The sequence below is a fragment of the Micromys minutus genome (genome assembly GCF_963924665.1).
Source record: "Micromys minutus genome assembly, chromosome: 2".
In the NCBI taxonomy this organism is placed as follows: domain Eukaryota; kingdom Metazoa; phylum Chordata; class Mammalia; order Rodentia; family Muridae; genus Micromys; species Micromys minutus.
Genome location: NC_137971.1, coordinates 89813339 through 89885427, shown reverse-complemented (window position 1 = coordinate 89885427; position 72089 = coordinate 89813339). Strand labels below are relative to the sequence as shown.

Here is a 72089-nt window from a genome sequence, read left to right as displayed (position 1 = left end):
TTTTCAGTGGCTATAAGTTGTGTCTGGGTGGTCATCTCTCATAGGCTCCCTGTAACAGTTGTTATGTATAGTTACTTAACAATGAATGGCCTCTGCTTGTATTTGTGTTTGATATTTATTTCAGACACAATCATATTTTTAGAAATTTTTACTCCAGCAAGAAAAGTCTGTTAACAAACAGATAGATGTATGTGCTATACACGCTCAACTCAAGGGGCAACAGAGATCCTCTCATCTCCAAAGCAAAACAAAAATTATCTCACACTCCAAAAAGGAATGGGCCTCTCAGTGCAGGTATACACTAAAGATGGCTGTTGAACTTAGGGAAACATAAGAGTCTGTTGTCCCAAACAAAACAATAAAATAATTGTTAAAGGATATCATAACTTAGTCTAAAAAGAAAAAAAACCTACTGACATTACTATGCCTTTAGAAAAAAGAATTAAAGTTAACCATGTAGTGTATTCTTTATTATCTTGACATCCCAAGTCATTTCTTTCATATTCCTATAAAATGAAGATTTTTCAGATCTTCAAGTGCAAGCTCTCTCATACCTTCCTTAGACCAGGCACACAAATTTATTACTCTCTTATAGGCAGGAGCAACATTCAGCCTGAATAAGCTTTAGAAAATGGATCTTTTAATATCACTAATTTCTAAACGACCAAAATCTCAGAAGGGAAATCAAGCCTAGATAAAAAGACAAAGAAAATTAATGATCTATGAGAAAAGAAAAAAGTCTCTTACCTTGGGATCTAGGTTTTTCCTGATGACTGAAAATCAAGAGACTTCAATACAGCTGGGAAGGCCAAAATCAACTGTACAGATAATGTTTTCCTGAGGACATCTCAAAAACGCTAAAAACATTAACAAGTAAACTATGTTTACTAGGGAAAGAACATTTGTAATTTTAAGCTTTGTCAAATTATCACTTCTCCAAATCTGAATAATATACCTCATGAGATCGCAGTTTCATTCACAAAACTGTAAGAAAATTCTTTAAGATAAAATCAAGTAAACCAGATTATATATGTTTAACTTTTAAGCTTTTTTTAAAAAAAATAACCTTAGCTTAATCTTAAACCTTTATATAAATCATACCTTTTGAGGAATATAACTTAGTCACATTATGGCATATATAGCCATTGTAAATACACTTAATAATGACATTCTCTTGAGAAATTGGCATCCTTGTCTTTGGGAGGGGGTTACTGTCTTTTTCTTATGTTTCTATTTCTCAATACTTAACCAGCTCATTAATTTGCTTTATTCTGGCTCATACCAAAGTCTTTTGTGCAGTGTAGTTAAGGATCCAGTTTCACCTGAGTAGAAAGTTCTCATTACACTTAACATTGCCAGTTTTTGCTAAAATCATAAATGAATTAATTTTCAACTTCTACATATATTGTTTCGTTTCCCCTTATTACAGGTAAATGTTTATATGCAGAGCCAGACCTAAGTAAGGTTAGGGGCAACAATAATACACCCTTCTCTTAAAGGCCCATCCTCTGCCATCTTCCTTCCTCTTCATGGTTGTTGACCTTGTACATTAATGCCTGGTCACTTTCTTACTGTCTCTGCTTAGGGCTTTATATTCCCATTTCAGTGTTATCTTTGTGGTACCTTTAATGGACCATACTGGTCAAATGATCGGCTTTCTTCTGTGCTAGCAACAATAGTCCCTGCCACTCACTTGATTTGTAATAACAATGCTATAACCAGTTTGAACCTTTTGTTCTTGGAAAAATTTTAACTGCAGTTAAAAAAAAATCTATTCATCCTTTGTTTTGATAAAGTGCCTACTTCAGAGTTTCATAAGCCTTAGATGTGACTCAACCCTCCCTTTATAATTAGTGACAGGCTAATTACAGGATCATCCCATTCCTATTCTTTGCTGCATAGATTAGCTGAATTATTTATCTGTCAGGATTATTTTAAACAAACTGCTTTTTTTTTTTTTTTTTTTTTTTACCTTGACCAAACAAACACTGAGTAAGCTTCTTCCTCTAGGACCCTGAAGTGAAACTGGGTCTCATTATGTAGACAAGGCTGGCCGCAAAATCACAGAAATCCACCTGCCTCTGTTCCCAGAGTATTGGGATTAAAGGTGTGTGGTATCACGCCTAGGTTTTGCTTTTGTTTTAAAAATTAATGATTATATCAATTTTATCTTTGTGTTTTTAGCATATCTTAATCTCTTTGTGTTTCTATTTTCTCTGATCATTTTAATTAGTTGCTCTTTCTATTTTAGTCTCTAGGTCTGTTGTATCTCTGTCTACCCCATTTCCCATATTCTTTTCACCTACTTGTCTTCTTGAGGCCAAATTCCTGTAGCATGTTGCTCCCAAGAAACCCTCATGGAGAGTAGGCTCTTTCTCCAAGGCTGACAGTCTGCTTACTCACAGCTTTATCCCAGGGTCTGGCTCTTTGTGTAAGAGGAGACTGAATTTATTCTCAAAGGAGAAAAAAAACAGTTTAATTTTTTATGAAAGATTTCATTGTGATGTGCTTATGTTTTATTGTGATTCTTAGGTTTAAAAATTATCAAGACCTTCTAGCACACACCTTAACAACTGCCCCATAAACCTAACTGATCTAATTCAAACAGTTCAAAGTTTAGGTAATAAAGATATCATAACAGAATTTGAGCCCATCAGGTTCTGGGTTTTCTCTGGGTCATAACAGCAATTCAGACCAACAGCTCCAAATAAAATGACCTGATAGGAACACACATTTACAGTTTTTTTCTATTTAGCTTGGCAATACAAGTCAGAATAACCCAACCCGAGACCCACTTGGAACAGTCTGGATAGCGAAGTCTACTATCCACTGGCCGGTATTTCTGAAACCAGACTGTTCTCTGATTCTGTAAATGCACCAGGTGTGCTCCTTCTCCCATAAGACTTTTCCTTAGTGTGTTTGGTTGCAATGGGTAGAGAAACAGTACCATCAGCCACCTTTTAAGTTAACCTTTCTGTTAGCAGCAAAAATCAGAAGAGAGACAAGTGCAATATTAATTTTGCTCAACGTCACACACATGCTCCCCTATGTGAGAAAAAAGATGTTTCACTGAATGTTTTTGTTGAACAAATGTTTTTATCTTCCTTTCAGAGGTGGCTTCTACCTGTGAACTCCTAGGAGGTCTTATTGCTATTAAAACTTTCCAAGATTATAGTTTAACTTAAATTTCTACACTATTGCCCTCTACTTCTGGCAAAAGATAACACTCAGCTATTCTTTCTTAGTGGTGACATTTACACTTTCATGTATTTTGAGGTTGGGGTTAATTTCAGTTGTTAAACAAGACTGTGGAAGTTTCAGGGACTGTCCAGAACTCTGAGAAGGTAGTGATGAACCAGTCTAAATGCCAAGCTTCCAACCAGCAAGGGGACAGAACACAGCAAACAAATTATCCCAGACCCAATGTCAGATCCCAGGGGATGGGAAAGAGGGTCATCTGGTGATGTTAAGAGGTCAGTTAGATTCTCCCATGTTTGTGCAGATTCCAAACAAGATCCAGGTAAAAACAGAAAAAAGGAAAATATGTGTTTATTTTAATTTTATATGTATATTCGGGGGCCTGCATGTATGTATATGTACCATGTGCATGCCTGATGCCTGTGGAGTTTAGAACAGAGCACTAGATCCTCTAAAACTAGCGTTGGAGGTACCTGTGAACATTTGGTGTGTACTGAGAACCAAACCCTGCTCCTCTGAACAGTAGCAAGTACTTTTAATCACGGTTCCACCTCCCTAGTCCCAAGAATTTTGTGCTCCCTTTATAGTATGTTGTAAGGAAGTAATCACACTTAAGGGATAGAGATGTTTTTGGATTTTATTTAAGGACACCACACAATCATACCTACATAGGTAGTCCCGGAATACACAATGCCTATAGACATAATATAGATTTTACAGGAGTGACTATGATAGCTAGCGGTCTGTACGGTGCAAAGATTTTTAGTATTTAAAAATAACATGCTAATTTGAAGTTATAGTAGCCTAATATAACTATAAGGCTAGGAGGAGGTATGACTGTGTTTGTGAATCTCTGTCTCTCGTGTGTGTGTGTGTGTGAGTGTGTGTGTGTGTGTGTGTGTGTGTGTGTGTGTGTGTGTGGAGGGGGGAGAGAGAGAGAGAGAGAGAGAGAGAGAGAGAGAGAGAGAGAGAGAGATAGATATATGCTACACTTGCATCCTATTTCTCCTTATATTCTGAAAAAATTTCAGTAAAGCAGTGACTCAAATACAGGACCTTGTGCATGTTAGACAAGTACTTTTTCAGAAAGCCACAAGCCCAGTCACCTTATGAATATTTGTTTTCTCAACTTATATCCCTATGTGTTATTTATCTCTATTAGGAATATTAGGTTTCTAAAACTTTCTTATACCATCTTAAATAATTACCTATTTACTCCAGTAAAACTCATACTAAAGATGTTTTAACATTACTTGCTATTTTGTGTCTTCCATGTAATCCAAATAAATTTGACTAGTTTAATTTCTATCATGTCTTTCTGAATTAAAACAGATATGCCTTTAGGATGCTCAACCTACTTAGAAAAATTCCAATCTTTATTTGAAGTCAGAAGAAATAATTCAGAGTTTTAAAAATTAATTATTCTTAGGTGGTATACAACATAATTGGTTACTTTATGACATCTTCTTACCTGTATATCATTATGTTTGCCTGCCCATTTCATTCTGTAGTTTCCTCCTTTTCCATCTGCACTCTCTTGTTGGTTTTTGCCCTTCATCTACATAGTAGTCCCTCTTTTCCAGTATGTACACACAGACCCACTTGAGAAAAAACACATTTTTTCTTTCTGAATCTGGATTTATTTCATTTAATATGCTGCTATACACTTACAACCATTTCCTTAGAAATGATAAAATTTCATTCTTCTTTTAAAGATTATTTATTATTTATTTATGTTTAGTAGAGTGTCTATGTATGTTTAAATTATTTGTTTGCAGGTGTTCACTAAAACCAGGAGAGTGCATGGGGTTCTACACACGGGAGAGTGTGTAGGACATTATGAGTCATCTAGTGTGGGTGTTGAAAACTGAACTCAGGTCATCTGAACCAGCAGCCAGTGCTCTTAACCACTGAGTTCTCTTCAGCATTTACCCATTGAAACTTTAATTCAGACATGAAGAAAAATAAAATTGAGGCTGGAGAGATGTCTCAGTGGTTAAAAACTCTTGCTGCTCTTCCAGAAGACCTAGTTCAATTCCAAACACCCATTTGGTGGTGTCTAACTGTTTGTAACTCAAGTTACAGGCATCTGACATTTTCTGTTGGCCTCTGGGGCTACCAGACATATATGATGTAATAATTCATGTAAGCAAAATACACATAAAAATTCATTGAGTATATATGCCACATTTTATCTATCCGTCCATCTATTGATGATGATCTAGTTTGGTTCCATGTTTTGGTTACTGTGAATAAGTGGAGCAATAAATATGGATGTGTGTTTGCCTCTGTGTTGTCATTAAAGCCCTTTGGATGTGTACCCTAAGCATTACTGCTGGATTTCTCTGAGGCTTTACTTATTTATTACTTTTTTGAGAAACCTCTATATCAACCTCTATATCAAATATCCATATTTTCTCACTGGTTTACATCCTGTTAGCAATGGAGAAGGGTGTCTTTTCCCCACACCACCAACATATGTTACCATCTTTTATTATTTTTTAAGTGATTCCCATTTTAATTGGGGTGAAATGAAATCTCCCTTACTTCATTTTAATTTTCTGGATGGTTAAGGATTTTGAACAATTTTGCATACTTATTGGTCATTTGTACTAGTGACATTTATTTGTTAAATTTATTTACACATTTATTGTTTGGATGATTTGTCTTTGTGTGTACTTAATTATTTGAGTTTATACATTGTATACATTAATTCTCTGCTAGAGGTATATTTGGCAAAAGTGTTCTTCTATTATGTAGACTGTCAAACATTTTTAATTTACTTTTATGTATGTATATACACACAAACATATATAGTCATGTGTAAAATGCATATTTCCAATACAAGTGTGGAAATTAGAGGTCAATCTTGAGGGCTACTTCTTGCCTTCTACCTTGTTTGAGATTCTCTCTTTCCTACTTCCCTCTCTCTTTCTCCCTCTCATACTGTGATGCATAGAGACTTAGTTGACCAATGACCTTTTGGGGTATTCTCCTATCTCCTCCTCCCATCTTTCCATAGGGATACTAGGTGTATACAGATACATAAACAGAACCACTGAGTCCTGTTTTCACATGGCTTTTGGGGAGACAAACTCAAGTTGTTAGGCTTGCAAGCAAGTGCTTTGACATGACGAGTCATTTTCCAGACTGAGGCTTTATTCTGCTTTGTTGTTTCTTCTGCTATGAAGAAGCTTTTAAATTTAATGGAAATAGTTTTTAAAATTATTTTCCGAATTGTCGCTATGTCTTCCAGAATATCCTTGCCTATGCCTGTAACTGGAAAGAGTCAAATTAAAAGTGAAAAGTAGAAAAAAAAAGACTTATTCAATGGGTCACATTGGGCAAAAGGACAAAGAGATCCAGTAATTTCCTTAAGTTCATCTTTGGGTACCTTTAGTAAGTTTAGGTTTATATAGAAGGCAGGAGCTTTCACAACTAAGCAGTATGGTCAAGGAATCTATCACTATCATCTATCACTAACCCATCATTGCCTCTGCCCCAGTCTGTCCTGAATGGTAGGCTTGTAAGTTATTCCTCCTTTGGCTGGTACCAGGGCTTCCGCAGGAGGTTACAGGGGACATTCCAAGAGTCTGAAACCCTCTGATAGCTTTGAATAGAAGCATCTACCATTAGAATACAAAGACACTTGCTTAACTGTTTGTCTATGTTCATAGCAGATTTTATTCATAATATCCAGACAATGCATACAATCTAGATATCCCTCAACTGAAGAATGAATAAAAAAGATGCACATTTACATAATGGACTGTCAGTCAGGTGATAGAAACAATGTCAATTTGAAATTTGCAGGCAAATGGATGGAACCAGAAAAAAAATTCATTCCGAGTGAGATAAGCTGGACCCAGAAAGAGAAACACAGTATATACTCACTTATAAGTGGGTATTAGTTATTAAGTACAGGATAACCATGCTACAATACACAGAGCTAGAGAAGCTAAGTAACAAGAAGGGCTCAAGTAAAGACACACAGGTCTCCTTGGGAAAGGGAAATAGGATAGATTTTGGTAGTGGACTGTGGCAAATGGGGATGGGAACAGGAGGGTCCAAGCAGGGGGCAGGGGAATCAAGGGAAAGAGTACTAGGAAAGACAGTTGGCACTGTGCGACATTTTGGGGGCAATGGAGAAAACAAGGTGCAGTGGGAACTTTCTGGAATGTATGAGCGTGACTTTAGTGATGTCTCCTAGAAATTTTGTACCTGGTGGATACAAAACCAGACACAGATATCTTTTATAATCAGGCAAGCTTCCAGCAGTAAGGCTGGGACATCAACTCAGCCATAAAACCTCCGACCTGCAATATGTCCTGCCTAGAAGATGTGCTGGGCCAATGGTAGCACAGAACTTTGTGGGAGTGGCCAACCAATGAGTGGCCACTCATGACACTTCCCGGAGTGTCAGAAGCCCGATGCTGGGCATCCCAGAGACCCACGACAAAGCCAGATAGAACTGCTAATAAAGTAAATAAAAGGATTCCTAATAATATTCTGTTAGAATCATATATTGGAGCCTAGTTGATCATCATCCTAGAGCCATCATGCAGCAACTGATGGGAGCAGATGAAGAGACAGCTAATCTATGCGACACCAGGGCAACCCCACATAAGAAGAGGAGGAAGGGTTTTAGGAACCAGAGGGGTTGAGTACACTGTAAGAACATAACTATAAAATCACCTAAGCAGGGCTCATAGAGAGCAAAGTGGCGATCATGGAGCTTGCATGGGTTTAAACCAGGTCTTCTGCTTAAATATTATGGCTATATGGCTTGTTTTTGTGGGACTCCTAACAGTGGGAATGGGGGTGGTTCTCTGACAATTTCACCTGTGCTGGAGGTAATTTTCTTCCTACTGGGTCACTTCATTCAGTCTTGATAAGAGAGTTTGTGACTAGCCTTATTGTAATTTGTTATGCCATGTGCAGCTGACACTCTGGGGAGGCCTACTTTTTTTTTTTTTTTTTTGAAGGAAAGCAGAGGAATAGTGGATCTGGGAAAGATGGTAAATGGGTGTTGGTGGGAGAAGTGGAGTAGGGGAAACACTGTAGGAATGTAGCATGTGTGCGGTGTGTACTCACATGAGCCATAGAGTGCAAGGTAGCTGTGCTACAGCCACAGACCCAAGGAAACTGGGTAATAAGCAGAGCTCAAGGGAGGATGTGAGTCTCACTCAGAAGGGGAAACCAAAGTGTCATCAGAGGTGGATGGAGAGAGTTGCTAAGGAGGGGATGGTGGAAAGTGTTGGGTACGGGGAGGTGTAAGGAGAGGGGTGCAAGGAGTGGGGATGGTAGGAGACATCCCTGGGATCAGCTGGAGACCTGAGATTCCTACCAGCAGAGTACAGGGAGACTGACTGGCCATCTCTTCTAGTTGGGCCGGACTTCCAGTGGAAGGAGCGGGGGCACCAACATTTCCACAAAACCCTCAACCTAGTATTTGTTTTGCCGGCAAGATATGCAGGAGTAAAGATGGAGTAGAGGGAATGGTCACTAATGGTAACTAATGACTGGTCATCTCGTGGGAGAGAGCCACCCCGACACCATTAATTATACTGTGCCTGCAGACAAGAACTGTCTCTTGAGCAGCTCCGTCCAGCAGGGGGTGGAAACAGATGTAGAAACCCACAGCCCAACATCTGGCAGAGCTTGGGAGTCTTGTGGAAGAGTAGGGAACAGAAAATTGAGAAGGCTGGAGGGGTGGAGAACACCACAAGAAGACCTACAGAGTCAACTAACCTGGGCCTGTGAGGGCTCACAGACACTGACTCGCCAAGTAAACAGCATGGCGGGGCTGCCTCCCACCCCATATTTGTAGCAGATGTAAAACTTGGTCTTCACGGGGGTTCCCTAACTATTGGAGCAGGGGCTATCTCTGACTCTGTTGCTTGCCATTGTTCCCTTCCCTTATCTGGACTCCCTGGTGGGGCCTTAGTAGGAGAAGAGGTGTGGTGATGCCTGGGGCCCCACATGGAGATCTCTGGTCAGGGCTGGGGAAACAGGTTCTACGCCTCCACCTCCACTGCTTGTGGTGCCCTGCCTCTGTCTCTGCAGCTCTGCAGGATGCCTGGCTGTGCTGAGCCAGCGGGAGACTCCGGTGGTGGGTGCAAGGGAGTTTTGGGAGAGCAGATCTTTTCCCAAGTGGCGGTTTTACAGCTTTTATGACAGAAGCTCTCAGACGAGAGTAATTCCTACACAATTTTAATTTTGGACAAGTCTCATATATACAGTTTTGGGATGATTCCACTTTGGTCAACAGGTGCTCCTGTTGGCTTGGCCTGAGGGCTTGGGAATACCTCATCTACATATTTGGGGATGTGGTCCTGCTTCTGTCTTGAGCCTACATGATGTGTGGTCATGTCCTCACCTGTGGAGGAGGGACTTGGGGTGTGACATACTTGACTCAAACATTGCTACAAGGGGCTCTAGGGGGGACTGTAGCTGCATGAGGGGGGGCCTAATCTCCTGGGAGACTAGGAAGCTCCTGCTGTCCCTTAGAGTCCCTGGGTTCCTACTTATCTTGACCAAGAATCAGGGTATCTATCCTTTATGGCCAGTTGCCCCACAAAGAGGTACTTAGTTCTGCTGGAACTAGATGTCCTAGGGTGGGGTGGTGCCCAAGGTGGAACGTCCCCTTTAAGAGTAGGACTGGGAGGAGCAGGAGGAGCTGTGATTGGGAAATAATGTGAATAAAAAAAATAAATTATGAAAAACCAAAAACAAAACAAAGGAAGTGTTGGAATCTAAAGAAAACAAAACTTGATCCAGTGTGACATAGTTACACATGTCTTTAATTCTAGCACCTGAGAGGCAGAGACTGGCAGATTTATGAGTTTGAGGTCATCCCGGTCTTCACAATGCATTTCAGGACAGCCAAGGCTATGTAGAGAGACCGGTCTCCAAAACAAAGCAAAACAAAACAAAACAACAAACAAACTAAAACAAACAAACATAAAAACTTCAAAACCCACTTGACTACACTAATATAGCAGAAAAAAAAAGAGAAAACACCAAAACAAAACAAAACAAAACAAAAAACCCAAAAAACAAAACAAAACACCCAAACTAACCAGGAGGTGATGGCACATACCTGTAATTACAGCACATATAAGGCTGAAGTGTGAAGATGATCAGTTTTAGGCCAGACTGGGATACTTCATGTATTCCAGGTCAGCCTGAGCTACATAACATGATGTCATCCTATAAAGAAAATAAGACAACATAAAAGGAATAATACAACAACAACCAAATAAGATTACATATTTCTATGGCATAGTATTTATTAACTGAAATCAGAGTGAAAGAAACCTAACAAAGATAATGGGAGTATAGGAATTGTTTTGGTAAAGAGCAATATTTGTTTAACTGGCTAATTACTCAGAGATAAAGGAACTCTTTCATAATTTTCAGTTTGAGAAACTGAGTAGTCTTAGGAATACTTATTCTAGTAGAAATTACTGAATCTAAGCTCCAAAATAGTGTTCAATCAAACATCTTCTATTCACCAATATGACTCCTTCAGGAAATGTTAAAAATAAACATAATTTATTTGAAATTAATTAATTGACTTAATATTAAGCTTTAATACCTTCTGTTTCTGAAATAATTAGCTGACATCAATTTTATGACTTTCAAATCTCTTGTATTATTTTGTGTACTCATTTTTATAGTGAATTAGTAAAATGTCAGTACTTAGTTAGGGTTTCTATCCCTGTGAAGAGGCACCACGACTACAGCACCTCTTAGAAAGGAGAGCACTGGGCCTGGCTTACAGGTCAGAGGTTAGTCCATTATCACCATAGTGACATAGGGGCAAACATGGTCTTGGAGAGACAGTTGAGAGTTCTACAGCTTTATCTGCAGGCAGCAGAAAGGGACAATGGCACACTGGGCCAGGTTTGAGCTTCTGAAACTTCAAAGCCCACCTTCTGTGACAAACCTCTTCTGACAAGACCACACCTACTCCAACAAGCCCACATCTCTTAATAGTGCCACTGCTTATGAGCCTACGGCAGCCATTTTTATCTAAACCACCACAGACACTATTCATTTTACTTGAAAAGAGTCATCACCATTATAACACTGGCATTTGTGGAAAGTGGAACTGGATGTTTTCATAGAGGAGTATTTGTTACAAAAATTCATTATTTAGTTTTAATTGGTATGTTGCATCCATGCATAATTTGATTCATATATTCATTGAATAATGATCAATTCATAGTTATTAGTGGACCTGGTACTTTAAATTGTTTTCACTTTTAATGGTTGAGTCAATTAAGTTTCTTTTTTTTCTTGACTATCTTGAGATGTATTATAGTAATTATTCTTCAGTAGAATTTGTCACCAGAGCACATTCTTCCCTCAAATAATAAAACATCAGAACTGATTATGCTTATCAAATTGTGCCCATTGGTCAAACCTTTCTTTCTTTGAGATTCCTACTAGTAGTAATTTCTACGAGGTCAATCTTTCAAGATTCCACTTAAGAGAGAACATGAAGGGTCTCCTGTGCTTTGACTAATTTTAACCATCAAAGTTCCTTCTAGGTTTGTCTACATTGTCACAAATTAGAGGATTCTATTCTTTCTTAATGAGTAGTTTTTGTGGCTCCATGTAAATTTCAAGATTGTTATTTCTAATTCTGTAAGGAAAGATGTTGTTATGTTAGCAGGGATTGCATTTATTCCATAGATAAACATCTTAATAACAATATTTTTTCCAATTCATGAACTCAGGCTACTTTTCCATCTGTTTATATTTTTAAATGTCATTAATGGGTGTTTTATAGTTTTTATTTTGTAGATTTTTACCTATTTGCATAAACATATTTATAGACATTTAATTTTGTGAAGATTATTGTAAATAAAATTATTGCTCTGCTCCCTCCTAGATTATTCACTGTTAACATATAGAAATGTTATGGCTCTGATTCACTGTTATAAATATGTTGTTGATAAAAATGTTATTGATTTTATCTCTGAAAACTTACTCAAAAGTTTTTTTCACAACACATAAAATTGAGATGCATAAAATTCATTTCATAGACTTTGTCTTCTACAAAATTGCTTCAGTTTTTCTGCCACTCAGTTTCTTTTCTCCTTTACTTTTAATCTTATTTATATTGAGATGGTCATTTACTTTACAGCAAATTGTCCTTTTTACTTTTAGCAAAACACAAAACATTTTTATAGTTTATAGTTTCTCCTTACAAAAATCATAATTTTCTTGGGAGATTACACCATATACTTCTCTTATAATCCTAAAAAATTTAGTTACCTGTAATAATTAGATTAAGAGTAACTTAATTTTTAAATTATTTACTTATTTTATTATCTTATGTGTTTTGTTTGCATTAATGTGTGTGTAACCCATGTGTGCTTGGTACCTGTGGAGGTCAAAAGAGAACATCATACCTCCTGAGACTGGAGTTACAGATGGTTTTGAATCACCATGTGGGTGATAGAAATTGAACCCAGATTTTCTAAAAGAACTACAAGTTCTCTTAATCTCTGAGCCAACTCTCCAGCCCATCCTTAGTAATCTAAATTTATTCTGCATGATTGGAACCAAGTAACTGTGAAGCAATTAGCTGATCGCTTAGTGTTTGAATCTTAACTTCTAGAAGCATGATTCTCTTATAGTCAGCTTGTTGTTGTGACATAGACATGTATATGGGAAACTCATCTCAGGGATAAAGACAGACACCACCTCAGAGTAAAAGGCTGGGAAAAAAAACTTTTCAAGTAAATGGTCTCAAGAAACAAGCTGGAGTAGCCATTTTAAACATCAAATAAAATAGATTTTCAACCAGAAGTTACCAAAAAATATAAGGAAGGAGATTTTTTTACTCATCTAAGAAAAATCTATCAGGATGAACTCTCAATCCTGAACATCTGTGCTCCAAATGCAAGAGCACCCACATTCATAAAAGAAATTTTACTAAAACTCAAAGTGTATATTGTACCACACACAATAATAATGGGAGACTTCAACACCCAACTCTTATCAATGAACAAATCATGGAAGCAGAAACTGAACAAAGTCATAGTGAAACTAGCAGAAGTTATGAACTAAATGGATTTAATAGGCATCTACAGAACATTTCATCCTAAAACAAAAGAATATATCTTCTCAGCATCTCAAGGTACCAAATTGACCGTATAGTAGGTCACAAAACGGGCCTCTACCAAATCCAAGAACACATCAAAATGATCATTTTAGATCCTTAAAAAATCTGTATTGTTATGCAATAATTATGGTGGGCCAAAGATCATTAAAAATTAACAGTAAAACAAATAAAACATAAAATTACTGTAGAAAGGTCGTGCAGCTTTGATTATCTACAATTGCCATCTCTGTCTTAATGCTTTTTATTACACCATCCTTTGACCGTTAAAAAAAAAAACTTGGATATTTTATTTATTTACATTTCAAATGTTATTCCTTTCCCTGGTTTGCCCTCTGCAACCCCCCATCCCATCTACCCTTGCCATGCGTCTATGGAGGTGCGCCTCCACTCACTCTGCCCTAGCATCCTCTACACTGACCCTTCTTTAGTGATAGAAGACTGGTGTTTTCATAAACGAGCGGTTTTAAAATATTTTAAAAACCAGTGAGAAAAACTTAAATCAGGAAAGACATTTATTTTTCTGACTATATAAAACACACCAGGTATTTTCTGAATGTTGTTGTATATGAGAGAAAAATGTGATCATAGGTCTCTAGGCTAAAAATTACCCAACAGAAGGCATGTGGAGCAGTTTAATTGCATCAACGATTTGTAATTTGAATTAGATAAGAATTCTAAGAGGCAGTTATTTTTACCAGAGTAGAAACGAAGTGCTTATCTCTTCGTTTGCATTACTAGCAGCTCAGTGTTTTGTGTGCTTTGCCCACATGTTAAGATATGTCTTCCTTATGAGTTGAGCTTTCCACTTCCAGTTTGGACTGTTATATGAAAGTTTTCTTTTTATTTTTTTTAATTGAAAATTCTCTGCATTTACATTTCAGATGTTATCCCTTTTCCACAATTTCCTTCCATTGCCTTTCTTTCTTTCTTTCTTTCTTTCTTTCTTTCTTTCTTTCTTTCTTTTTTTTTTTTTAAGAAAGAACTAAACTTTATTGACAAACTGCTGCAGACATTTTGACATAAGTGTAAGCCACCGATTTAGGCAGACTTACACGTGTAGCATTTAATCTTCTGAAAACAAAATGGGAGGGAAGAGAGATGGGAGGAAGTGGGTGGGTTGGGAAACACTCTCATAGAGGCAGGGGGAGGGGAGATGGGCTATGGGGATTCTCGAGGGGAAACTGGGAAAGGGGATAGCATTTGAAATGTAAGTAAAGAAAATATCTAATAAAAAAGTCAAATCCTATATAACAAAAGTGAACTAATTCTACTGTTTGACCTGGTTAATTTTTCATCATTTGTTTATGATTGCTTTTAAAAAACCTCCTCTTCATCCCTATTTTTGTTTAAAACTGGGTTTTACTATGTAGTTCTGACTGTCCTGAACTCACTATGTAGACCAAGCTGGCTTTGAACTTACAAAGATACCTGCTTCTGCCTCTTAAATGTTTAAAGTCAAGTACCACTGCACCTGGCTTATTATTAGTAGTAATGTACTCTTCCAAAACTTAAAGCCCCTGCTGTTTACCCCTTTCTTTCCTCTGCTTCTCTTTCCTGTGTTCCTTTCCCCCTTTGGTCTTTCTTTCCCTTTATTCCCCTTCACTTCCCTGGCCTCTGTCCTCTTCTCTCTCCTCTCTACTTTTCTCCTCTCTCTCCCTTCTCCTCCTCACTTTGTCACTCAAAATTGCATTTCTCCCATTTCAATGAGAAACTCATACTCTCCAGTTTTCCTAATTAAGACCTCATATTAACATATCTATAGACTTCATCAAGGCCTCCTGAAAACCTTATCACCTTTTGGACTAAGTAAGTTATTAGGACATTCAGTTTTTTTCTTTTCTTTTTTTTTGAGTAACAAGTTTCTCCCAAGGGCAAGTTCTTTTTCATCCTTTTATTTTATTTTATTTTATTTTTTTGAGAACATGGTAAACTCATTTATTACTCAATTACGGTTGCATTCCATTTAAGAGTACTGAATACAGTTCATTCAAGAGCACTTAATTGATTGAAATTAAAGAGACCAATTGGCAATGGGACTTTCAAAAATACAACTTGTTACTTTTAAGTTAGTGCTTAAACTATCTAGGCCTTCTACATACTAAAATAGAAGTGAGAAAATAAATCTTTGGAACCTGGAGTCTGCAGCGAAGGCTGATAACCTGACACAGATTTGGCATGAACAATCCAGATTATGGCTAAATGCTAGAGAACAAGTCAGGAATTGATAAAAGTTTCAAATTAGTCACAGTTGTCAAAACAACAACAACAACAACAACAACAACAACAAAACCCACATTAAATGCATGTGCCTGCGATGATCAGACTGTGCAATATTTTTCAGACCTCAGCATATCCTGAAATCTTGAACATTCGACTTCGGAACTCATTTCTAGCTACTGAAAGGGAATTTAAAAATCCAACAGGGTTGCATCTAAAGTGAGGCTGCTGTTTCACTGTTGACTTTTAAAAGACTCCTGCTTTTCAGCAATGACAACAATCAACAGGTAGACGACACGATTTTCCAAAGCTTTTTGAGAATCAAGGGTTGCCGATCTTGAAAATCTTCATGGCTTTGTGAGGCTTCTTTCTGGCCTGGAGAGCTTTGCTCATCTTACGCATGCCTCATGTCTCTGTTCCTGAAACTGAGGGCACTGGCTTGATCTTCAGTACTCACTTCTGATAGGATCCTCGAACCCTGGCCTGCAGAGCGTCACATGTCTTCTTGGCGTCCCCCAGAAGCATGGCTGTGTCAGGTTTGTAGAAGATTGGATTTTCCGCTGTGTAGCCAACACCAAGGGACCCCTTCATGACAATGACCTGTTTGGACTTCCAGACCTCAAGGACTGGCATGCCTGCAATTACAGAATTGGGATCTTCTTGAGCTGCTGAATTCACAGTGTCATTAGCTCTGATGACAAGGACCAAATCGGTATCTGGGGCATCACTGCTGATCTCATCCATTTCTAGCACAATATCATAGGGCACTCCCACCTCAGCCAGGAGCACATTAAGCTGACCAGGCACTGGGCCCACAACTGGGTGGATTCCAAACCGATTCACCAAATCGACAATGGGGTACTGAACTTCCGTGGCACGGAGGCCATATCCTGGAGTAATTAGCTTCCCGGATCATCTCGACCGCATCGTCAAGATTGATTTCTGTATGTGTGCCAGAAATTTCCGTAGGTTTTCCACGAGCTGTTAAAGTTGTTCCATAGCCTCCAAGAATTACATCACTCAGGGAGTTGCCACACACATGATGTACGACAAGATCACGCCGGAGGAGCTGATGAACGTGCCCACGATATTCAACAGGTTGTTGTTGGGGAGGAAGCCCTTGGCACACAGAGCGCAGCCCGAGTAGCTGTTTCTGCTTTCATCTTATAACATCTACCTGAAAATTATTTTCTGCTTGGAAATTCTCATTCTCCTAGATTTGACTCAGTCCTCACCTTTTACTGAAAGGCCTTTTATGATGGTTCTCCCAACGAAGGTAAAGCTAAGCCTTTCTTCTATTCTCTATCTGTTAACCATCTCGACAATCAGATCTTATACATTGTTATTCGTTACTAGAGCAATTAAAAAATTTCCCCTTCAAGCAACGCTAGAACACGTGGATCTTAGGAGAGAGGAACACGAGAAAGGAAATGACCACAAGATGGCAGTAAAGTAGCACACAAGAGTTTTAGTAATGCAGCCCTTTGCTCAGGGTAACACCGAGAAACTATTGAGTGCTCCAATTCCAGCCCCACCTAAATCCCTGCCTCACAGTAGGGATTTAACTGAGGCTTAAGTAAAATCGAGATAAAGGTAAGTTAGGTAGTTCTATACATGCATAGTTATACATTTTTAGATTTTATAAAAATTAAATATTTTTAATTAATTAATTAATTAATTAATTCACCTTAAATTCCGATTGCTGACCCACTCCTCTTGGTCTTCTTTACACATCCCTTCTATTTATTCACCCCTCTGTTCTCTTCTGAGAGGGTGAAGACCCCCACTGAGCATTCACCTACCCTGGTACACCAAGTCTCTACAGGGCTAGGCCCATCCTCTCCCATTTAAAAAATTATTTTAAGATTAAACTGAATTTATATTTGTTTATTTATGTATATATGTATGTATGTATGTATGTATTTATTTATTTATTATTAGTATTACTTTACTACATAAAGAGTCTCTTTATGTAGCTCTGGCTGTGCTGGGATTTGCTATGTAAGACAGGCTGGTGTTGAACTCAGAGCCTCTGCCTCTGCCTCTTAAGTGTTAGTATTAAAGGGGTGGATCACAGTACCAGGTTTAGAATTTTAATTGTTTTAGATTTACTATTTATTGTGTGTGTGTGTGTGTGTGTGTGTGTGTGCTTTTGTGGAAGCCAGAAGAGTGCATTAGATTTCCTGGAATAGAAATTACAGGTTGTTTTATCACTGGTAGGAACTGAGTTTGGGTCTGCTTAACCTCTAAGTCATCTCTCCCACCTCTTTGTTTTTATTATTATTTATATTTGTCATATATGTTTGCATTGCTTGATATAATAGTTACTTTAAAAAGCAAGTAGCATATTTTATATATTTTAAATAAACATTTAACCTGAACTTTGGTAAAATAGTAGTTTGAAGAACACTTACAGAATGATTCTAAACTCCCAGGACAACTCCAATCTCTGTGTTTAATTGGTTGGATTTAATTGTCCAAAAATGTTACAAAAATGCTCATCACAGAAGAGAATGTAACAGATGACAAGAAAATTGACAAGGAGCAGTCAAGGATTTTGAATATTTATATTAACTCACTATACTAATGCAAGAGAAACTCAGCATCGGGGAAATCAATCAATGTTTGAGCAGTTTTGTCAGGATAATTTTAAGTTGTTAAAAATTTCCTCTTTTTGACTGCTTAGATACAGGACAGGATTATTTGCTGTTTTGAATGCGTTGCACATCCTTTTAAAACTGTTTGCTGCCTCTTGGAATAGCTCCAGGGCAAGCTCTAGTTTGTGTCTGTTGCTTAGCATAAACGCCAGTCCTTGGGTTGCAGCTGTCTTCTGAGTCTCAATCACTTGGAGAATGTCATGGATGTGACTAGGGCTATACCCCTGGCTGCTCAATTTCCTTATATGTATGGCTTCCTTAACCACTTTCATCATCTGAGCAGTTGTGTTTGTTATGATGTCTTTTTTTTCTTTTTAAAAATTTAATTGGATATTCTCTGTATTTATATTTCAAAAGTTACACTCTTCCTCCCCACTCCCCTGTCTCCTCCCCCTCAACTTGATTCCATGAAGGTGCTCCCTCTCACAGTCACCCTCTCCACCCCAGGACCTTGGCTGATAATGATGTTGTTCTTCTCATGAGGGTGCAAATCTTTCGGATATTTCAGTCCTTTCTCTACCTCTTTCACTGGGGTCCCCTTGTTCAGTCTTATGGTTAGCTGCAAGCATCCTCATCTGTATTTGTATGACTCTGGCAGAGCCTCTGAGAAGACATCCATGTCTGGTTCCAGCCAGTAAACACTTCTTGGCATCAGCAATAGTGCTTGGGTTTGGTGGCTGCATATGGGGTGGTTCTTCAGGCGAGGCAGTCTCTGTAGATCTTTTTTTCAATACCTGCTCCTCTATTTCACCTTGTATTTCCTCCCCTGTTTTGTTATCCCTTCTAAGAAGGACTGAGGCATCCACATTCTGGTCTTTCTTCTTTTTGAGTTTCATAAGGTCTGGGGATGGTTTCTTGAGTATTCTCAGCTCTTTTTTTGTGGGGAGCTAGTATCCTCTTATAAGTGAGTACATACCATGAGTTTTCTTTTGTGTTACCTCACCATGTCTGGGTTACCTCACTCAGGATGATAGCTTTAATTTCCATCCATTTGCCTAAGAATTTTATGAACTCATAATTAATACTCCATTGTGTAAACATACTATATTTTCTGTATTTATTCCTCTATTGAGGGACATCTGGGTTCTTTCTAGATTCTGGCTATTACAAACAAGGGTACCATGAACATATGTCTCTGTTATACACTGGAGTGTCTTTTGGGTATATGCCCAGGAGTTGTAAAGCTTGGTCCTCAGGTAGTACTATGTTCAATTTTCTAAGGAACCACCAGACTGATTTCCAGAGTGGTTGTACCAGTTTACAATCCCACCAACAATGGAGGAGTGTTTCTCTTTCTCTGCATCCTGGCCAGCATCTGCTGTCACCTGAGTTTTTGATCTTAGCCATTCTGATTGGTGTGAGGTGAAAATTTAGGGTTGTTTTGATTTGCATTTCCCTGATGACTAGGGATGTTGAGCATTTCTTTAGGTACTTCTAAGTCACTCGATATTCCTCAGTTGAGAAGTCTCTTTGAAGCTTTGTACCCCATTTATTAATAGGATTATTTGATTCTCTAGAGTCTAACTTCTTGAGTTCTTTGTATATATTGGATGGTAACCCTCTATCATAAGTATGATTGGTAAAGATCTTTTTCCAGTCTGTTGGTTGCTGTTTTGTCTTTTTGACAGTGCCTTTGGCCTTACAAAACCTTTGCAATTTTATGAGGTCCCATTAGTCGATTCTTGATCTTAGAGCATAAGCCATTGGTGTTCTGTTCAGGAATTTTTCCCCTGTGCCTATGTGTTCTAAGCTTTCCCTCACTTTCTGTTCTATTAGTTTCAATGTACCTGGTTTTAGGTGGAGGTCTTTGATCCACTTGGACTTGAGCTTTGTACAAGGAGTTAAGAAGAGATCAATTTGCATTCTTTTGCATGCTGACTGCCAGTTGAACTAGCACCATTTGTTGAAGATTCTGTCTTTTTTTTCACTGAATGTTTTTTTTATCTCCTTTGTCAAAGATCAAATGACCATAGGTGTGTGGGTTCATTTCTGGGTCTTCGATTCTGTTCCATTGATCTACTTGCCTGTCTCTGTACCAATACCAGGCAGTTTTTTTTTTTTTTTTTTTTTTTTTTTTTTTTTTTTTTTTTTAAAGTCACAATTGATCTGTAATACAGCTTGAGGTCAGGGATGGTGATTCCCCCTGAATTTTTTTTTTATTGTTGAGAATAGTTTTTGGTATCCTGGGTTTTTATTACTTTAAATAAAATTACAAATTGCTCTTTCTAACTCTATGAAGAATTGGGTTGGAATTTTGATGGGGATTGCATTGAATCTGTAGATTGCTTTTGGTAAGATGGTCATTTTTACAACATTGATCCTTCCAATCCATGAGCATGGGAGATCTTTCCATCTTCTGAGATATTCTTCAGCTTCTTTCTTCAGAGAGTTAAAGTTCTTGTCATACAGATCTTTCACTTCCTTGGACAGAGTCACACCACATTATTTTATATTGTTTGTGACTATTGTGAAAGTTTTTTTCCCCCTAGTTTCTTTCTCCACATGTTTGTCCTTTGAGTATAGGAAGGCTACTGATTTGTTTGAGTTAATGTTATATCCAGGCACTTTGCTGAAGTTGTTCATTATGTTTTGGAGTTCCTTAGTAGAATTTTGGGGATCACTTAAGTATAGTATCACGTCATTTGCAAATAGTTATATTTTTACTTCTTCCTTTCCAATTTGTATCCCCTTGACTGCTCTTTGTTTTCTAATTGCTCTGGCTAGGAGTTCGAGTACTACATTGACCAGGTAGGGAGAGAGTAGGCAGCCTTTTCTGTTGCTGATTTTAGTGGTATTGTTTCAAGTTTCTCTCCATTTAGTTTGATGTTGGCTACCGGCTTGCTGTATATTGCTTTTACTGTGTTTAGGTATGGGCCTTGGATTCCTGTTCTTTCCCATGATGAAGTGTTGAATTTTTTCAAATGCTTTCTCAGCATCTAGTGAGATGATCATGTAGTTGTCTTCTTTTAGTTTTATATAGTGGTTTACATTGTCAGATTTCTGTATATCGAACTATATATGCATCCTTGAGATAAAGCCTATGTGATCATGATAGATGATTATTTTGATGTGTTCTTGGATTTGGTTTGTTAGTATTTTATTGAGTATTTTTGCATCGATGTTCATAAGGAAGATTGGTTTGAAGTTCTCTTTCTTTGTAAGATCTTTGTGTAGTTTAGGTATAAGTGTAATTGTGGCTTTATAGAATGAATTGGATAGTGTTCCTTGTGTTTTTATTTTTTGAAGTTGTTTGAAGAGTATTGATATTAGGTCTTCTTTGAAGGTCTAATAGAATTCTGCACTAAATCCATCTGGTCATGGACTTTTTTCTTCAGATGGGAGACTTTTCATGACTGCTTCTATTTATATAGGTGTTATGGGACCATTTAGATGGTTTATCTGATCCTAATTTAACGTTGGTAAATGAAATCTGTTTAGAAAATTGTTTATTTCATTCAGATTTTCCAGTTTTTTTGTGTATAGTTTTTTTTGTAATAGGATCTAATGATTTTTTGAATTTTTGGTTTCTGTTTTTATGTCTACCTTTTCATTTCTGATTTTGTTAATTTGGATACTGTCCCTTTGCTCTCTGGTAAGTCTGGCTAGGCATGTATCTATGTTGTTGATTCGTTCAAAGAACCAGCTCCTGGTTTTGTTAAGTCTTTGTATAGTTCTTTTTGTTTCTACTTTGTTAAGTTCAGACCTGAGTTTGATTATTTCCTGCCTTCTACTTCTCTTGGGTGAATTTGATTTATTTTGTTCTAGAACATTCAGATGGGCTCTCAGGCTGCTAGTGTGTGCTCTCTCCAGTTTCTTTTTGGAGGCCCTCAGAGCTATGAATTTTCCTTTCAGTGCTGCTTTCATTTTGTCCCATAAGTTTGGGTATGTTTTGTTTTCATTTTCATTATATTCTAAAAAGTCTTTAATTTCTTTCTTTATTCCTTCCCTGACCAAATTATTATTGAGTAGAGAACTGTTCAGCTTCCATGTGTATGTGGATTTCCTGTCATTTTTTGTTGTTATTGAAGACCAGCCTTATTCCATGGTGATCTGATAGGATATATCATATTATTTCAGTCTTCATGTGTTTGTTGCAGCTTGTTTTGTGACCAATTATATGGTCAGTTTTGGAGTAGGTACCATGAGGTGCTGAGAAGAAGGTATATTCTTTTCTTCTACAAATTCCTGTCAAATTCATTTGGTTCACAAGTTCTGTTAGCTTCACTGTACCTCTGTTCATGTTCTAATTCCATGATATGTCCAATGAAGAAAACTGCATGGTGACATCTCCTACTATTATTGTGTGTGGTGCAATGTGTGCTTTGAGCTTAGTAAAGTTTCCTTTATAAATGTGGGTGCCCTTGCATTGGGGCATAGATGATCAGAATTGAGTGTTCATCTTGGTAGATTTTCTTTTTTTGGTCAATATGAAGTGTTCTTTCTTATATTTTTAGATAACTTTTGGTATAAAGTTGATTTTATGTGATATTGGAATAGCTACTCTAGCTTGTTTCTTGAAGACATTTGCTGGAAATTTGATTCCTTTTTTTCTACATAATACCAGTTTTAATCAAACACACGTTAGTATACAAGTTAGGGTATATACATGTGTTGCAGAAATATTATTACATACATCTTAAAAACAAGACTACCCTGAATTTCATTTTTATTTCCAAGGCAGAGAAGAAATAGTTTTAGTGTTTTGGAGGGATAACATTGTAGAGGTAGTTTTGATTATTTTAAGATCTAAAAATGATATTTAAGACACTTAAAAATATGAATAAAACTGAACATGATGGAAAATGCTTGTAATGCCAAACTTAGAAGGTGAAGGCAAGAAGCCTAGAAGTTCAGGATCGTCCGTACCTGCAGAGAGAGTTGGAGGCTAGCCTGAGCAAGATGAGCCCTATCTCAAAGAAGGAAAATAGATCTGTTACAATAATGCTGGCTGTTATGTGTATTCACAAAGGGGAGAAATATCCCAAGTATGGCTCGTGTGCTGGAATCCCTGATGCCTTTATGCTACACTTTGTGCTGTGAAGTAGTGCTTTCAGAAATAAATGGAAACCATTACAGGAAATGCTTAAGTCTTAGATAGTAAATGCAATTGCTTAAATGCCCACTTGGCGGCGCCAGAGGACAAGGCCGGCTGGTCGCTGAGGTTCTGGGAATGGAGTTCCATTGCTTTGTTTTTGGGTTTTTGTCTTTTTTTGCAGTATTTTGAACTCTGAGTTTCCTGAATGCTAGGTTTGCATACCCTTGGTTGACAATCAAACTATTAGCTTACTGTCAAACACAAAAGCTTACTCCACAAGTCCTACATAGCGAGACTCTAAGTGCTTGTTGAACAAAAAGATCCCTTACTGACTTTCTTCATGGCACAATCAATTAGGGCATCCAGCCAGGCTGATGGTTCAAGCCCACCCAGGGACAACAACTTCAGTTTTTTTTAACAACTATCAGTCACCTGTGGCTTTTCAGGAAATTCATTCCCTTAGTATCTCTGCTATTTCTCTATCCTACTCAGTAATACCCAAAACCTGACCTTGCCTGTCACAGGTTGTTTATGACCTGGCCTTTACAAGAAAACAAACTTTTTTTTTCCGGGGCTGGGGTTGGGCACATGGGGAGGGGGTGAACAAATGCCTTCGTGTTTACAAGCACTACACGATCTTCCAGCGGACCCTGTTCAATTCCCAGCACTCATGGTCAGCCACTCACTGGTAGACATCCAAGCGTAAACACACACACACACACACACACACACACACACACACACACACACACACACACACACACACACACACATTGTGGTGGTTTGAATATGCTTTGCCCAGAGACTGTCACTATTTGGAGATTTGGAGATGTGAACTTGGAGGAAGTGTGTGACTGTGGGTATGGGCTTTAAGACCCTTATCTATGTAGACCAGGCTGACCTTGAACTGCCTGCCTCTGCTCAAGGCATCACCACTACTGTCCGGCCAGGGCAAATCCTTTACTTTTTTTTTTTTTTAAAACAACTTTATTTTACAAAACAAAGATAAATGTACAGATTTTAAACATTTTTTGCTTAAAATTATACATTTTTTGTCAGTACTGTTTTTTCAGATTTTAAAATAATTTTTACATAAAACTATATGAATATATTTTTTAGTCAGTACTTGATTTTTTCAAAGGCTTGACAGTATGCATTGAAAACCTAATAGTTACAATGAGCATAAAGTACATGCAAAACAAAACGCAACATGGAAATAGTCAAAGTCTTCTTGTTTTGTAAATATTTTTTTTTAATCCTTTACTTTTGAACTCAGTCTCACTCAGATTTTCAGGACACAAACAGAACGTAGCCATATTCTTTCCCACTGACACCAATGGCCTCTGGTTCCGTTCCCAATAGTTCTTGTTTGAATGTGAAACACCATGAACGATGGTCTTTATTAAATGCATTTCCCTTAGCACTCTGGGATTCCAAACTCCCAACAAAATGATCCGACAAGGTTTGTTCTATGGCATTCTAGGACTTGTCTTCTCCCTGTCCCTCTCCCTGCCATCATATCCAGTGTGTGTGGTGTTGGGGATTGAGTCCTGGACTTCATGTATGATAGGGAAGTATTTGACCAACTAAACCATACCCCTTGCCAATACTAGGGAGTTTTTCTTATTTACATTTTTAAACTCATGTACATTCTTCTAAAGGCAGGTGCAAAGGCTTAAGAACAACATGATCTGGCTTATCTTAGCAATGGCAACATGTCTCTCAAAGTAATTTTTGGTATTACTTAATTTTCATGTCACTGTGACCAAAATACCAAATAGAAAATTGTGGGATCTTCAGTCTCCAAGCACTCAGGACATCTTCTGTTTGGAATTCTAGATAATTTTATGCATAAAAAATGAAAAACTTTACAAAATTTTTAAAAAAATTGAACAACTTTATTAAAAACAAAAATAAATGTACAGATTTTAAGCATTTATGCATAAAAGTATATGAATACATTTTTGTCAGTACTTGATTTATTTAAAGGTTTGATAGTATGCATTAAAATCTTACTAGTTACAATGAGCATAAAGTACGTGTAAAACAAGATGTAACCTGGAAATAGTCAAAGTTTTCTGGGTGTGTAAAACTTAAGCATAATGGTTTTTCATTTTCTTTCTTTTTTCTTTTGGCCATTGTTTTTTCTTGAACTTCATATAGTCTGTGAGTTGTTTCTGAGGTGTTCAGAACTTTCTGGGGTTAGTATCCAATTATCAGTGATTGCATTATATGTCTGTTCTTTTGTGACTGGGTTACCTCACTCCGGATGATATTCTCTAGATGCATTCATTTTCTTAAAAATTTCATAAAGTCATTGTTTCTGATAGCTAAGTAGTACTCCATTGTGTAAATATACCACAATTTTGGTATCATTCATCTAGTGAAGGACATCTGGGTTCTTTCCAGCTTCTGGATATTATAAATAGGGCTGTTATGAACATTGTGGTGCATGTGTCTTTGTTGTATGTTGGAGCTTCTCTGGGGTATATGCCCAGAAGTGGAATAACTGGGTCTTCAGGTAGTACTATGTCCAATTTTCTGAGGAATTGCCAGACTGATTTTTAGAGTGGTTGTATCAGTTTACAACCCCACCAAGAGTGGAGAAGTGTTCATCTTTCTCCCCATCCTCGCCAGCTTCTGCTGTCATCTGAATTTTTGATCTTGGTCAATCTGACTGGTGTAAGGTGTAATCTCAGGGTTGTTTTGATTTGCATTTCCCTGATGGCTAATGATGTTGAGCACTTCCTTAGGTGCTTCTCAGCCATGCGATATTCCTTAATTGAGAACTTTTTGTTTAGCTCTGTATCCCATTTTTTAATAGGGTTGTTTGATTCTCTGGTGTCTAGCTTCTTGAGTTCTTTGTATACCTTGGATATTAGGCCTCTATCTGATGTGGGGTTGGTAAATATCTTTTCCCACTCTGTTGGCTGCCGTTTTGTTTTCTTGACAATGTCCTTAGCCTTACAGAAACTTTGCAATCTCATTAAGTCCCATTTGTCAATCTTTGACCTTAGAGCACGAGCCATAGGTGTTTTGTTCAGGAAATTTTCTCCTGTGCCTATGTGTTCTAAGGTTTTTCTTACTTTCTCTTCTAATATTTTCAGTGTACTTGGTTTAATGTGGAGATCTTTGATCCACTTGCACTTGAGGTTTGTACAAGAAGATAAGAAAGGGTCTATTTTCATTCTTCTGCATGCTGAGTGCCAGTTGAACCAACACCATTTGTTGAAGAGGCTGTCCTTTTCCATTTTTTACTGGTCTTTTAAATTGGGAATTTTCGCTCACTTCTGTGCCTATTATTCTTAGGTTTGGTCTTCTCATTTGTCTTGGATTTCCTGGATGTTTTGGGTTATGAGCTTTTTGCATTTTTTTTGATGGTTGTTGTGATGTTTTCTATGGTATCTTCTGCTTCTGAGATTCTCTCTTCTGTCTTTTGTATTCTGTTGGTGATACTTGCACCTATAATTTCTGATCTCCTTCCTGGGTTTTCTATCTCCAGTGTTGTGTCCCTTTGTAATTACTTTATTGTTTCCATTTCCATTTTTAGATCCTGGATGGGTTTGTCCAATTCCTTCTCCTGTTTGGTAGTGTTTTCTTATATTTCTTTAAAAAAGTTATTTATGTCCTCCCTCAAGTTCTTTATTATCATCATGAGATATGATTCCAAATTTGAATCTTGTTTTTCAGGTGTGATTTCTGTTGGTTATGTACTTGCCTCTCACCTCTGGTTCTCTCTTGTGTTACTCCTCTTAACTGTCTCTAACTGGGTCCGGTCCTTCTTGAGATTCTGGTTGTGTCAGAAGTCCCAAGGGTCTAGGTGTCTCTCTTGTCCTGTAATTTTGCGATCCTATAATACTGTGATCCTGAGGGTGTCAGAGCTCAAGAGCTCCTGGGTATGACTGCTCTCTTGGAAATCTAACTTCCTCTGTGATACTATGTCTGTTATTATACCTGTGTTCCTGTGATCCTGTGATCCTGTGGTCCTGGGTATGCTTTCTGGGTGTCTTGCTACTGGATGTGGCACCAGTGCCCAAGGTCTTCTCAGGGCTCAGGTTCAGACCAGAAGGAACTCAGGCCACTGGCTGGGTGGAGGTTCCTGTTTCATTAAACACTGGGGAGCCAGTTACTGTGGGTATGAGGAGAGATGTTGTGTCCTCCTCACCTGTTTTCCTGGGTGTGGTAGAGCACCTGGGTGACAGGCTTCCTCTGAGTGTTGTGGGATTGGGTTCTGATGACTGCCACATATATTGTCTTCTGTTGCTTATGGTCTTGTGCTTGCCTCTTGCCATCCGGTTATCCCTGTTGTTTGTTGCTCTGGGTGTCTCTTTCTGGAGTCTGCTTTTGTCCATGGGTTTCTTCAGGTCTTTTCGTAGGCCTTGGCTATACCTCCCATGGTGCCTTCAGACTGTGAGGTCTTCAGAGGGGCATATATGTTGGTTACTTGTTGTCCTGCCTGCAATAACTCTTTTGGAAAGCCTTCTAGGAGGCTATTAGACTGGGTTCTTCAGAGGGTCAGAGAAGCTGCTGATATGTTTCCCTGGCTGCATCAGACCTCTGGGAGTCCTTCAGACTGTTGAGTCTTCAGAAGATATGTCAAGCTGTTGTCTTGTGTGTACCTGTTAACCAGGGTGTTCTATGGACTGTGGATTCTGTTTCCCCATGTGAGGCAAAACTCCAGGGAGGCTTCCATACTGTTGGAGCAGCAGCCTGCATACCACTGAGCTCCGGGGATGTCTTCAGTCTGTGGTGTCAGTTGCCCAGTTGTCCTGTGTGCAGAGGAGCTCCTGGGATGCCTTCAGGCTGTGGTGTCTTCTGGGGAGCCTAGCAGCTCTCAGTTGTTTTCTTATATAATCTAGGATCACTAGTCCTGGTGTGACAATGATAATAGTGACTGAGCCCTCCTTTATCAATCATTATCTAAGAAAATGCCCCACAGGCCAATGTGAAATGGGCAATTCTCAAATTGAAAATTTTTCCTGAGCTTCCCATATGACCCTAGTTTTTGTCAAGTGGGTGAGACTGTGGGGGCAGCTTGGACCGAGTGACAGAGTCTGTGCGCAAGGCTCCTTACTAGAAGTGGGCTTAGGGAATGAGACCATGGGGTTGATAGAGATAAACATTTATTTAGTTTTTAATATTTACTGCAACAGGTGGCACACCAACATGTTAAGCAAGAATCCACTAAAAGATTTATGGCTATCAGACTAAGTGTTAGTTAAAAAGTTTTTATTTTCTAAGTAAGAGGGAGCCAGCACCATGGTGAATCATATAAGGTCTCAAGTGAGAGAACATTAAAAGAAACAGAGATGGCTTCTGCCAGCAAGCTGTAGTGTCCTGTAGCTAAAAACAGGCAATCATATATATATATATATATATATATATATATATATATATATATATATATATATATATATATATATATATAGAGAGAGAGAGAGAGAGAGAGAGAGAGAGAGAGAGAGAGAGGGAGAGAGAGAGAGACAGACGAAGAGAAAGCAAGAGGGGAGGGGATTAGTAGCTATCTGGATTCCTTAAAAAATCTGTTTTCAAAAATTAAAAAGCTTATTTGTTTGTTTTAAGATAGTATGAAGAATTGATATACAAGTAAAGTTTGTTTTTCTAGTTAGAAGAATAGAGTATAGAATTTACCAGAATCACCTGGGAATTTTCACCAGTAGTTCAGAACTAAGACAGAAGAAGCTTGTACATTAGACAGAGTGAATTGCAGATGTATATTAAGTTAGGTATTAATAAGGATCTGACACTCCAGACTGAGAGAATGACAGATCAAAATAATTTGGGCTAAGGTCCTAGATTTACAGAATTGTTTATTAGTCACTGACTTCAGGAGAGAGTGGTCAGTTTTGCAAGTTAAAAGTTTATCATTGATAGAGATCTGTGCACCACAGATAGTGTATATAGACATATATTAGGGAATTATTAATTATTAATAATTAAAGATCTGACACTCCTGATTGAGAGATAAACAGTTCAAAATACTTTAAACTAAGGTCCTGGTTTTTACAAATTGCTTACTTATTGATTTGTAAGTGATGGTAGTTTGTTTTGTGAATTATCCCGTTAAGGCCATGTGGCTCATCAGATGCCAGCTAGCAAGGCTTTATAATTATCTTAATTGTTTATATTGTTTCAAAATGGATGTGATATTGAGTTTGTGTTTATATTATTTCTCTGGGAGAGAATTCAAGATACAAGATATTCTATTTGCCAACTAAGGGACATGCTATTTTTAAAGAAAAGTTTGTCTTTGTGTTTTTCTTTTTTTCTTTTTTCTTTTGCATACTTTTAATTTCAGAACAAAATAAATCAAACAGAAAAAACCACAATACACAACACCCAACCCTGCTATTCTGTGGGAGGGGATCTTCCTGCTTTGAGGCACAAGGACAGGATAGAAGAGATTCTTATAGACATGAGCAGACCAGGTGGGTCAGGGCCAGTCAAGGTTGTTGGGGGAGCCACAGGGATAGTATATAGAGGGAACAGGCTTTCCAGGAGCCTTTAATGCACTTCTTCCATGCAAGGGGCATCCTCATCACCCTCCAGTGGGGGGAAACTCATCAGGAACAGCAGCACTGGGCTCTTCTGCCATGACCTCATCTTCATCAATGCGCAGGCCTAGTTTAATCATGTGGTAGATATGGTTGGAGTGAGCTTGGGGATCCTCAAGTGAGAAACCAGAGGAGAGCAGAGCAGTTTCAAATAGCAGCACCACCAGCTTTGTTGTTTTTGTCTGCCTCAGCCTTCTGCAGCAGGATCTCCACAATGGGGTGGTTAGAGTTGATCTCTAGGTGTTTTTGGGCCATCATGTAGCCCATTGTAGAGTTGTCTTGCAGTGCCTGGGCCTTCATGATGCATTCCATGTTGGCTGTTCAGCCATAGGTGCTTGTCACAATGCAGCAGAGTGAAGACACAAACCTATTGGAGATGGTCACTTTTTCAACTTTCTTGTCCAAGATCTCCTTCATGAGCTTGCAGAGATTCTCAAATTTTGCCTTGCTCTCTTTCATTTTTTTCTTTTCCTCCTCATCCTCTGGTAGCTTCAGGCCCTCCTTAGTCACTGAGACCAGGTTCTTTCCATCAGATTCCTTGAGCTGCTGCACACAGTCCTCATCAATAGACTCAGTCATATACACCATCTCAAAGCCCCATTTCTGCACACGCTCCACAAAGGCAGAGTTAGCCATTTGCTTTTAGCTCTCACCAGTGATATAATAGATGGACTTCTGGGTCTCCTTCATTATAGACACATCCTCTGACAGGGAAATCATCTCATCTCCAGACTGAGAGGTATGATAGCGAAGGAGAGGCGGCGACAGTTAGTGGAATCCTCGTGGACTCCAAGCTTTAAATTCTTGGACAACGCCTCATAAAATTTCTTGTAGTTCTCTTTGTCTTCAGCCAACTCAGAGAAGAGCTCAAGGCACTTCTTCAAAATGTTTTTGCGGATGACTTTCAGGATCTTGCTCTGTTGGAGCATTTCTCGGGAGATGTTCAGGGGCAGGTCCTCAGAATCAACCACACCACGGATAAAATTGAGGTACTCAGGTATCAGCTCATTACAGCTGTCCATGATGAACACACAACAAACACACAATTTGATATTGTTTTTTTTTCTTCTTGTTCTCAAAAAGGTCAAAGGGAGCTCGTCAGGGAATGCAGAGCAATGTTCTGAATTCCAACTGACCTTCTACAGAGAAGTGTTTGAATGCTAAGTGGTCTTCTCAATCATTGGTTAGGCTCTTATAGAATTCACCATATTCCTCTTGGGTGATGTCATCTGGATTTCTGGTCCAGAAAGGCTTCATCTTATTCAGCAATTCCTGGTCAATGTACTTCTCCTTCATGTTCTTTGTTTTCTTTTTCTTATCTTTGTAGATGTCATCCTCCTCATCAGAGCCCACATCCTCTATCTTAGGCTTCTCCTCATCTTCCTTATCTTCCTCCTCTTTCTCACCCTTCTCTTCCTCATCATCACTGATCTCCTTCTCTTGTTCCTTCTCCAAGTAGAGAGTGATGAGATAGCCTATGAACTGCGAGTGTTTCTTTACCACTTCCTTGATCCTTCTCTCTTCCACTACTGTCTGGTCTTCTTTGAGGTGAAGGATCACTTTGGTACCTAGGCCTATGGGCTCACCATGGTCTGCGCGGACGGTGAAGGACCCACCAGCAGAAGACTCCCAGGCATACTGCTCATCATCATTGTGCTTTGTGATCACAAACACTTTCTCTCCCACTAGATAAGCCAAGTAAAATCTGACACCAAATTGCCCAATCATGGAGATGTCTGCTCCAGCCTGGAAAGCCTCCATGAACACCTTTGTACCAGACTTAGCAATGGTTCCCAAGTTATTTATGAGGTCAGCCTTGGTCATGCCAATGCCTGTGTCCACCAAAGTCAGCGTGTGCTCCTGAGGGTTGGGGATGATGTCAGTTTTCAGCTCTTTCCCACTGTCCAACTTGGAAGGACCCGTCAGGCTCTCATACCGAATCTTGTCCAGGGCATCAGAAGCATTGGAGACCATGGAGGAAAATCTCCTTGTTTGAGTAGAAAGAATTGATGATGAGGGGACAGGAGCCGGGCAATTTCTCCTGAAAGGCAAAGTTCTCCGCCTCTTCTCAATGGTACACCTCCTCAGGCATCTTGATGGGAAAACCAAGTAGTAGTACAGAGCAGGGTGGGCCCGGACCACATCCGACTCGCACCGCAAGCCTAGGCTGCACGGGGTTAACTCAAGACATCTTTGTCTTTTTAAATGTTGTGATTCGGCTCTGTGTGCCTTCCAGAGTGATAGGGATTAGATTTGTTAGAGGTAGATCACCTGAAAAACTAAATTCAGTAAGATCAAACAAAATATTTCTTGATACTAAAATGTTTTCTGTTGAGTTTATATATTTTACAGAATGTATAGCTATGGTAAAGCTTGTCATCAGAATGCTGAACTGGCCTGATTCCAGACATCAGAGACTACAACAATCATCAGTGTGGCTGTCCCTCTTGAGGCCTGTTCAACTTCTTCATTCCCCTCCCCCTTTCTAAATTTTCAATGCCCATATATTCAGCTTGAGCTATGAAGAGCCGTCACCTGATACCCTGGACTTTGGGGGGTGAAAGTGGTTATTGTAAGGTTGTTTTAGTAAAGAATGTAGAAATGGTCATAATTATACAGGAAGGAGTAGCCATATTTGATTATACAGTCATAATCTTAGTTTGGTAACTAAGCTAAAGTCACATCTTCATGGGTAGAAATCTTTCTAATTGATGAAAAGTTAAAGTTATAATTTTTACAGTACTATAAAATTGATTTGGTACAGATTTAAAGTTTACACATTGTCTTTAGTTGATTAAACAGCACTAGTTAAGGGCTAGATAACAAACTCGTGGATCTGAGTTATTAAAAGAATGTTTTTATTAAATATAATTTCAATGAAAGATGGCCAAGAGTAGTCAAGGTTTAACAGTTGAGAGATGCTTTGTGTAGATATATAATTTTCAAAGTCATCAGAAGTCCACAGAATATGACATTTATGGACTTTTTTTAAAATTAAAGATCATTTGACTAGAGACCTGTCTGCTCCTTACAGCACCTCTTTTTAGATTCTAAGAAAAAATTGAGCTGGTAGCTGGAGGAGATGGCGTTCTCCACAGGAGTTACTGTTCCTCGCAATTTTCACTTGTTGGAAGAACTTGAAGAAGGACAGAAAGGAGTAGGTGACGGCATGGTTAGCTGGGGCCTTGAAGATAATGAAGACATGACACTTACAAGGTGGACAGGCATGATTATTGGGCCACCAAGGACAAACTATGAAAACAGAATATATAGCCTGAAAGTAGAATGTGGATCTAAATACCCAGAAGCTCCTCCATCAGTTAGATCTGTAACAAAAATGAATATGAATGGAATCAGTAATTCCAGTGGAAGGGTGGATGCATGGAGCATTCCCGTATTAGCAAAATGGTAAAATTCCTATAGCATTAAAAGTTGTACTTCAAGAGCTAAGACGTCTTATGATGTCCAAAGAAAATATGAAGCTTCCACAGCCACCAGAAGGACAGACGTACAGCTACTAATTTTAGTGGATCTCAAACTTGTCTTAAATCAGCAACCTTCTACTCATGTTTATGTCTTTATTAAATATCACCATGCAAAATACCCACACATTAAGTAAAAGAACTGAAGCCGGTAAACATGACCTGGGCAGCTGTAAGAGCATATTTAATATATGTACACCTATTATGTTTTCAGGTAACAAGAGAAGGGCAGCACAGTTTTTCTTTCTCTTCTTAAAGCACTGTCATTTAAACAAGAACATGAAGTATTCAAAATGGAATTCAGGTTTCCCAGACAGAAGCACGGCAAGACTGTCAGGTGGCCATGGACACCTTTGTTTTTCTGAGAAGTAAAGTCTCAGGAAGGAGGAGCAGATCTGGCTTTTCCATCGCTCACAGAGCTGCAGCTGGAATTGTTTCAAGTGGCAGATGTAATGAATAGTCACCAATTGTGGTCATTCTTGAAGCAGGGTGGGTGCTGACTACTATTAGCATCAAAAATAGGTTCAGAATTGTTTACATACCTGTATTTATAATAAGAAGATGTTTGGGGTTTTGAGTTTCTGTTAAAAGCTGTTCCCATTTGTTACATGTAACAGACATGGTAATTTGTTTACAGTCTTTGTTTAATAAAACATGCTTAGAAGTGAAGTCAACAAAAAGGAAATAGGTGTATGGATATGTGATTTTAGGATGAAAGTTAGTCTTAAAATGTAAATGAAATATGGAATGTGTCTTCAGAGACTGTGCTGTTTCTGTCATGCTGATATTTGCTATAGTAACCATATCACGGTAGCAAAGTTGGGGTTATTATGCTAGGCATGGTAATGGCAGAGGCAGGAAGATTGCAAGTTCCAGGCCAGCCTGGGCTGGTACATAAGACTGCATTTAAAGAAAAAAAATAAATATTGAGAGAAAATCAAAGATTTTCATTGGAATTCTATTTTATATGCTTGTTTGGAATTTACAGAGCATTTATCTTCTTATCTTACATGTTCAGTTTAATTACTTTGCACAAAGAGGTATCTCAGTTACTACATTTCAAATTTTATTTCATCAAAGCTATTATTCAAAGAGATCTTCACATTTTAGCAGTTTTCATAGTTGCAGACTGCAAATTATTCAAGTACTTGCTCATCTTTTTTCTTTGTGGCAGTTTTATTTTTCTATGAAACTTTTGGCTTATTACAATTGACTGAATTGAAGACATTTTCTCCCCTATCTTTAATTTTTTTGTTATTGTGTGTGTGTGTGTGTGTGTGTGTGTGTGTATGTGTGTGTGTGAAGGTCACCATTGGAGGTTACTTTTGAGTTGGTTCTTGACTTCACTTTTATGTTCCTGATGTTGAACTCTGATCACCATGTACCGTGTGTGTGAACAAGTGCCTTCACTGCGGGGCCATCTCATTGGTTCCTCTTCTAAGACCAGCGACAGTTAATTTTATCTACTCCACATTCACTTTCACAAATACATGTTTGAAGTTGAAAGTTCATTTTTATCCTTTTATCAAATTGATAAAGTTTGATTGTCAATAAAAAATTAGATGTTCAAACTTTGCCTGTAAGGAAAGTAAAGGAAAAGTATTATTAGTTTATTGGATTATCTTGGTTACTTTTATAAAAGTTAACCTTTTTTTTAAGGTTAGCATTTCATTAATTAAACACTAGATAGTTTGTCTAAACATTATCATCCCTGATGCATTTTGAAAATAGTATTACCATGTAACCTATAATGGCTTCAAACTTGGAGAAATACTTATGTCTCAGCCTCTCAAGTACTGATTCAGGTGTACACCACCATGTCCAGCATAAATGGACCCATTTTAAATGTGCTGGTCTAATTATCAAGGAGGTTTATTTATTCTTCATGTGTGTGTGGGGCTGGGGTGGTGGCACATATAGAGACCTTAGGTTGGTGTCTGGAATCTCCCTTAATTGTTCTCTTAGTTTATAGTGTGAGACACTAGGGTTTCTCAATGAAACCCAGAGCTCATTGGTGTGGCTAGACTTGCTAATCAGCTTGCTACATTGGCAGATCCCCTGCCTCTGCTTTCCAAGGCGCCTGTTATTTTATATGGGTTTTGAGGATCTGATTTTTGACAAGCATTTCAACCATCGAGCCACCTCAGCACCTCAAAGATGTTCTAAATATTTAAAAATCACACAGACCATACACATACATTTTATGTGTAATTTATTAAAGTAGAGTTAGATGAAATATTAATATTTAATGGTTAAAGATTGCATTGAATTGCATTGACATAGAATCATTACCAGTCTGTTCTTTTCTGCCTTGAAAATGTGTATTGTGATACTTGGAAGCTAGTAAGTGTTGGGATGCTTTTGATAGGCTTTGGTACAATCTGGTACTTTGGTCTCATGTCATCTTTGTATATGCCACTGTGAAAGTCCTTGTCACCCAACACTGTTGTCAGAGTCCATCCCATTTATATATATCTTAGCAGAAATCTGTGAGTCAGTTAAATGATTTCCAAAGCAAAATTCATTTTGCATGTAACAATTATGATATATATGGTAATCAAAGCTATATTAATTGATGAAATGTTAGCATTAATAGAGCCTCTTTTAAACATAAACCAGCAGTTTAAAAGCAAAATTTTACTTGTAAAGTGGCTAGGGTTGCAGGAATGTTGTATAAATAGACTAGAAATTTGCCTTAGAGATTTGTTTCAAGAGATTTTTAAGTATAACCCTTGATGACTATATGTTAATAAAAGTTACAGAGGTAAAATTCTTGTTCCAGTAGGCCCCTGTTATACTTTAATTGCTTTGATGCTTATTTTCAGAATTAATAATTTTTTATTATTTGATAATTTAAAATAAAGTTATTGAATTTGTTTAGAAAAAAAAAAAGAAAAAAATTGAGCATCAAAAGAGTTGCTCCAGTTGTGGTAAGACAGCCACTAGGCAAGAATTGCCTCATTCATCTACAGACAATATTGTCTCACCACATCTCCCAGGGACAAAAACACTTACCAATGAGTTCACATTGAGAGACCCATAGTCCCAGGTGCATATGCAGCATAGTATAACATTATCTGACATCAGTGGGTGAAGAGGCCTTTGGTCTAGCTAAATTTCTTTTTTCCAGTGTAGGGAAATGCCAACGTGCTGAGGTGGGAGAGGGCATTTGGGAGAGGGAGAAACCTCACGGAGGCAATGGGAGGAGGAGGGGGGATATGAGTGGGGGAAGGTGATAATGCATGAAATGTAAATGCAGAGAATACCCAATTAAAAAATAAAGAAAAGAAGTAAAAAGACAGCCTCTTCAATAAATGGTGTGGATTCAACTGGCAGTCAGCATGCAGAAGAATGCAAATTGATCCTTATCTCCTTTTATAAGCTCAAGTTCAAGTGGATTAAAGATCTCCACATAAAACCATGTACAGTGCAACTAATAGAATAGAAAATGGGGAAGAACTTAGAACACAAAGGCACAGGGGGAAAACTCCTGAACAGAACACCAATGGCTTATGCTCTAAGATCAAGAATCGACAAATGGGACCTCATGAAATTGCAAAGCTTCTGTAAGGCTAAGGACACTGTCAAAAGGACAAAAAGACAACAAATAGATTGGTAAAAGATGTTTATCAATCCTACAAGAGATAGAGGGCTAATATCCAATATATACAAAGAACTCAAGAAGTTATACTCCAGAGTATCAAATAATCTTATTAAAAAAATGGGGTACAGAGATAAACAAAGAATTTTCTACTGAGGAATATCGAATGGCTGAGAAGCAACCGAAGTAATGCTCAACATCCCTAGTCATCAGGGAAATGCAAATCAAAACAACCCTGAGATTCCACCTCACACCAGTCAGAATGGCTAAGATTCAAAACTCAAGTGACAGCAGATGCTGATGAGGTTGTAGATAAAGAGGAAAATTCCTTTACTGTTGGTTGGGTTGTAAGCTGGAAAAACTATTTTGAAAATCAATCTTGTGCTTCATCAGAAAATTGGACATAGTAGTACCTGAGTACCCAGATATACCACTACTGGACATATACCCAAAATACACTCTAATATCTAACAAGGACACACATTCCATCATGTTCATAGCAGCCTTATTTACAATATACAGAAGCTGGAGAGAACCCAGATGTCCTTCAGCAGAGGAATGGATATAGAAATTGTGGTATATTTACACAACAGAGTACTACTCAGTTATTAAAAACAATGACCTCATAAAATTTTTGGAAAATGGATGGAACTTGAAGCTATCATCCTGAGTGAGGTAATCCAGTCACAAAAAAGCACTCATGGTTTGTACTCACTGATAAGTGGATATTAGCTCCAAAAGCTTAGAATAACCTAGAAACAATTCATAGACCTTATGAAGCTCAAAGAGAAGGAATTCCAGAAGTTGGATGCCTCAGTTCCTCTTACAAGGGAGAACAAAACACTCACGGGAGGAAATAAAGGGACATATAAAGGAGCAGAGACTGGAAAAAAGATCACCCAGAGACGGCCTCACCTGGGGATCCATCTCATATGCAGCCATTAAATCACACACTACTGCTGATACCAAGTAGTGTTTACTGGCAGAAATCTGATATGGATGCGTCCTCAGAGGCTCTGCTAGAGTTACACTGATACAGATGAGGATGCTTATAGGCTGAACATGGAGACCCCAATGAAGGAGCTAGAGAAAGGACTGAAGGAGTGAAGGGCATTGTAACCCCATGGGAAGAACAAAATTATTAACTAACCAAACCCACCACAGCTCCCAGGGACTAAAATATCAACCAGTGAGTTCACATTTCAGGTGCATATGCTGCAGAGGATATCATTCTCTGGCATTAAGGAGAGGAGATGACTTTGGTCCAGTGAAGGCTCATTTTCCCAGGGTAGGGACATGTCAAGGTGCTGATGTTGGAGATGTAGGTTGGGAGAGGGAGCACTTTCATAGAGGCAATTGGTGGGGGAAGGGGAATGGGATTGGCGAAAAGAGGATAACATCTGAAATGTAAATACAGAGAATATAAAAAAGACAGTAGAAGTCTGAAAAAAGAAAATACGTAATTCTTTTAAAAACTTTTATTTGTCTTTTATGATTGTTCAGGTTATCACCATTAGTAGTTTTCCTCAAGTGTCAGAATTGACTTTGGACTGTGGAGTCCTGATCAATGTTGAAACTACTAAACATTATGGGGATTTTAATGTTGAACTAAATGCAATATGCATTTTGATGTGGCCATGAGCCTATGGAGGTCAGGAGTGAAATAATGTGATTTCGATGAGAAGTGGCCCATAGGCTCTTATATTTCAATATTTGTTTCCCAATTGGTTACAGTGTTTGTGGGTGCATGAGACACTTAGGACATACTTCATTTCTTCTCAGACCTACGTATCTTTTCTGTGGAAGAATGACACTGTCTTTTGGCTTAAATGTTTATACCCTCATTGGCTTACAGTTTGACTTCTCTGTTTCCTGTGTGCAGTTGAAATGTTATCTCTCAGCTTTTTGCTCCTGTTCCTTGTTGTTGTGCTTTTCCACTGTAATGGATTCTTAGACTAATCAATCCTTGGCCAAAATAAACTTTTTTTTCTGCGAGTAGCTTTTGGTTATTTTATCCCAAGAACAGAAAGTGTCTAATCTAAATGGGCGACATTACTTATTTCTGGAACAAAATACTGGACAGAGTCAACTGATAAAAATAGTTTTCACTCATAGTTTGAGTTCAGAGTGGGGAGAAGTTGTAGAGGCAGGAATTTTAGTTCTATATATCCCATAAAGGGAGAGAAGTGAATGCTCTGTGCTCAGAGAACTTTTTTTATGCCCAGAAAACGGTGCTTTCTAGTTATAGACAGTTCTCCCACCTCCATTAATCTGATCTATTTTTTTTTTTAAATCTCTTATGGCATGAACTAACAAAATCTAAAATTATCTTTCACTGGTGTACCTGGAGGCTTGTCTCCTTGGTGACAATAGATCATGTCAAATTTACAATCGTACCCCCCTTTTAAAATCTGATCACCATAATATAATTCCAGGAATGATCCTTCTCAGGGAATCTAACTAACAGTTATATATCATTTATCTATCCATCTATCTATCTATCTATCTATCTATCTATCTATCTATCTATCTATCTATCTATCTATCTATAATCTATGTATCTATCTATCTCACCAGGCTTTGATTTTTATGCTCATTTTATTTTATTGAAATCTTTTCCCAGGTGTTATATTTTGATCATGTTTTTCCCTCTCTCTTAGTTCCTTTCAGAACCTCCCTGTTTCCCATCAACACAATTTGGTTATTATTTATCCCCCTTTCAAACAAACAAACAATAAAAACAAGAAATAAGAAACACACATGAAGAATACTCACCTAAAAGAACAGAAACAGAAAACAACCAAAAATTACAGTAAACAGGAAAAAAAGTTGAAACAACAAAGTATTAGCATAGATAGCATGTATGTTTAAAACAGGAGATATCAAATCACAGAGAAACATAATGACTAATTTATTTTTCCTAATCTTATTTATAATGCAACCTAAATGATATTAGGATGTTGAAGACTAACTATGACAAAGGTCCAAGGAGGGGATGTGTTGTTGACAACAATGTAAATCAGGCACATGCTCACACACTTGGTGGATGAAGCAAGCTCCAACAACTTTATTTTTTCTCTTAGTCTTTGTGTACCATCTAAGACAAAATTCTCTATAGAAGAAAAATGTCAACTCATACTCAGAAGTTACATATTCTCTCAAAGCAATCACCCAAATCCATGATCTTCAAACATAGATTTACATCATTATTCATGAAGTGTTTACAACAGGATTATTGATTATGTATTCTTCTTTTGAAACTCAAAACTAGCTAAACATTTCTCATCTATCTTTCTCTTATGTATCTTTATCTCCAATGTAACCCCAAAGCAATAATTCTTTTGTCATTGATTAAGAAAATTTAAGCAAGCCAAGTCTCTCTATATTTTTTCCTCATGCTTAGCTGACAACAATTTTTATTTACCAAGAAATGGATCATCGATATTATATCTTATTTTAAAGTCTTGTTCAGTGAAACTAGATAAGCACTTGTTCACTTTATACTATACTCGTATCAGAATAATTTACTTTATGTTTATGACCTTGCTTTTTCATAGTGCACACCAAAACCTGTGACCACATCTCTAGGTCATAAAATCCATAAACTTAAAAGCACCTCAAATAAAAGGTTTTCTTTGACCATTAAGTTGTCCCAATCATATTTTCTCTTCCTACTACAATTATGTACTTACAATGCATAGAATCTCACTGTACTACTTTCTAACCTCTATAGCCCTCACTATTCTACAAGGAAGTGGGAATATACTACTTTTAATTCTAAGGTTATCATACTATCTGGTAAAACAATTTAAACCATTTCCTTAAACTTTTTGTCAATTACCCTAACTTTCTTAAACTATTTAAGTAAAATCAGGAATTTTGTAAATTCAATAACTCACCTAAAAATTATGTTATGAAAGTTTATCTTTATATTGATCCTCCAGAAAATTACTTATTAGAATGCAATCTTGAGGAAGCTCATTTGTCTAATGCAGTTCCTCCTGCATGGATTTCACCATTTGGCTCTCTTGGCTAAAGTGAAAATTCTGTGGCACCTCTAGTGTTATATTTTCTGGCAATTATTATTTTTCAAGTCATTCAGTACTTCCTGCTTCTTGATTTTGGTCCATAAGTCTGGAATACTACCCAGATTTGTAAATTTTTTGCCATATTTCTCTTCTAGCTCTGATTTGAAGCGACACACAAACCATTTCCAATATGGCTGGGTAGATGAATCTGGGGTGATGCTCCATGTGGCAAAATCATCTCCTGCTTCTCTGTATTTCTTGTAAAGGAATTCTTGGTGATTAGATAAAATAAATGAACGGTCACTTGCTACTGAACTGGTACAAAAATGAATGTCAAAGTGATCTGTTTGATGATAATGCCAACCACGAAGAGCCTGAGGACGGTGGAACGGCACACTGTGGTCTCCTTCATGTTGGGGAATGGTGTTTGTACAAATAGCTTTACAGAAAGGACATTGTTTCCAGCAGCCACAGAGATGTTCAGAGAGAATTTTCTCAATGTCAGAAATGATTTCATCCATGGGCTTTCTTGAACATTCCTCTTCTACTCTGCTCATTGCAGGATCCAAAGCTGAGCTCATGGCTTCCTTGAGAAACTCAGTGTCCATTATCTCCTGGTGCTCTATGCTTACCAGGTCTCTTCTTGGAAAGATCAGGTTGCTCCCTAGGTGGTCACAGAACAGATCCAGCCAGCCAGCTGCAGTGCTGCCTTTGTCTTTAGCTACTGCTGTGGACTCATGAATGGCAGACAGGATGGCATTCTTGATATCACCTAAACTTATTTTTAAAAAAGTCTTTATTTTTTTACTTCCTTCATCTGAACAGTATCGTTTAATATGGTTTTCAATATAGCTGCTAAAAAAAGATTTTGTATAATGAAGGTACTGCCAGTAGTTATCAAAGTTTTCTTCTTCTGCCAGAGAAATGAGAATATGTTTCTCCAGGTTAGCCCTGTTTCCATTGAATTCGGGGCAGCTAGACCGCATGTCTCCAGCAATTTTAATGACCATTTTCCCCCTTATGGTGGCAGAAATAGCAGGAGTGAGCTTGAGCCACAGGAAGTCAACGAAGGATGTGATGGAGGTGGCACCTTGGCAGGAGATCTTAAAACTCATAAAGAAATCATCTTTCTTCCTCTCCAGATAGTTCACAGGATCATTTGCCCTCTTGAATGCCTTGTGCATTTCCTTAAAACTCTTAGATGCTCTTTGGAATAAGCATAAAGACAACTCAATGATGTATTTGCTCGTAAATGTGTATCTTTCCTGAGTATGTGCTGATTTTACCTCTTCTTCTATTATTCTCAGGATTTCATGGAAATAACTTGAATTATAATCACACTGTTGCTTATAAATATTGTCGATAGTTTCATTAAATCTAGTAATAATATTTTCAGTAGTTATATTAATAGATACCCTATCACAGTCCTTTAATTTCTGAGTCATGAACTTATACTTTTTATTCATTTTTACATGTTCATCATAATTTATTTGAAATTTGTCTTCAGAATATCTCATTAATATGTCCACCATGTTTATCTCCTTTTGGAAATATTCCCAGAGGATGTTTTCAGAATCTGTGTCAATGTCAGGTTCGTTGACAGGAGGAACGTCTGAGGACACATCATAGACCCATTTTTTCCAAAGTTGATCGAATTTTTCATGTAACTCTTCTTCATTCAACTCATTACCCTTTACAGTTAAAGCCAACTTCCTGCTTCTTTCCAACAATTCATTTTCATAACTTGACTTTTTCTTATCTAGCCTTTCTTGGTTCTTTTTTAAATGAATAAGTTCATTGGCTTTCCTTCTGGTGTCTGCAATTAGTGCCTCTTTAAGGATTATTAGCTTATTTTCAAAATTAGATTTCCATTGAACCAGTATTTCATTGTCTGGGTCTTCATTGAAATATTTTTCAAGTTCTTGCTTAATTGCTACATACTTTTCTGTGATTGGAGCCTCAAACATGTTTGTTTTGGGTGCCTGAACTTTCCCATTTTGAATCTGATTGATTAGCTGGTTCTGAAAGTCCAGCATGTGACTTCTGAGCTCCCAGGTCCAGTGGTTATACATGGTTTCCAGCTTTCTCATGGCCATGATCTCTCTGGTATTCCTGAAGCTGAAAATAAAGTTCTCATTGACCAGGGCTTTCCACAAATCCTGAACTCGAAATTTGACATCTGATATCTTCATGATACTACCTCTGGGTTCCTGTTTGGCAGTCAAAATAATTTTATTCTTTAGTTCCTGAACATTGCGACTATAACAAGGATTGGGAGGGGCCATTGGGGGATTGCCATCCCAGAGGTGAGCAAAGTAGTAGACATGATTATTGACATCAAACTTAATGACATCATTGAATTGGAATACATTTGAGCACTCTTCTTGTTCTGCAGCTGTAACTGCCATTTCATCCAGTCTCTGCTCTAAGCACCTCCGTCCTTCCATATTTTTGTCTTTAGCTGTAACTTCTCCCACATTTTGATGGACAAAGAGGCAACTGGGGGAGATTTTCACCTGTTTCATCCTTAGAAAGGCCTGGACAGCTATTTGTAGGATGTCTTGCATCTCTGAGGGATTCTCCCCAAAAATATTGATCAGAGTCAAGTTTCCAAGGCCAATCACAAAGGTTGCCAACTCATTGTCCCAATTCTGGGATTTACTGTTGAGTTCTGGTGCCCGAAGTCCTTCAGTATCTACAACAAGCACAAAGTCAAAGCCAAGTTCTTCTGTGAATGTCTTTTCCACCTTCAGGAGTTGCATGTAGGCCCCCTTGGTACACCTGCCTGCACTGACTGTGAACTGCAACCCAAAGAGGGCATTCAGCAGGGTAGATTTCCCTGAGCTCTGCAGGCCAAGGACAGAGAGAACAAACAGTCTTTTGTCTCCAACTTTCTCTGAGATCTTGTCAAAAATAGCTGCTACCCACTTTAGAGGCACATATGAAGCATCCCCATCCATCAGTTCAATGGGAACCCCAGCAATCATCAGGTCTGCAGCAATCTGAGGGAGGCAGAGAAAAAGGCTATCTCTAGAGGAGGAAGTTTCTTCCAGAGCTTCATAGATCTGGCCAACTTCTCGGAGAAGGTGCTCAGTCCCTAAAGTACAGTCCTTCATCTCTGTGGAGATGGCTTCTATCTGCTTCTGCCAGAGTGTCAGGGAGTTGCTCTTCTGTGCTTTTTGTTTCTCTGTTTGTACCATTAACCACAATGATCTCTGTTTTTCCTGTAACTTCTCCAGGTGTTCTATTGTCAGGTTGTCAAGAAACAGAGTCAGCCACTGCAAAAAGTAGAGTTTGTTGTTGGTTTCTGAATATTCTTGGAGGAGTTCAAGAACAGAGCGCATTAAATCATTGAGAGGAAAGGCTTTTTCCATTTGCTGACATCGAATTGTTTTTTTATCAGACTCAATCTCACTCTTGTGTTGTTCAATGCTCCTATTCCCCTTTTCTCTCAGATGATAGAATTCTTTGTCTTTCTTACACCAAAGGTGCCAAAGTTGCCCTTGAAGGGGCAGTAAATTCTCTTTTGTCTGAGATAACTTGCATTCCTCCAGGAGGGCCATTATAGTCTGTGCATTTTCTTTGGCTTCCCTACAGTCTGTCTGATCTTCATCAACAAGGAATCCTTGTTTTCTAGCTATCTCTGAACAGTCCTCTAAACTGAGAGCAGTATTAGAGAGCTCTAGAAACTGTTTGATGGCATTTGTGAGCTCCTCTGTTAATTCTGCCTCATTCCTATTCTTGATGCCAATTCTCATTCTTTTACCAGAATTATTTGCTATGTCCTTTTCTTTGTCATCAACCAAAAAGATCAATGGTCTTGATGACTGACAGAGGTGCCTTACAAGCTTCTGGTTTTCTTTATTGTTATCAGAAGCCGACATGAGGATCACAATGAGAGAAGAAACATCTTGCAGGAAGCTGAGTTGTTGTCTATGCTTTTTGGCATCTCCATGAAGATTGGTAAAGGCCAGACACTTGTCAAATATGTCCTCACCTTGTCCCCCAGGACAGAACCAGCAGATTTCCACCACCCCCTCCATCAGGAGGCAGTGTTTGTTGCTTCCTCTGCAGTGTCTGTGAAAAAACACATCGTGTTTACGTTTACTGAGAAGAGAGTTTATGATCTGAGATTTGGAAGCAGAGAGGTCATTTCCTACTCTAATGAAAGTCACAACAGGAGTAGAGGCTTGGCATATCTGATGATTCTTGTGACCATAGCTTTGGTCCTGTGGCGATGGAATTGCATTTTGCCAACTCCTCCTAATTTGTCTGAGAGACCAGAGATTAAATTCAATCTGACAAGTGTTAGGATTTGGCACCACAAGGGGGAGAGCATATTGACAAATAGACAGTTTGGACAAAATAAACTGCCTGGCAAGATCATCTGCACAGTGAAAAATGGCCATCTGGATATCCATTGGGTGAATGTAGGGCCAGGACTCAGTGGCTGAAGAGTAGCTAAGACTGTCCTTGTCTTTGATGACATCTTCATATGGATCAAAATCTTCATTTTCATGATCAGAGGAATATATGGTGAGCTGGTCTTTTATGTTTTCATCATCTTTGAAGACAAGATGTCTCAACCCACAATCCAACATCAGTAGCTTTTGTAGGAAATAGAAAGGAAGCTCTTTTTCAGATCTTGGCTGTGAGTTGTGCACAGAGGCCTTGTAGATCAGATGGAAGTCAGCTCTGCCCATTCTTTTAGGGTAGTAATGGTCTAGGCCTAGACGTTGGAGTAAGTCTAGGAATGGTCCATTTTCTATCTTTTCCTTTGTGTTGCTGTCATTATTTTGTTCTTTATAAGTCTGTTTCTTTTCATGGCAGAGACTTTGCAGTTGTTTTTTTACCTCATCCATTTGTAGAGAAGTTGTGGTGACTTTATAGTCTCCATCAATGAGTAATCTCAAATCGTTTTCCAGAGTTTCCCAGTCTTGATAAGCTCCATGTTTTGTGAGGACATGTGCAACTTCTTCAGACAATTTCCTTATATGTTGTTTTATTAATGTGAAACGTTGTCTTTTCTCTTCTGTAGAAATATCTGTGATTTCAACTGTGGCTCTTAGTGCTGTGAGCACCAGAAATGCCTGGGCTCTGTAATTGCAAATATTTTTAAGCTCTTGGTATTTGTGTTGGTTACTTTGCATTTGATCCAAGAGGAAGTTTACCTCCTTACACCCAAGAAGTCGCTGAAAAATGCTGTTTTCTAATTGATAGCCTGCACCAGCCGCAATGGAGAGTAGCAGCAGCTGCATGTCTGGCTGCTCTGTTTCTCTGAGGTACTTCAAGAAGGAGCTGAGAGCTGTGGTCACCTCATGTGTAGCCTTTCTTTTTGCTTCTTCCTCTGTTTCTGGGGACTCACTTTTGAAATTCACATCCATCAGGTTTTCGTGGGTTTTCTTCAAGGTTTTAATGAGTTCAGAAAATGAGGTGATTTTGACTTGCTCTTCTATGGATTCTGTTTGATTGATCCACTGTATGATGGATTGTGCTTGAGGAAAGTTTGTCACTTTGTAGACATGAGGGTCTAGAATGCTGCACAACTGAGATTTAATAAACTGAGTTTTATAAGTGGGTAAATTTTTGCAGAAGTTGACAGTGTTTATTAGGAAATTCTGCAGATCACAATCTGTGAGACATGCATTAATCCAAATGTCATAACTTTTTGTTTTTTGACTCAAAGTTTGCATGAAACATATTAACTTACTAAGCTGTTCTTCAGGATCAGAAACCTCCCAGCATTTCACATCCTCTAAGAAAAGCCTAGCATCTTTTCTAGCAGTAATAAATTCTTCTCCTTCTTGAATCTGGGCAGCAAGTCCAGTCAGGGCAGTGTAGTTGTCTTTTAGGCAGGTTGCCACTTGAAGGGCATCCTTAAAGTCAGTTCTGTGACTGGACAGGATGATGTCCCAAATAGGTACGAAGTTGAATCCCCTATCAATGATTGACCAGGTTTTATTGCTAGCTATAAGACCAGCTGTCCACTGGGCAATTCCCTCTGCTTCTGCTGGTCCGCCTATCTGGGCTACAGATAGTTGCACCTGGCATTTGACATTTTGATGAGTTGTATTGTAAGATGCTGCTTTTGAATGTGAGTCTGACTTATTTACACTTGCATCAGCGTTAACTCCAAAGCCACTATAGCTGCCCCTTATGTATATATTCAAAGACTCTTCTGCTTGCTGCTTTACATCAGCCAATTGCTCACTGTGGAAACCTTCTGAAATGGCTTTCCAGCAGTAGATTCCCCCCAGGTGCAGTGGGCCTTGGTCAGCATGAGAGCCAAACCTGTGGAAAAAGTTCTCAGCCCTGTGCCTCAGTATGGGGAATCCATCAGGGTGTGTATTCTGCTCCAGGAGTTCTTCAATACATTTTAGTTCCTGGAGAGCAGCCTTGGAGAGTTGAAGATGATTAATGTGAAAATGGCAGGTGGCCAATGGGATGTAGCTGAACTTGGCTTGGCAGAAATAAGATTGCTCTGAATGTGATTGGTGGGTATCCCCAGATTCTGTGTGTTTGCTTTGATCCATGCCAGCTTCTAGACTAAGTCCCCAACCTTTGCCTTTAAGCAGGGAGTTAAAACTGAAACCCAGGGTCTCTATAGTCTGTGTAAACCTGGCTTGTTCTTGGAAAGACAAAAATTTTTTTGTTTCTATCCTCGTGCCATGTTCTGGGCCAGCAATTGAGAACTGCTTAGGGACACTGAGTAGCTCTTCTCTCTTCTGGATCAGGCTTCTTTGGTGGCTGGTCTTATAAATTCCCTGCAGAGCCAGCCCTCCAGATGCCCATCTTACCAGATCTGCATCGGAGAGGTTTGGACCGTGAGCCAGGGTCTGATCCATGGTACTAAGATGTCTCTCCATTATTTCAGTGACGTCTTTCAGGGGCACTTCAGATACTGGCCAACACTCCTCAGGGATCTCCATTGCTTGTCTAAGCTCTGTTTCTCTTCTCCTCACTGTCTCTTCTTCTCTGTTCTTCCCTTCTGACTGCAAGGATCTCAGAGCCTGCAGTGCCTGTCCTGCCTGCCTCTGCCTGTTCTTTATCATCTCTGCTGGAGTCTCCCCCAGCTCTGCAGCAGTCTTTGGCTGTGAGAGGTCAAGTAGCTTCTCCAGAGCCCTTTTCTCCCAGGTGTGTTGTGTTTGGGACTTTAGCTTCTGGAGGTCTCTTTGGTCTAAATATTGTAAGGCCCGGGCAGAGGTCACACCCAGGTTTTCCTGAAACTTAGGCAACCAGTAATCAATAGACAGTCCCACTTCTGCCAGGATGTTCTGGAGATCATGGCTCATTCTGCTTCTTAGCTGAGGTTCATCACGGATGTGCTTTGCAGCTGCCATTGCTCTGTGGGGAACAGATTGTAGTTAGTTTTGTCTGTGTCCTGACCTAAGGAAGTGTCAGCTGTGGTGCCAGTAAAGTTAATTATTAAGGTATCAACTCTGTTAGTCTTCATCTCCTGTAATCATTCAAGTATATTTCAAAACAACTTTGTGTGTATTTGTGTTTGTGTGTCTGTGAAACCTTTCATTGTGGGTGTTCTCAGTATGACCTCTTTTGTTGGATAGTGTTTTGAGTTACTGCTTAGACTGTTTTCATTTGTCAAGAGGGGTTTTCTTTGTGTAACCCTCTTTGTTCTGAAATTCCCTGACTGGTCTGATCTTCTTTCTTCTCCCTCTGAGTGCTGGAACTAATGGTGCTCACCACAACTGCCTGACACTTTGCCTAATTTTTAAACTTTTTCTTCCACAGACTCATTTGTTTTGAAGGATTTTATGTGAAGTCTAACATACATGAGTATTTTTGCTTGATGTTTTTAGAAACAACTTTTATCATCAGTTGATTGAATTTTCTTTATTATTCTTCTTGAAACCATTGCTGACTCCTTTCACCTGCATTTCTTTGTCTACTTTTCCTTCCTCTTCAGGTTTTTGCCATCCATCTACATTGTAGCCCCTCTTTTTATGTACATACACACAGACCCACTTGAGAGAAAACCTGTTTTTTTGTCTGAATCTGGATTTATTTTAACGAATGGGCTGCTATACACTTATACCCATTTACTTAGAAATGATCAAAATTCCCTCTTTTAAAAATAACATCATTTATTATTTATTTATGTTTACTTCATGTGCTAGGCCAATGGTGGCACAGAATGAAAATCAATTAGTGGTGCAACTTGAGACGCTCACCCTGAGAGGGATACCAGGCCTGACAGTGTCTGGAGGGCCAGCATTCAGAAGCTGGGAATCCTACATACCCATAAAAGAACCAGACACAACTGAAAAATTCCAATAAAATGATTCCTAATGATATTATGCTATAGTCATATATCAGTGCCTAGTCAATCATCTTCACAGAGCCATCATGCAGAAACTGATGGGAGCAGATAAAGGGACCCATAGCTAAACAGTAGGTGAAACCAGGGCAATCCCACATTAACAGGGGAGGAACTAGCTGGCGAGATGGTCAGTGCATAAGAGCACTGGCTACCGTTCCAGAAGACCCAGATTCAATTTCCAGTGCCCACATGGCAGGTCACAACGCCCTGTAACTGTGATTCCAGGGGATTTGACACCCTTGTAGCACTGCACATAAAATAAAACTAATTGAAAAAAAATTATTAAAAAAATCAAAGAAGAGGTAGAAAGATTCTAAGAACCAGGAAGATCTAATACACCCTGAGAATATAACTCACAAAATTATCTAAGCATGATTCATAAAGGCTCATGAAACCTGAAGGGGTAATCATGGAGCCTTCATTGGTTTCAACTAATTTCAATAATTCTGAATAAATATAATGGTTATATTGCTTCTTTTTTGTGGGATACCTAACAGTGAGAGTAGGCGGTTCTCTTGACAATTTTGCCTGTGCTTGGAGTCACTTTCCTTTTATTATGAGGTTACTCCATTCAACCTCGATATGAGGGCTTGTGCCTACCCTTATTGTAATTTGTTACACCATGTAAAGCTGATACCCTGGGGAGGCCTACATCTCTTTTAAAGGGAAACAGGAGTATTGGATCTTGGGAAGATGGGAAATGGGTGTTGGCGGGAGGAGTGGAGTAAAGGAAACAGCAGTAGGAATGTAGCATGTGTGTGGTGTGCACTCACCTATAGATGGAAATTAGCCACAACATGCATGATGGTCATGCTACATCCACAGACCAAAGAAACGGGGTAATAAGAAGGGCACAAGGGAGGATGGGTGAGTCTCACTCAGAGGGGGTAATAAGAGGCATCAGAGGTGGATGGAGAGAGGGAAGTGGGTCGGAGAAGGGTTCAAAATAGGTATGGGAATGTCAAGCAGGTTTTGGGTGCAAGGAGGATTAAGGGGGGGTGCAAAAGTGTGGAATTGAGGATGGTAAGAGGAATCTCTGGGACCATCTGCAGACCTGAGATTGGGAAAATTATAGGAGTCTGTGGGAGTGACACTACCTGAGATTCCTACCAATGGGTATGTAGAGACTGACATGGTCATCTCTTGTCATGGCAGGACGTTCCATGGAAGCAGTGGGACATCAACATACCCACAAAACCCTCAGGTTCAGATTTATCCTGCCTTCAAGATGTGCAGCGATAAAGAAAAGGGAACAATCAACCAATAACTGGCCCCACTTAGACTTTTTCCCTGTGAGAAAGCCAACCCCAGACACGGTTAATGACACTCTGTTGTGCTTGCAGATAAAAACTGTTTCCTGAGAGGCTTCATTCAGTAAGGTATGGAAACAGACAGAGAATCATAGCCAAAATCAGGCAGAGCTTGGGAGTTTTGTGGATGAGAAGGGGATAGAGTTGAGTGTGCTGGAGTTGTGGAGGACACTATATGAAAACCTACAGAGTCACTAACATGGGGTCATGGGGGCTCCCAGAGACTGAACTACCAAAGGGTATGCAGGAGTCTTTTCACCACATTTATAGTAGATGTACAGCTTGGTATTTGTGTGGGTTCCCTGACAACTGGAGCAGAGGCTGTCTCTGACTCTTCTGCCCTCCACTGGATTTCCCTCTCCTACCTGGATTGCTGTGTTGGGCCATAGTGGGAAAACAGTTGTTTAGTCTTCCTTTGACTACCCACAGCTCAGACCCTTGTCTAAGGATTGGGGGGCAGATAATGGTGGCAGGAACTTGTAAGGGCATAACTGGGATGATTGGATGGACAGGGAGCTGAGACTGGGATATGTGAACAAAGTATATTATGAAAAAACAAGGGAAGAGTTAAAATCAAAACAAAATATAAACAAAACAAAACTTGATCCAGTGTGGCATAGTCAAACATGCCTTTAATTCTAGCACCTTGAGGCAGAGGCGGGCAGATCTATGAGTCTGAGGCCAGCTTTGTCAACATAGTACATTTCAGGACAGGCAAGGCCATGGGGCAGAAAGGTAAAAGTTGGAAATACAAAAGGTTGAAATAGTCAAAAATGTTGAAGCCCTGAAGTTGGTTATGCAAATAATCATAAACCTATAGGTGCTTTCTGAAGTTTTGATTGTGAATCTACTTTGCCTGGATGCCCCAGAGTGATGCAGATGTGTAAGACTCTAGGAATGCCCCAAACCCTGCCTTTACAGGAGACAGTGCCATAGACTCTAGCCAGATCAGCCACTCTCTAAATCCCTCCCCTGCACATACACCCCCCCCCCCACACACATTAGAAATACATCTATGGCCAATCTCAGAGGCAAGCAAATGAAAAGTGGAGAGTTGAATTCCAGGCTGTTTAAAAAGGACAGAACATAGGAGAGAAATGTGCAAAAATAAAGACACACATTGAAACCTTCTCTTTGATCCTATCTCCTTTGTGGTCCTAGCTTCTTTGTCCTCTATGAAAACTCTATTCCAGTGCTTTATTGCTTCTCACTGCCACCAAATCATCAGGCTGGGTTTAATAGCAGGGCTTTAATCTCCACACTCCGCTGAACTTTGACCTGCCAGAGTTCACAGGCCTGGCAGCACCCCATTGGGATTTGTTCCCATGCTTCCCAGCATGAACTGCTGCAGGAAAGGCAGAGCATTCCAGAAACTGCCTTGCCTGAAAGCAGCAGTTTGAAGCTACCTTTTCTCAGAGGAGCAGTGTGGGAGCCCACACAGAGTATAACACAGGGTTCTGTAGATAGACCCTGTCTCAAGCAAGCCAAAGTAATATAAAATAAAAAGAAAGCATAAAATTTCCAAAACCCATTTGACTACACTAATGTAGCAGAAAGGAAAAGAACAAGACCAAACAAAACACCCAAACTAACCAGGAGGTGACGGCACATACCTGTAATTACAGCACATAAAAGGCTGAAGTGTGAAGATGATCAGTTTTAGGCCAGACTGGGATACTTCATGTATTCCAGGTCAGCCTGAGCTACATAACATGATGTCATCCTATAAAGAAAATAAGACAACATAAAAGGAATAATACAACAACAACCAAATAAAATTACATATTTCTATGACATAGTATTTATTAAGTAAAATCAGAGTGAACTTTGTTTTTAACGTAATCAAAAATCTAACATAGATATAAGAAAGTATAGGAAATGGATGAATTCCTAGACAGATACAAGGTACTAAAGTTAAATCCGGACCAGGTAAACCATCTACATAATCCCATAACAGCTAAAGAAATAGAGGGAGTCATCAAAAGCCTCCCAACCAAAAAAAACCCATGTCCAGATGGGTTTAGTGCAGAATTTTATCAGACATTTATTGACGACATAATACCAATACTCTCCAAACTATTCCACAAAATAGAGTCAGATGGAACACTACCTAACTCATTTTTGAGGCTACAATAACCCTCATTCCTAAACCACACAGAGACCCTACAAGGAAAGAGAACCTCAGACCAATCTCACTTATGAACATTGATGCAAAAATACTCAACAAAATCCTTGCAAACCGAATCCAAGAACACATCAAAACGATCATTCACCATGATCAAGTAGGCTTCATCCCTGGCATGCAGAAAAGGTTTAACATACGGAATGTAATCCACCATATAAACAAACTCAAAGAAAAAAAAACCACATGGTCATCTCACTAGATGCTGAGAAAGCATTTGACAAAATTCAACACCACTTCATGTTAAAAGTCTTGGAAAGAACAGGAATCCAAGACCCATACCTAAACATAATAAAAGCAATATATAGCAAACCAACAGCCAACAGCAAACTTAACGGTAGGAAACTTGAAGCAATCCCACTAAAATCAGGGACTCGACAAGGCTGCCCACTCTCCCCCTACCTATTCAACATAGTACTGGAAGTCCTGGCCGGAGCAATTAGACAGCAAAAGAAAATCAAAAAAATACAAATTGGAAAGAAAGAAGTAAAAACATCACTCTTTGCAGATGACATGATAGTGTACTTAAGCAACCCCACAAATTCCACCAGAAAACTCCTACAGCTGATAAACAAGTTCAGCAAAGTGGCTGGATACAAAATTAACTCAAACAAATCAGTAGCCTTCCTATACTCAAAGGACAAACATGTGGAGAAAGAAATTAGGGAAAAGATACCCTTCACAATAGTCACAAAAACTATGAAATACCTTGGTGTGACTCTAACTAAGCAAGTGAAGGACCTGTGTGACAAGAACTTCAAACCTCTCAAAAAGGAAATCGAGGAAGATCTCAGAAAATAGAAAGAATTCCCATGCTCACGGATTGGAAAGATCAACAATGTAAAAATGGCCATCTTACCAAAAGCATTCTACAGACTCAATGCAATCCCCATCAAAATACCAACCCAGTTTTTCACAGAGTTGAAAAGAGTAATGTGCAATTTCATCTGGAATAACAAAAGACCTAAAATAGTGAAATCCATCCCCAACAACAAGAAAACATCTGCAGGAATCACTATCCCTGACCTCAAGCTATATTACAAGGCAATTGTGCTGAAAACTGCATGGTACTGGTACAGAAATAGGCATGAGGATCAATGGAATAGAACAGAAGATCCAGAAATGAGCCCTCACGTATATGGTCACCTGATTTTTGACAAAGAAGCTGTAAACATGCAATGGAAAAAGGACAGCCCATTCAACAAACTGGCACTCAGCATGCAGAAGAATGAAAATAGACCCTTTCTTATCTCCTTGTACAAAGCTCAAGTGCAAGTGGATCAAAGATCTCCACATTAAACCAGGTACACTGAAACTATTAGATGAGAAAGTAGGGAAAACTTTAGAACTCATAGGCACAGGAGTAAATATTCTGAACAGAACACCAATAGCTTGAGCTCTAAGGTCAAAGATTAACAAATGGGACTTTATGAGATTGCAAAGTTTCTGTAAGTCTAAAGACACTATCATGAAAACAAAACAGTAGCCAAAAGAGTGGGAAAAGATATTTACCAACCCCACAGCAGATATAGGCCTAATATCCAAGGTATACAAAGAACTCAAAAAGCGAGATACCAGAGAATCAAATAACCCTATTAAAAATGGGGTACAGACTTAAACAAAAATTTCTCAATCGATGAATATTGAATGGCTGAGAAACATCTAAGAAAGTGCTCAACATCCTTAGCCATCAGGGAAATGCCAATCAAAACAACCCTGCGATTCTACCTCACACCAGTCAGATTGGCCAAGATCCAAAACACAGATGACAATAGATGCTGGCTATGATGTGGAGAAAGAGGAACACTTCTCCACTATTGGTGCGGTTGTAAACTGATACAACCACTCTAGAAATCAGTCTGGCGGTTCCTCAGAAAATTGGACATAGTACTACCTGAATACCCAGTTATTCCACTTCTGGGCATATACCCCAGAGATGCTCCAACATAAAACAAAGATACATGCACCAAAAAGTTGATTGCAGCTCTATTTATAATAGCCAGGAGCTGGAAAGAACCCAGATGCCCTTCAGTAGATGAATGGATACAAAAATTGTGGTACATTTACACAATGGAGTACTACTCAGACATCAGAAACAATGGCCTAACAAAATTCTCAAGAAAATGGATGCATCTAGAGAATATCATCCTGAGTGAGATAACCCAGTCACAAAAGAACAGATATAATATGCAGTCACTGATAATGGGATACTAACCCCTGAAAGCTCTGTACACCCCAGAAACAACCCACAGACTTGGTGAAAGAAAAAAAAAAGAATATATTTTTGTTAAAATAGAACTGTATCACATCCCCTTTTCCTCCCTGCAGCCTCTCCCAGTTTCTCTCCTATCTCCTCAAATTAATAACCTCTTTTCCTATATTATTGTTACATATATACTTATATATAACCTTATTAAAAAAAGAAAGTATAGGAATTATCTTGATAAATAACAGAATTTTTTAAGCTGGCTAATTACTTAGAGATAAAGAAACTTTTTTATTATTTTTCTGTTTGACAAAATGAGTACTATGAGGAATAATTATTCTCTGAAGAATTACTTAACCTAAGCTCCAAAATACTGTTTAGTCAAACACCTTTTATTTCTCGATATGACCCCTCAGGAAATGTTAAAAATAAAAGTAATTTATTTGAAATTAATTAATTGACTTAATATCAAGCCTTAATAGCTTCTGTTTCTGAAATAATTAGCTGACATCAATTTTATGACTTTGAAATCTCTTGTATTATTTTGTGTACTCATTTTAATTGTGAATTAGTAAAATGTCAGTACTTAGTTAGGCTTTCTATCCCTGTGAAGAGGCACCACGACTACAGCACCTCTTAGAAAGGAGAGCATTGGGCCTGGCTTACAGGTCAGAGGTTAGTCCATTATCACCATAGTGACATAGGGGCAAACATGGTCTTTGAGAGGCAGTTGAGAGTTCTACAGCTTTATCTGCAGGCAGCAGAAAGGGACAATGACATACTGGGCCAGGTTTGAGCTTCTGAAACTTCAAAGTTCACCTTCTGTGATAAACCTCTTCTGATAAGACCACACCTACTTCAACAAGCCCACATCTCTTAATAGTGCCACTGCTTATGAGTCTATGGCAGCCATTTTTATCTAAACCACTACAGACACTATTCATTTTACTTGAAAATCATCATCACCACCATAACACTGGCATTTGTGAAAAGTGGAACTGGATGTTTTTATAGAGGAGTATTTGTTACAAAAATTCATTATTTAGTTTTGATTGGTATGTTGCATCCATGCATAATTTGATTCATATATACATTGAATAATGATCAATTCATAGTTATTAGTGGACCTGATACTTTAAATTGTTTTGACTTTTAATGGTTGAGTCAATTAAATTTTTTTTCTGACTATCTTGAGATGCATAATATAATAATTATTCTGCAGTAGAATTGGTCACCAGAACATACTATTCCCTCAAATGATAAAGCATCAGAACTGATTCTGCTTATCAAATTGTGCCCATTGGCCAAACCTTTCTTTCTTTGAGATTCCTACTAATAGTAACTTCTATGAGGTCAATCTTTCAAGATTCCACTTAAGAGAGAATATATAGGGATTTTTCTTCTGTGCTTTGACAAATTTCAACCTTCAAAGTTCCCTCTAGGTTTGTCTACATTGTCACAAATTAGAGGATTTTATGCTTTCTTGATGAGTATTTTTCTTTTTTTGACATCTGGCTTATTTTATATTTTGGCTATTGTTATTTGGATTGCCTTTCACAGGATAATTAATATATCTTGTTGTGTGGTGATCTCATTTTCTTTGGTTATATGTTCAGCAGAAACACAGCTGTATATTAGCTGTAATGTTAGTATATTTGCAGCTCTATACTTTATCTGTAATGACTGTGTTAATTGACTCTCCTACCAAATTTCAAGTTTCTCTTATATCTTTACTAGTAATTGTTAATATTATTTTTTAAAAGTTTCTCTTTTCTCTGTGTGTGGGTGTTAGGCTGTATGTATGTCTGTTTATTAAGTGGATGCCTGGTGACTGGTACATGTGGAACCTAGAAGTCGGGCATTGGATTTCTAGGAACTAGAGTTATAGGCAGTTATTAGCTGACACGTATAAGCTGGAATTTAAACCACAAGAAGAGCAAATAATGCCCTTAACCATGCGCTATCTCTCTAGCCCTGTATTATATATTTATTTATTGGTAACAGCCATTTTTAGTGGAATGAGTTGTTTCCTCACTCTGACTTTTTTCAAGGCAGTTAATTTTTTATTTGGATTACAATAAATACAATAAGAAGATACTGTACATCTCTATCTTGTTGAAAGATCCATTTGTGAAACAAACCTGTGCCTCCTTAACAGAGTGATTGCTGTTAGGTCAGTAATTATATTATATAACATCTAAATATAAGTTGTAATATTTCCTCATGTGTAACATAATGTAACTTACTCCCCAGAGAAGGAACTACAATTTTTTAAGTGGTTAATATTTACATTCTGTCTTTTAAGTTATAAACTAGTAGTTTCTATAAAAAATTACCTTATATTATATTAAAATTAGTTTAGATTAAAAAACCCAATACTACTCCAGAAATTCATACTGTATATCAAAATTTCAAATGCCTCTGATGTATTATTTCACTGCCAACTTTTTTTTGAAGAACTTCATTTTAAAAAACAAAGATAAAAACAAATTTTAAGCATTTTTGCATAAAAGTATATGAATACATTTTTGTCAGTGCTTGGCTTTTTTTCCACAAAGGTTTGATAGTGTGCATTAAAATCTTACTAGTTACAATAAGCATAAAGTACATGTAAAACAGGATGTAACCTGGAATTAGTCAAAGTTTTCTTGGTGTGTAAGAATTGAGCACAATGGTTTTTTTCTTTTCTTTTCTTTTTTTTTTTCTCACTGTGACTTTTATGTGTATTAATTACTCTGACAAATGGTAATACTTTCCCACAAATATATGAGCCATTCATATGTTTTTATTTAGGAAATGATAATTCAAATTTTTAGTTCATTTTATTTTTTCCTAATTGGTTATTTGGGTTCTTTATTAAAAACATACTGCTTGTCAGATATATAGTTTGAAATTCATTCCCATTTTGTTGGATGGCTACTGATTTGTTTGAGTAAATTTTATATCTGTTCACTTTGATGAATTTATCAGCTATAAAAGTTTTCTGGTGGAATTTTTGGGGTCACTCAAGTATACTATCATATCACCTGCAAATAGTGATATTTTGACTTCTTCCTTTCCAATTTAAAACAAAATTCTTATAGTTTACAAAATCATAATTATCTTCAAAGATTGAAAATATACTTTTCTTATTATCTTAAAAAACTTTAGTTATGCCATATGAAGCTTAAGAAAAACAAAGGCCAAAAAATAAAAGCCTCAGTCCTTCTTAGGAAAACAATAAATGTATAGCACCCTCTCAGAGTATGGTACACCTGAACCTTAAATCATTAATAATCCAAGAGCTAAGAATAAAAACGAGGTATTATTTGGTATTCAAGGATCATTATGTTTAATCTATACTCACCAAGAAAACTGTTTTCATGTTACTTTATGCTTATGGTAACTAGTGGGATTTCAATGCATGCTATCAAACTTTTAAAAGAATTAAGTACTGACAAAAAATATTCATATAGTGTTATGCCAAAATGCCTTTAAAAATCTCTATATGCATCCCTTTTTTCAAAATAAAGTTGTAAGAGAGAAAAAACCTTTGATTACATGTAATAATTAGATTTTATTAAATTGATTTATGAAATATTTTATGATTTTATTATTTATACATGCTGTTTGCATGAATGTGTGTGTACCCCATGTGTGTCTGGTACCTGTGGAGGTCAAAACAGAACACCACATCTCTTGAGATTGGAGTTACAGATGGTTTAGAACCACCATGTGGGTGATAGAAATTGAACCCAGATTTTCTAAAAGAACTACAAGTTCTCTCAATCTCTGAGCCAACTCTCCAGCCCATCCTTAGTAATATAAAGTTATTTAGCATAATAGGAACGAATTAACTGTGAAGCAATTAGCCGGTCACACAGTGTTTGAATCATAACTTTCAGAAGCATGATTCTCTTACTGCGAGCTTGTCATTGTGACATAGACATATTTCCTAGAAGTCTTTAATGATTTCTGTCATATCTTTATTAAACTAAATAGTAAAACTTTAGGTTTTTGTACTTAGGAATTATGTTGTTGGTATACAATTCCCTAAGTTTCACCTTCCAATCTTTATTCAGGATCATGTGTGTGCTTAAAATATATTCTACCAGTGAGCTACATTCCTATCTCAGCATTCTCAGATTGCTTAAAAATGTGAGATAATAAACAGTATGTCACCATTCTAAATTATTTTTCTTGCTGATACAATTTATATTTTAGTAGTAATCACAGTATGGAAAGTCATACATTTGTGTTACATTTAATGGACCAGATAAAAATTACTTCCCATCACATAATAATCAAAGCAGCAAATGAACAGAACAAAGAAAGAACATTGAAAGCAATAAGTGAAAAAGGTCAAGTAACATATAAAGGCAGACCTATCAGAATTACACCAAACATCTCAAAAGAGACTGAAAGCCAGAAGATCCTGGGTAGATGTCATACAGACACTAAAAGAACACAAATGTCAGCCCAGGTTACTATAACCAGCAAAACTCACAATTACCGTAGATAGAGAAATCAAAGTATTCCAAGACAAAACCAAATTTAAAAAGTGTCTTTTTACAAACTTATCTCTAAAGAGGATAATATTAGAAGGAAAACTCAAACACAGGAGGCAAACTGTGCAACAATCTTAAAAGAAGAAACACACAAAAATGTAATTCCACCTCCAAGAATATAAACAACAGAAAAAAACAATCATTGTTCCATAATATCTCTCAATATCAATGGCCTTAACTCCCCAATAGAAAACACATAGGTTAACAATCTGGGTACATAAACTAAATCTAGCAATTGCTACACATAGAAAATATACCTTAGAGTCAAAGACAGGCATTATCTTAAAGTAAAAGAATAGATAAAAATCTAAGCAAATAGTCCCCCCCAAAAAACCAGGATTCTAATATCCAACAAAATATTCTTTTTAAAAAATTATTTATTACTTATTTAGTGTATATGAGTACACCGTAGCTGTCTTCAGACACAGCAGAAAGATGGGATCAGATCCCATTACAGATGGTTGTGAGCCCCATGTGGTTTCTCAGAATTGAACTCAGAACCTCTGGAAGAGCAGTCAGTGCTCTTAACCGCCGAGCCATCTCTCCAGCCCCCCAAAATGTTTTTTCAACCAATAATTATCAAAAAAAGATGGTGAAGGACACTACATACTCATCAAAGGAAAAATCCACCAAGGTGAAATCTCAATTCTGAACTTCTATGCTCCAAATGCAAGGGCACCCACATTTGTCAAAGAAATGTTACTACAGCTCAAAGCACACATTGAACCTCACACAATGACAGTAGGTGATTTCAACACCCCACTCTCACCAGTGTCAGATCAGGAAACAGAAACTAAACAGAGACACAGTGAAACTAAAAGAAGTTATGAAACAAATGGATTTGATTGATATCTACAGAACATTTCACCCTAAAACAAGAGAATATACCTTCTGCTCAGCGCCTTATTGTACCTTTTCAAAAATTGACCATATACTCAGATAAAAAACGATCTTCAGTAGATACAAGAACATTGAATTAATCTCATGTATTCTATTGGAACGCCAAGGACTAAGGCTTCAACAGCAACAAAACAACAGAAAGGCCACATACATGTGGAAGCTAAACAACTATCAGATAAATGATAATTTGTTCAGGGAAGTAATTAAGAAAGAAATTAAAGGGTTTTTGGAATGGAGGAAAGGAGGGAGGCTGAAGCCCTTTGGGCCAGCAGAAAGAGTGAAAACAGATAACCTTGGGTAGTTGGGAGGACCCTCCAGAATGCAAGAGACTCTTTGGACTCAAGGGGAAGACCCTAGAGAAAATGTCTACAGTGGGGAGAGGGAACTTGTAGATCCCATATCCAGCAGAAAGTCAGGGCATCAGGTGAAGAATGGGCTTGCTATCACACAATCAAAACACTAACCCTTCATTGTTCCTGTCTGAAAAAAAAAAAAAAAAAACTGCAGGGTTGGAAATGGAGAAGAGCCTGAAAAAAAGAAGGTCCACGGACAGGCCCAATAGGGGATCCAGCTCAAGAGGAGGTGCCAAGTCCTGACACCATTACTAAAGCTTTGGAGCACTCATAAAACTCACCTATTATGAGTGCCCTCTGAAAGACCCCACACTCAGCCCCAGTGAGTTTAGAGGTCTGGTGAATGAGCAGGGTGGGAAAATCCTCATGGAGACGGGAGGCGAAGAGAAGGCATGAATGTGGAACAGTAGGAGGGTAGACCAGGAGGGGAATAAAATCCTGAGTGTAAAAATAAAAAATAGAATTAAATGAAAATGAAAGCACAACATATCCAAAGTTATGGGACACAATAAAAGCAGTGCTAAGCAGAAAACTCACATCTCTGAGTGTTTCCAAAAATAAATTCGAGAGATTGTACACTAGCAGCTTAACAGTTCATCTGAAAGCTCTAGAATAAAAAGAAGCAAATACAAAAAAAAAAAAAAAAAAAAAAAAAAAAACCTCCTGGAAATAATCAAACACAGGACTGAAGTAAACCAAGAAGAAACAAAACAACTATAGAAACAACAAACCTAGAAGGTGGTTCTTTGAGAAATCAACAAGATAGATAAACCCTTAACCAGACTAAGGAGAGGGCACAGAAATGAGAAGTGTGACATAAGAACAGAAACTGGGGAAATTCCAAAATTCACCAGATCCTACTACAAAAGTCTATACTCAGCAAAACTGGAAAACCTGGATGAAATGGATGAATTTTTACACCGGTACCATGTATCAATGTTAAATCAGCATCAGATAAACCACCTAAAATGTCCCATAACCCCCACAGAAATAATTGCAGTCATTAGAATACTCCCCCCACCATCAAAAACGCCCAGGGTCAGATGGTTTTAGTGCAGAATTCTTTTTTTTCCACATAAAGAAGCATTTATTTGGGGTTTAAAATGAAACCACACAAATAAAAATTTGTATAAGCACAAATCCACATTCAGTGATAACACAGGTGGCAAAGGACAAAGGAAAACCCTAGGAACTAATTGGCAGCTATACACAGTTTGACAGAATTGTGTCATCTCCACTACAAAGTCTTTACAAAATTGTACTTACCTGTCTACCCATTTCACTCCTTTCACTTACTTGTCCTCTTGAAGACTATTCCCTGTCTTCAGATAAGGCTCTATGAGGTCGGGGACTTAAATCCCACTCAGATACAGGCACCTCCCTTTCCTTCCTGTTCACAGAGGTTTTGTTTTGCTTTTGGGTCCCTTGTGTAAGATCTTGTAGCTAAATATAGTCTGAGGAAGATTTATTACAGTTTTGTTTTTTAATAATCTTTTTTTATGATTTCATTAATTGTTTTTTCAAATGATAGCCCCCTTTCTGGTTATAGGTCTTGTAGACATAACAAAATCTAACTTTAAATTTAATAGTTAGCAAAGAAAATTGGGCCTTACCTGGTGTCTGTGTTATAAACTGCACTTCCTTCCTGAGTGAGATAATTAACTTTTGTATAGATTCAATATTTTCTCTAAAAATATTTTTACAAAAATAAAAATATTCTAAATTTCTGGACTAGAATACTATAAAACACATACAGCTTTCCAGCTCTCCAAAGACAGTTTTAGTTCTAATCAGTCAGCCTTGTAGAAAGACTAATATAATATAGTTTCAGCTTCTTCCCACCTCCCCCCCTGTAAACCAGTTACTAATTAACTCCTATTTTATAGACCAACTCCCACTCTGATACTGAATAGAGACATTTCGTTTCACCCCCACCACACACACACTCTGTTATATAATAGACACATTTAGTTTCATTTCTCAGTCAAAGTCCATTTTTCAGAAATGCTGTTTTTTTCTACAAGTGAAAGGGGAGTGTCAGTTACCTGGTTGTCTGTTGATTAACCCATTATTATGCAAGTTATTTTTCCTTACATCTTATTGTTTATGCTAATTTTTCTTTTGCTGTTACTCCCCAAATTTATACACTGTTCCAACGTGGAAGTAAGAAGACTTGATAGCAAGTCCTTTTTTCCTTTTATGTTCAGAGCTTGTCAAGTCCTCAACACTATTGTTTGTAGAGGTTGTCATCTTATGTACAGTGGAGTCAGCAGGAAAGGACAAAACTGCTTTACTCCATTTTTCCCAGTGTGGGCTGAGCCCCAAAGGCCACTCTAGACAGCAGTTGTGCAAATATCCAGACCAAATGCTAGTAAGAAGAAAATGGATTCTCCTCTGGGGACAGCCAAATGCCTTCCTTACCCCCTGTTAATCTACACACTTTACTTATGAAGTTGATTATTTGTTCTAAAGACAAATATCTGAATTCATTTCATAAACTAAGTGTGGAGCCAAAAATTTTTGCACATTCAAATCAAATGTCTTCAGTCACAAATCTCACAGGAATGTATTTTTTTCTCCAAATGAATTATTAAGGTTTTATGGAGTATTTGAAGCTCCTCTATATTCAATTTTTTTATAGTTTTCTTCCAATGTACCCATATAGTCTAAATTGAAACATTTAAGTTATTTATAAACCACAGTAGTCCATTTCCACTCAGAAGCTCATTTCTCATTCTTATTGTCTTGGGGAAAAATGTCTCCAGCCTCCCTCAAATTTATCTTCCAAACTCCAGTTTTGGTGGTTTTCTTTTGGGAATATAACATTCTGTCCCCCTCAGCTTTGGGCTTCTCAACATTTGTAGATTTCTTCTACTTACTGCCCTGTACTCTTTGCTTTGTTTATTTATTTACTTCCCAAATGTTGCACCCTGCTCTGGTATCTTGTTTTTCTCTGAGAGGGCAGCCCACTTTCCCTGTCCTCCCACCCTGGTGTATCAAGTCTCCGCAGGATTAGGCACATCCTTTCCCAAGATGCCAGAAGGCAGCCCTCTGCCACCTATGCTTTGGAGCCTTGGCCATCCTGTATATTCTCTTTCACTGGTGGATAAGTCTTTGGGCGCTCGCAGGGATCCAGGTTAGTTGACTCTGTGAGGTTTCCATCTCATTATGGTCTTTTATTCCTTCTCCTTACTCTTCCACAGGGGTGTTTGGCCCCCTTCAATGTTTGTCTGCGGGTACTTGTGTTTATCTCAGTCAGCTGCTGGGCAGAGACTCTGGGTGTTATGCTAACCTCTTGTCTGAAAGTCCACTACAACATCATTAATAGTGTGAGGCATTGGTACCTGCCCATGGGACGAGTCTCAAATTGGTCCGGTCACTGTCAGCCATTGTTTCAGTTTCTGCTCCTTCTTTGTCCCTGCCCTTTGTTTGAGTCAGGACCATTTCTTGTGTCAAAAGTTTTGTAGGTAGGTTGGTGTCCCCATCTCTCTACTCAGGGTCCTGTCTGTCTACTGGAGGTGGTCTCTTCAGGTTCCAGATCCCAACTCTTGAGTGTTTTTGCTAAGGTCACTTGCCTTTACTCTTCATCCTAGGTCTCTGGGATTTCTTAGAGAATCCCTCCATCCCTGACTCCTGGCAGCTACATATTTCCATTCATTCACCTGGGCTCTGGGACTATCTCTTGTCTCTCCCCATGCCGGCCCCTTTCTCCTATTCCCCTAGCTCTCTTCATAGCCACACAGACCTTTCCCTTCCTCTGCCTCCTATGACTATTTTTCTCCCTCATCTAAGTGGAATTCAAACATCCTCACATTGGATCCCCATTTTATTTAATGTTTTGGGTCTGTGGGGTCTGTCATGGGTATTCTGAATTGTTGGCTAATTCTCTTTGGTGAGTACATACCATGCATGTCCTTTTGGGACTGGGTCACCTTACTCAAGATGATATTTTCTAGTTACATTAATTTGTCTGCAAAATTCATGATGCTTTTTTTTCAATTTATTGGATATTCTTTGTCTTTACATTTTAAATACTATACCCTTCTCCCTCACACCTCTCCCTCCTCCCGCTCAACTTGATTCCATGAAGATGCTCCCTCTCACAGTCACCCTCTCCACCTCAGCACCTTGGCTGATGACAATGTTGTTCTTCCCATGAGGGTGCAAATCTTTCAGATATTTCAGTCCTTTCTCTACTTCTTTCACTGGGGTCCCCGTGTTCAGTCTGATGGTTAGCTGCAAGTATCCTTATCGGTGTCTGTATGACTCTGGGAAAGCCTCTGAGGAGACATCCATGTCTGGTTCCTGCCAGTAAACACTTCTTGGCATCAGCAATAGTGCTTGGGTTTGGTTTTTTTTTTTAACAGACTTGGTTCATTTATTTTGTCTTTTATAAAAATCCTTATGTGGTAGCCACAGCTGGAGCCTGGGTCCTCTGAACAGAGACTCTGGTGTGGGTTTTCACAAGATGATCAGTGAATTCCTGATAAGGAGACTTGGTGAACACAGTTTCTTTCCAGAGGTCAGGGGTCAAGTAGCTGTACGTTTTTGAGATGGCATCAAAGGTGGCCTTGGCAAAGTTGCCCAGGGTGGCAGTGCAGCCTCTGGCTGAAGTGTAGTAGTCATCTATACCGGCCATCATCAGAAGCTTCTTGGGCACAGGAGCAGAGACAATGCCAGTGCCTCTGGGGGCAGGAATGAGATGCACCAGCACAGAGCCACAGCGGCCTGTCACCTTGCATGGGACAGTGTGGGGCTTGCCAATCTTGTTCCCCCAGTAGCCTCTCCTCACAGGAACGATGGAAAGCTTGGCCAGGATAATGGCCCCTCGAATGGCAGTGGCAACCTCCTTGGAGCACTTAACACCAAGACCAACGTGACCATTGTAGTCCCCAATAGCGACGAAAGCCTTAAACCTGGTCCGCTGGCCAGCCCGGGTCTGCTTCTGCACTGGCATGATTTTCAGAACCTCATCCTTTAGAGATGCACACAGGAAAAAGTCGATAATCTCAGACTCCTTAATGGGCAGGGAGAACAGGTAGATCTCCTCCAAAGACTTGATCTTCATGTCCTTAACCAGGCGGCCCAGCTTGGTGACGGGGATCCACTCCTTGTCTTCAGCTTTACCTCCACGAGCCCCGCGGCCTCGACCACGGCCTCGGCCTCGACCACGACCGCGGCCCCTAAGACCGCTGCCGAATCCTCCGCGGAAGCCGCCGCGACCTCCTAAGCCTGGGCCCCCGGGTCCTCCGGGCCCTCCCGCTGCACCGGCGTCATCCGCCATTTGGTGTTTTCCCGAAGAAGAAGAGGTTTGGTGGCTGCATATGGGGTGGTTCTCCAGGTGAGGCAGTCTCTGTAGATCTTTCTTTTCCAATCACTGCTCCTCTATTTGACCTTGTATTTCCTCCTGTTTTATTCTCCCTTCTAAGAAGGACTAAGGCATCCACATTTTGGTCTTTCTTCTTTTTGAGCTTCATAAGTTCTGCAGATGGTTTCTTGGGTATTTCGAGCTCTTTTTTTGGGGGGGGGGGTGCTGGTATCCACTTATAAGTGAGTACATACCACCACGATTTTTCTTTTGTGACTGGGTTACCTCACTCAGGATGATAGTTCCATACATTTGCTTAGGAATTTCTTGAACTTGTTTTAAATAGCTAAGTAATACTCCATTGTGTATATGCATCAAAATTTCTGAATCCATTTCTCTGTTGAGGAACATCTGGGTTATTTCCAGCTTATGGCTATTATAAGTAAGGCTGCTATGAACATTGTTGAGCATGTGTCCTTGTTAGATATTGTAGCTACTTTTGGGTATATGCCAAAGAGTGGTATATCTGCATCCTCAAGTAGTAGTATTTTAAATTTTCTGAGGAACCACAAGACTGATTTTCAGAGTGGCTGTACCATTTTACAATCACTACAACAGTGCAGGAGTGTTCCTTTTTCTTTACATCCTTGCCTGCATCTGTTGTCACCTGATGTTTGATCTTAGACATTCTGACTGGTGTGAGGTGGAATCTCAGGGTTGTTTTGATTTGCATTTTCCTGATGACTAGGGATGTTGAACATTTCTTTAGGTGCTGCTTAGCCACTCGATATTATTCCACTGAGAAGTCTCTGTGTAGCTCTGTACCCTATTTTTTAATCGGATTCTTATATTTTTTAGGGTATAATTTCTTGAGTTTTTTGTATATATTGGATACTAATCCTCTATCAGATGTAGGATTGGTAAAGATCTTTTCCCAATCTGTTGTTTTCTGTTTTGTCCTTTTGACAGTGTCTTTGGCCTTACAGAATCTTTGCAATTTCATGAAGTCCTATTTGTTTTTTTTTTCACTTTACACATTTTATTAAGCACTGTTAAATATTTCAAACACAGTTGGCTATTTAATTATGTGAATTCCCTATACTGAGTAAATTTCATTGTCGGATAATGAATTAAACCTTCTAGGGCATTGTAGTAAATGAATATTTAAATCTAAATAAACATTGTAATTTCTATAACTATAGTTATCTTATATATTCAACAATGTTCAGAAACAATCAGAATTTAACTTAAAAATTACAAAACTATGTTACTCATTTTTATACATATTAGACTTCTAAAGTTGTCCTACTACTATATCAGATTATGTTAACATTTATAAATACAAAATGTGGCAAACACTTATAACATATCTTCAAAAAAATAAAATCATTAATTCTCCTTTGACTCAAATAGAAAATACGTGGCAATAGAGAAATTATTAATAAGAATAAACAAGATAGAAGTTGTTGACGGGTATGAGGGTAATGAGATAACTAATACCGAAGAGCATACTTCTTATGTATGAAAATGTCAAAATAAAACAAATTCTCTCGAAAAATTACCAAACTCCATAAAAGCAAACCATAATGCTATTAATGACTTTTTTTAAACAACTTTATTTTACAAAACAAAGATAAAAGTACAGATTTTAAGCATTTTTGCATAAAATTATACAATACATTTTTGTCAGTACATATTTTTTTTAAAGGTTTGTTAGTGTGATAAAGATCCCACCAGTAACAATGAGCATAAAGTACATGTAAAACAAGGATTGAGCATGACTATTTTTTTGTTTTGTTTTGTTTTCTTTTATTTATTTCTTGGACTTCATACAGTCTGTGAGTTGTTTCTGAGGCAGTGCGAGCCTCTGGGGTTAGCATCTCACTATCAGTGACTACATATTATGTCTGTTCTTTTGTGACAGGGTTATCTCACTCAGGATGATATTCTCCAGATGCAGCCATTTTCTTAAGAATTTGGTTAAGTCATTGTTTCTGGTGGCTGAGTAGTATTCCATTGTGTAAATGTACCACAATTTTTGTATCCATTCATCTTCTGAAGGACATCTGAGTTCTTTCCAGCTTCTGGCTATTATAAATAGAGATTCTATGAACATTGTGGTGCATATATCTTTGTTGTGTACTAAAGTGTCTCTGGGGTATATGCCCAGAAGTGGAATAGCTGGGTCTTCAGGCAGTACTATGTCCAATTTTCTGAGGTATCGCCAAACTGATTTCCAGAGTGGTTGTATTAGTTTGCAAAAAACACCAACAGTGGAGAAGTGTTCCTCTTTCTCAGCAACCTCGCCAGCATCTGTTGTCATCTGAGTTTTGGATCTTGGCCAATTTGACTGGTGTGAGGTAGAATCTCAGGGTTGTTTTGATTTGCATTTCCCTGATGGCTAAGGATGTCAAGCACTTCCTCAGATATTTCTCAGGCATTTGATATTCCTCAACTGAAAACGTTTTGTTTAGCTCTGTACCCCATTTTTTAATAGGGTTATTTGATTCTCTGGTGTCTAGCTTTTTGAATTCTTTGTATACCTAGGATATTAGGCCTCTATCTGATGTGGAGTTGGTAAAAATCTTTTCCCATTCTGTTGGCTGCCCTTTTGTATTCTTGATAATGTCCTTAGCCTTACAGAGACTTTGCAATCTCATTAAGTCCCATTTGTTAATCTTTGACCTTAGAGCTTGAGCCATTGGTGTTTTGTTCAGGAAATTTTCTCCTGTGCCTATGTGTTCTAAGGTTTTCCCTACTGTCTCATCTAATAGTTTCAGTGTATCTGGTTTAATGTGGAGATCTTTGATCCACTTAAACTTGAGCTTTGTACAAGGAGATAAGAACGGGTCTATTTTCATTCTTTTGCATGCTGAGTGCCAGTTGGACCAGCACCATTTGCTGAATGGGCTGTCCTTTTTCCATTAAATGTTTACAGCTCCTTTGTCAAAAATTAGGTGACCATATAGGTGAGGGCTCATTTCTGGATCTTCTATTCTATTCCATTGATCCACCTGCCTATTTCTGTACCAGTACCATGCAGTTTTCAGCACAATTGCCTTGTAATATAGCTTGAGGTCAGGAATAGTGATTCCCGCAGATGTTTTTTTGTTGTTGAGGATGGATTTCGCTATTCTAGGTCTTTTGTTATTCCATATGAAATTGCACATTGATCTTTCCAATTCCATGAAGAACTGGGTTGGAATTTTGATGGGGATTGCATTGATTCTGTAGATTGCTTTTGGTAGGATGGCCATTTTTAAGATGTTGATTTTTCCAATCCATGAGCATGGGAGATCTTTCCATTTTCTGAGATCCTTCTTAATTTCTTTCTTTAGAGGTTTGAAGTTCTTGTCATACAGGTCCTTCACTTCCTTAGTTAGAGTCACACCAAGGTATTTCATAGTTTTTGTAACTATTGTGAAGGGTACCTTTTCCCTAATTTCTTTCTCCACATGTTTGTCCTTTGAGTACAGGAAGGCTACTGATTTGTTTGAGTTAATTTTGTATCCGGTCACTTTGCTGAACTTGTTTATCAGCTGTAGGAGTTCTCTGGTGGAATTTTTGGGGTCACTCAAGTACACTATCATGTCATCGGCAAGAGTGATGTTTTTATCTCTTCCTTTCTGATTTGTATCCCCTTGATCTCCTTTTCTGTCTAATTGCTCCAGCCAGGACTTCCAGTACTATGTTGAATAGGTAGGGAGAGAGTGGGCAGCCTTGTCGAGTCCCTGATTTTAGTGGGATTGCTTCAAGTTTCTCACCATTAAGTTTGATGTTGGCTGTTGGTTTGCTGTATATTGCTTTTATTATGTTTAAATATGAGCCTTGGATTCCTGTTCTTTCCAGGACTTTTAACATGAAGGGGTGTTGGATTTTGTCGAATGCTTTCTCAGCGTCTAGTGAGATGACCATGTGATTTTGGTCTTTAAGTTTGTTTATATGGTGGATTACATTGATGGATTTCCTTATGTTAAACCATCCCTGCATCCCAGGGATGAAGCCTACTTGGTCATGATGAATGATCGTTTTGATGTGTTCTTAGAATTCGGTTTGCAAGGATTTTGTTGAGTATTTTTGCATTAATGTTCATAAGTGAGATTGGTCTGAAGTTCTCTTTCCTTGTAGGGTCTTTGTGTGCCTTAGGTACGAGGGTTATTGTAGCCTCAAAAAATGAGATGGGTAATATTCCATCTGATTCTATCTTTTGGAATAGTTTGGTGAATATTGGTGTTATATCCCCAATAAATGTCTGATAAAATTCTGCACTGAACCCGTCTGGACCTGGGCTTTTTTTGGTTGGGAGGCTTTTGATGACTTCTTCTATTTCTTTAGGTGTTATAGGGTTATTTAGATGGTTTACTTGTTCCTGGTTAAACTTTGGGACCTTGTATCTGTCTAGGAATTCGTCCATTTCCTCCAGATTTTCCAATTTTGTGGAGTATAAGTTTTTGTAGTAGAATCTGATGATTTCTTGAATTTCCTTAGTTTCAGTTGTTATGTCACCACTTTCCTTTCTGATTTTGTTAATTTGGATACTCTCTCTTTGCCCTTTAGTTAGTCTGGCTAGGGGTTTATCAATCTTGTTGATTTTCTCAAAGAACCAACTCTTTGTTTTGTTGATTTTTTCAATGGTTTTTTTTTTGTTTCTATTTGGTCTATTTCTGCCCTAATTTTGATTATTTCTTGCCGTCTACTCTTTTTGGGTATATCTGCTTCCTTTTGTTCTAGGGCTTTTAGCTGTGCTGTCAGGTTGCTGATGTGAGCTCTCTCCAGTTTCTTCTTGGAAGCACTTAGGGCAATGAGTTTTCCTCTCAATACTGCTTTCATTGCATCCCATAGGTTTGGGTATGTTGTGTTATCATTTTCATTGAATTCTAGAAAGTCCTTAATTTCTTTCTTTATTTCCTCTTTGACCCTGCTATCCTTTAACAGAGCGTTGTTTAGTTTCCATGTGTATGTGGGCATTTTGTTGTCTTTGTTGTTGTTAAAGACCAGCCGTAGACCATGGTGATCTGAGAGGATGCATGGGAGTATTTCAATCTTCTTATATCGATGAAGGCTCGTTCTGTGTCCAATTATGTGGTCAATTTTCGAGAAGGTGCCATGGGGTGGTGAGAAGAAGGTGTATTCTTTTACTTTAGGATAGTATGTTCTGTATATATCTATTAATTCTAGTTGGTTCAAAGTCTCTGCTAGTTTTGCAGTGTCCTTGTTCAGTTTCTGTTTCCCTGATCTGTCCATTGGTGAGAGTGGAGTGTTAAAGTCTCCCAGTATTATTGTGTGGGGTGAAATGTATTTTTTGAGCTTTAGTAGAGTTTCTTTTATGAATGTGGGTGATTTTATATTTGGAGCATATATGTTAAGGATTGAGAGTTCCTCCTGACAGATTTCCCCGGTAATGAGTAAAAAGTGTCCTTCTTTATCTTTTTTGATAACTTTTGGTTGGAAGTTTACTTTATTCGATATTAGAATAGCCATTCCAGCTTGCTTCTTGGAGCTGTTTGCTTGGAAGTTTTTTTCCCACCCTTTTACTCTGAGATAGTGTCTGTCTCTGTCTCTGAGATGAGTTTCCTGTATGCAGCAAAAGGCTGGATTTTGTTTATGTATCCAGTCTGATAGTCTATGTCTCTTTATTCGGGAGTTGAGACCATTTATGTTAATAGATATCAAGGAATAATTGTTTCTGTTTCCTGCCATTTTTGCTTTTTTGGGTTGAGTTGTGTGTGTTTTTTTCTTCTTTCAGTTTTCTTGTTTAGGAGTTTTCTTGTTTTCACTAGGCTGTATTTTCCCTCCTTGTATTGGGTTTTCCACCTATAATTCGTTTAAGTGCTGGGTTTGTGGTCAGATATTGTGTGAATTTTGATTTGTCTTGAAATATCTTCGTCTCTCCATCGATGGTGATTGATAGTTTTGCTGGGTATAGCAGCTTGGGCTGGCACTTGTGCTCTCTTAAGGAGTGCATGATGTCTGTCCAGGCTCTTCTAGCTTTCATAGTCTCTCTTGAGAAA

The 72089-nt window shown here is 38.3% G+C and overlaps 2 protein-coding genes and 2 pseudogenes across 4 annotated transcripts; 1 reads left to right on the top strand and 3 right to left on the bottom strand.

Annotated features, from left to right (window-relative positions):
* Positions 1–29773: 29773 nt before the first annotated feature.
* On the bottom strand, positions 29774–31915 carry LOC308417719 (heat shock protein HSP 90-beta-like; annotated as a pseudogene). Its single transcript has one exon. The product of its transcript is annotated as a heat shock protein HSP 90-beta-like (transcript).
* A 987-nt stretch (positions 31916–32902) lies between these two features.
* On the top strand, positions 32903–33344 carry LOC308417718 (ubiquitin-conjugating enzyme E2 variant 2-like; annotated as a pseudogene). The gene has a single exon. The product of its transcript is annotated as a ubiquitin-conjugating enzyme E2 variant 2-like (transcript).
* A 7625-nt stretch (positions 33345–40969) lies between these two features.
* On the bottom strand, positions 40970–48274 carry LOC308417717 (interferon-induced very large GTPase 1-like; the record flags this gene model as incomplete). The annotated part of the gene is made up of 1 exon (XM_080913038.1): positions 40970–48274. One exon carries the CDS (start codon positions 48272–48274, stop codon positions 40970–40972), a length of 7305 nt encoding a protein of 2434 aa, XP_080769164.1.
* A 16898-nt stretch (positions 48275–65172) lies between these two features.
* Positions 65173–66054, bottom strand: LOC308416203 (small ribosomal subunit protein uS5-like; the record flags this gene model as incomplete). The annotated part of the gene is made up of 1 exon (XM_080911121.1): positions 65173–66054. The coding sequence occupies one exon, from the start codon at positions 66052–66054 to the stop codon at positions 65173–65175; it is 882 nt and encodes a 293-aa protein (XP_080767247.1).
* Between the last annotated feature and the right edge of the window lie 6035 nt (positions 66055–72089).